This window comes from Pteropus medius, unplaced genomic scaffold (genome assembly GCF_902729225.1).
Source record: "Pteropus medius unplaced genomic scaffold, Ma_sr-lr_union100, whole genome shotgun sequence".
NCBI lineage: Eukaryota > Metazoa > Chordata > Mammalia > Chiroptera > Pteropodidae > Pteropus > Pteropus medius.
Window position 1 is genome coordinate 70,012 of NW_024348533.1, and position 69,726 is coordinate 139,737.

General features: G+C 45.8%; 5 protein-coding genes across 25 annotated transcripts in view; 3 read left to right on the top strand and 2 right to left on the bottom strand.

Moving 5' to 3' along the window:
• Nucleotides 1–1,381: 1,381 nt before the first annotated feature.
• UQCRQ (ubiquinol-cytochrome c reductase complex III subunit VII) lies at nt 1,382–2,928 on the bottom strand. Its single transcript, XM_039879919.1, has 3 exons — nt 2,771–2,928; nt 2,444–2,611; nt 1,382–1,857 (listed from the first exon to the last, which is right to left on the bottom strand). The coding sequence occupies exons 1-3, from the start codon at nt 2,880–2,882 to the stop codon at nt 1,763–1,765; spliced, it is 375 nt and encodes a 124-aa protein (XP_039735853.1). The 5' UTR covers nt 2,883–2,928; the 3' UTR covers nt 1,382–1,762.
• A 71-nt stretch (nt 2,929–2,999) lies between these two features.
• Nucleotides 3,000–7,626, top strand: GDF9 (growth differentiation factor 9). Its single transcript, XM_039879918.1, has 2 exons — nt 3,000–5,234; nt 6,299–7,626. Exons 1-2 carry the CDS (start codon nt 4,838–4,840, stop codon nt 7,264–7,266), a joined length of 1,365 nt encoding a protein of 454 aa, XP_039735852.1. The 5' UTR covers nt 3,000–4,837; the 3' UTR covers nt 7,267–7,626.
• Nucleotides 7,627–23,763: 16,137 nt separating this feature from the next.
• SHROOM1 (shroom family member 1) lies at nt 23,764–31,731 on the top strand. Of its 11 annotated transcripts, none has more exons than XM_039879923.1 (9): nt 23,764–24,115; nt 24,559–24,796; nt 28,032–29,041; nt 29,134–29,189; nt 29,401–29,625; nt 29,995–30,381; nt 30,470–30,608; nt 30,718–30,990; nt 31,073–31,731. In XM_039879923.1, the coding sequence occupies exons 1-9, from the start codon at nt 24,059–24,061 to the stop codon at nt 31,403–31,405; spliced, it is 2,718 nt and encodes a 905-aa protein (XP_039735857.1). In that variant the 5' UTR covers nt 23,764–24,058; the 3' UTR covers nt 31,406–31,731. The 11 variants fall into 11 exon arrangements, with proteins under 11 accessions (XP_039735857.1, XP_039735858.1, XP_039735864.1 ...); XM_039879930.1 differs by having other exon boundaries at nt 24,074–24,200; nt 24,559–27,513; nt 29,818–30,381; XM_039879925.1 differs by having other exon boundaries at nt 24,074–24,200; nt 24,559–26,985; nt 27,360–29,041; nt 29,818–30,381.
• A 4,537-nt stretch (nt 31,732–36,268) lies between these two features.
• SOWAHA (sosondowah ankyrin repeat domain family member A) lies at nt 36,269–39,725 on the bottom strand. The gene has a single exon (XM_039879933.1). It carries the CDS (start codon nt 39,501–39,503, stop codon nt 37,797–37,799), a length of 1,707 nt encoding a protein of 568 aa, XP_039735867.1. The 5' UTR covers nt 39,504–39,725; the 3' UTR covers nt 36,269–37,796.
• Nucleotides 39,726–66,169: 26,444 nt separating this feature from the next.
• The window catches only part of SEPTIN8 (septin 8), a 25,907-nt gene continuing 22,350 nt past the window's right edge, over nt 66,170–69,726 (top strand). For 3 of the 11 annotated variants that reach the window (XM_039879940.1, XM_039879941.1, XM_039879934.1), the window contains exon 1: nt 66,170–66,349. In XM_039879940.1, the coding sequence (XP_039735874.1) occupies nt 66,320–66,349 (30 nt within the window). In that variant the 5' untranslated portion in view covers nt 66,170–66,319. The remainder of the gene's footprint in view (nt 66,350–69,726) is intronic. The other 8 variants (XM_039879937.1, XM_039879939.1, XM_039879938.1 and 5 more) reach the window with 4 other exon arrangements.

Sequence of the window (69,726 nt, forward strand, 5' to 3'; positions counted from 1 at the left end):
ACAGAGGGAAGCTCTTTGGAGAGACAGGCTTAAAGCAGCATTTAAGAATGTTATCCAAAAGCAGAAACCGCACATATGGGGGTTTACAGCGAGAACTACTCAGTAGGGCGCTCCTGGCCTAAAAAGGATTCAGAGCAACATGCTCAGTGCTAAGAAAGGGTAGGTTTGCTTTCGAGCTGTTATCTCCAAAGGAGTCAAAATCTGAGAAAAATGAAGCCAAGAAGGTGGGAGAGGGTCACCATCTCCTCTACGAAGGTTGGAATTCAAATTAGAGGAAGCGAGAGATTAATGAATGGCGTGGTCCTCCCCTGGCACGTGAACCCATGCAAACTGGATGGGTGCGTTTACACCTTCTTCAGGTCCAGAGCTCTCATCAGATTCTCAAAGTCCATGACCCAAATATGGTACAAATCAGGCAGCAAGCCCTGAGAATTGTGACCGAGAGCCAAGCAAGAAAATTGGACGTTTAGTGAGGTGAGTTTTCATCATATAGCTGTCGTTTAAGCCTGCGGTACCTGCCACTCTTACATATCATTTCACTGTCACTGCAACCCTATGGCTTTGTATTAATACATCTATTTCATGGGTAACAAGTTCAAAGGTCACATGCAGGTTTCCTGACTGCATCACATAGGGAGGAAGCAACAGTTAAAAGGGTATAAGCCCAGTCTGTCACTCAGCCACTTCCCCTTATCCTGCCTCACAATCAATGCAATTAATCTGATTTTTTTGTTGTTTTGAAGTATTTTAATTTGGGTTCATGAAAGTCAAGAATAATCATTAGAATAAGGATATAGCCTGGGTCAGAAACAGCTACACTGTGAAAGTTGTTGCTCTCAATCAGCAAGAAGTATCTGTTCTGAGACAGAGTTTCTAGAAACAGAGCAGGGAAGCAGAAGCATAAAACAGCAAATACCTAGCCTCACCATCTCCTGGTCAAAGGAAAAAGGTAACTTTCCTATCAAAAAGATGATTCAGAGGCTCTAGAATGGGTAAACTTTTTCTATAAAGGGCCAGAGTATTTTCAGTTGTATGGGGCATATATGGTTAAAACCACTGTTAGTAACCCAGTACAAACACAGCCAGTGTGCTGCCCCCAGCCCTAGAGGCCAAGGAGTCACCTCACCCCCTCCCTTTATAGCCGACCTCCCCTCCAGCCACAGAAGGCCTACTTAGGAGAACAAGCAGGAGAGAGTAGCTTTACAAGCATAAACTTTAGTGCCAGACTCCACCATTCACTTAGCTGTAAATTTGGGGCGAATTACCCTCTCTGCACCTGTGTCCCCATCTGCAAAATGAGTGTAATGATATTTCAAAGGTAGTTGTGAGGTTTAAAAGAGCTTATTTGTGTAAAAGGCTAAAAAGAGTACCTGACACATAGTAAAGACAATAGTTAAGTTTTATTGTTATTACGGGAGCAGAGGAATGGAAACCAACACCCCCACAGTCCATGCCACTCACAACCCATCAGGTTGCAGTTGAGTAGATGCAGCTACTTCCTTGTAGATGACGGAACAAGGGGTGAGGCCCACTCCTTCACCGAACTCCCAAACCAGTCAAAACTGTTCAGGACTCATCTGGGGAAGGGAGTTCGTGAACTTGAATATTAGCATCAAACCAAGGACTCTGCTCACAAAGACGCAAAATCACGATAGAGCAGTCCATAAGAAGTTTATTGCGTCTTCATGACACTACAATGTAGAGACTCTTCTCCCAGAGGAGGGTCTTCCAAAGACAGGGAACTACTGTCCGGATGAGTTGCTCATTTGTCATTTTCATAGGCGGCTGGATTCTTCCTCTTGGATTTTTCAAACTCCTCAGTCCCCCATGTGTAGACAAGATAAAATGCTACGAACGCTTTAAAAATCAAAAGTAAGAGTAAGCAGTGAGCACATGTAAAACATTACCACTGATTCTGCCCTCCTGTCTCTAGTTTTCAAAAAACCACTTTTAAACTAGATGACCAAGAAAAGTTACATTACACACCCATTTTATAGGTGATGGAAAGAAAAGGGTCTACCCAGGAAATTTTGTCATCAAACCTTCCCTAGCTTTTCCCTCCCAGTTGCACATCAAGTATTTTATTGAGATAATTAACATAACAAAGTTCACCAATTAACCATTTTGAAAGTGTACACTTCTGTGGTTTTTAGCAAATTCACAATCTTGTGCAACTACCATCACTATCTGCTGCACATTCAACACAAAACAGTTCACTGCTAAGAAGTGGGTAAAGATGACCTCAGAAGGAGACGCTGGGGTCACACAAGTGACCTTGGCCATTTAACATTTAAATGCTGTGATTCAGTTTCCTCATCTGTAAGATGGGGAGGATGATATGACTAGCTCAAGGGCCTCAGGGAATTTTCAGTGAGAAAACGTGTGCGTATGGCGAGCGCTTGTTGACGGGCCCTGCAGTTAGCACTGTTGACGGGGCACTCACGCGGCGCGGCGCGAAGGATGGACGCCTGAATGCGGCGCAGCATGTTGGGGATGCCCTTGCTGAAGTAGTGCGGGAAGGCGCGCTGCTCGAAGGGCGACAAGCTGTAGGTGATCACATGCCGTACCCGCGACAGCTTCCCGAACTCGCGGCCCATGGTGGCGGCAGCGCCTGCAAGACCGAGGGCGCACAGGTGCTTGTTTCAGTCCGGGACGCGCCGCCCCCACCCCGACAGGCCCTCCCCGGCGCTCTTCATCCTCCCCAGCCCAAGCGGCGCCCCCACCCTCCCACGGGCCATCAGGACCGTGCCACGGGACCCTAATACTGCACCTGGGTCACCTTGCCCTCCGGAGTCTCGGAAGGCACCGGTCTCCGTCCGCCACTTCCGGTGGGGGCGGAAGCTGCTCCAGGAGGCCGTGAAGTCACTTCCGGGGGGTACCATTTTCCTGCTGTCTCCGGGGAAGGTGCGGTTGGCCCCCGTTCTGGATGGAAGTGCCCTGGCTGCGCGACCTTGTGGGTGGGCGGTGTCTGGGCGGGGGTACGTGGGTCCTACCCCAAGACGAGGGTTCTACAGGTTTTGGGGCCCGAGGCGCCACCTCTGGCCCTCATCGTTCTTATCTGTGGAGCCGCAAGAAGCAGCCGGGTACAGAGGGGGGCAAAGAAGTGATGAGAAAGGGGCCAGGTGACCTCGAGGGCCGCACTGCCCTCCAGTGTGAGTCCTCCAACTGCGGAGAGCGCTCCTGAGGCCGGAGTCGATGCTGCCGCACAGCAGCGAACGCGACGTTTTCTTCAGTCTGGTGCTGTAGCTAAAATCGGGTTCTTTTCAAACCATCAGCGACCCCAGTACCAAAATCAGAGACTCAGATCTGAGGCTTCTCCTGCCCATCGCTGCCTGAGAATCCACTGGCAGGGTGTACTTTCCCAGCATAAAATAAAGACGTTTTCTCAAATTCAACACGAGAGTCCCCAAATAAATGTCAGGTCTTTTGGCAATAAGGGGGGAAGCAGGAGGCTACCCCCGCGGCAGCCAGCTCGCCCCATCACGTCACCGATATGGTTTGGCCTGGAGTCGGTTGGGAGTGGGGGAGAGGCGAGGAACGTTACAGTATTTTCGGAAAGTACTTTCTGCTTAGGGTTGCTCCTGTCCTGAGCAGCTGACTGACTCTTCTACTTGATATAGTGTCTGTAAAGGTTTTGTTCATGGAATTGCTGGCCATATGTAATCTAGGACTACGATCTTGTTCAACAGTTCGTGTTTTATAACCCTGCTTCCCAGCCACAGGCCAGAGAGGCTTGGCAGGCTAGGGACTTAGTTTGCAAACATATCTCAGTTTTATCAGCCAAAGTACCGCACACACTGGTTCTGTATCTTGTACCATGGCTGTGGGTTGCCTTTCTGCCAGCACAGTCTCCTTACATGACACGATATCGCCTCATTTCGGCTGTTCATGGTGCAACTTTGTCTCCGTTTTCTAAAATATAATCTCTAGCCTGGTCTCAGCTCCAAGGTAACAACATAAATACTTAAAACAGTTAAGAACAAAACACCCTAGGAAATTCTACCACCATTTGGGTGATTAATAAAAAATAAAAAAAATAAAACTTTCATGTATTTTCTAGGACCTGTAAACATCTTTAAACCTTTCAACCAAAACATGTATTGGTGAATTGCAAACCAAACAAAGACATCAAGATATATTTTTAAATGAGTCAGGGTTAAAAGTGACGTCCTTTTTTAAGCATATTGCAGTATTCCAAGTCCATATTCTATCCTAAGCTACCTAGGAAAACTGGGCAACCTAACAGTTCTCTGCTCCTTGGAATTTCAATGCCAGTTGTGACTTTCTCTCACCTTCCAAATCAACATGGAGTAAATAATTCTTCTAAGCACCTGAAAGTGGGAGAATTGGTGAGGATGAAGGGAGAGCAAGAGTAAACCCAACACCATAAATTGCATAACAACAGATCTGCATATCATCATGAATAATCAGCTTTTCCAGGTGCTTCAGAAATTTCAGCAAGCGCCTAAGGAACATTTTAAGAATCTTAATCTCCTAAAAAATGAGTGGTTTTATTTTAAGATCATTCCTCAATTTCTCTTAGCCTTTCAGCTACAAAGCTAGTGCATTAGTATAATAATTTTGAAGGTTTTAAATGCCAGGAAAAGGGGAGAGAAAAGCCAAATAATCAAATAAATCTGTATGTAATGAGGGCAAATTGGATAAATAAGGTGTTAACAGCTGCTTGATATACAGCTGATAAAAACTATCTTCAGCGAGGATCCCTCGAGGTCTGCCCCACCCACACATCTAAAATTTATTTAAGAGATCAACCTAAGTTCTTCCTGGCTTTGAGGAAGACAGGTTTGGTTGTGCTCCTTGCTAGTTCTTCCAAGACATGGCGCTTCCTAGCAAGCTCTTTTTTTGGTTTTGCTGCTTTTCCTGGCTGTGTTTTCCTACTTGCCTTGGTTTTCAGGCTGCTAGGGGAGAATCCCAGATTGCAGCTCGTGCTGAGTTAGACTCTGACACTGAACCTTGGTCCTTGTTGCAGTCTCTTGATGGGAGAGACAGAGCTGGCCTCTTTCCCCCTCTCTTCAAGGTCCTATATAATGGGCAAGGTGGGTCCCCTAGGCTGCAGCCAGACTCCAGAGCTTTGCGCTACATGAAGAGGCTCTATAAAGCATATGCTACTAAGGAAGGGATCCCTAAATCCAACAGAAGTCACCTCTGCAACACTGTTCGGCTCTTCACCCCCTATGTCCAGCACAAACAGACTCCTGTGGACCAGATGACAGGTGTGTAGGAGCAGATTGGTTAATGGGTGGAGGAAAGTTGATAGACTTGGCTGCATTTCAATCACAGAAGGGAGCTGGGCCTTGCTCCTTGAGTTGCACGATACTCAGTATCCAAATTCAAGCAAATCTGGTACTTGGTCTCATTGTTTCTTTGAATGCCCTCATGGGCTAAGGTGGGCTAATATGATAGAATTTTAGAGCTGGGAGAGAGTTAATGGCTGTAAAGGCCGAGGAAAGTGCTACTGGAGAAGATTAGCATCTTGTCCAAGGTCACAAAATCAAGGCTGGAAACCAGGTATTTTGACTTCCAGTTGCTTATTCTCCTCGTTCTACCAGTGCTGGCCTGAAAATGTGCCTAAGATATCTCATAGCTATTGGTGTGCTTTGTTACACAGGCTGTTTTTCCCTTATTTGTAGCTTAAGGAAAACTTAAGTCCTGATTTGGAACAGTAGGTCCTTCCTCACAAGAACAAAGTGTTAGTCAACAGTTTGACTCAGCACCTTAGTGTGTGAAAGGGGAAATGCTTTAAAAAACTATATTCACTAGCTCATGATTCTAACCCAACGGGTCAATTGTGGCTGTTTAAAACCCTTCCTCCTTCCTTGATGTTCCATTTTATTATAGTGGTTTTTAGAGCCTCCATGTGTTGTCAATCTCAAGTGTTTCAAATTAACTTAAACAATTGAGCTTTCTTTATTGATTCCAACCATTAGGGCTTAGAATGTCTATCTTCTTAACAAGCTTAGTAAATGTTTTAATCAGTTTTCCCTCTAGAGACTCTCCAAGAGAAAACTCCTAATTAGCTTCCTCTGTTTGGAGCTAATTCATCACCAAAGCTGTTCCGACTTTCTAGTGATAAAATATCCACTTGTAGTTGCTGGGAATTAGCTATAGTACCAATTACCTGCATTTTTTGTATAACCATCCCCCTCCCGCTTTGAGACTTGAGGAAGTGGGAAAAGAGACGGGAGAAAGCACATCTCGAAGTCCTAATTCCTTGATTTGACTTCCTATTATGTTTGATTTGTATTCAAGCACTACTGGTGGATTGTTTTCTCCCCAGGAACCATTTCATCAGTGGACCTGCTGTTTAACCTGGATCGTGTTACCGCTGTGGAGCACTTACTCAAGTCAGTCTTGCTATACACTTTCAACCACTCAGTTTCTTTTCCCTCTGCTGTTAAATGTGTCTACAACCTGGTGTTGAAAAAGACAGAGTCTTCTAGCAAGACGCCCCCTAGAGCTCCACACTCTTTTACCTTTAACTCACAGTTTGAATTTAGAAAGAAATACAGATGGGTTGAAGTTGATGTGACCACTCTCCTTCAGCCTCTAGTGGCCTCCGACAAGAGAAATATTCACATGTCTGTAAATTTTACATGTGTGAAAGACCAGCTGCAGCATCCTTCAGCACAGGGCGGTCTGTCAAACTTGCCTCTTCTGGTACCCCCCTCTCTGCTTTTGTATCTGAACGACACAAGTGCTCAGGTGTATCACAGCCGGTATTCCCTACACTATAGAAGGAGACCCTCACAGGCTCCTGACCAGAAGAGAGGTCTGTCTGCCTATCCCCTGGGAGAAGAGGCTGCTGAGGGAGTAAGGTCCTCCCGTCACCGCAGAAGTCAGAAAACTGTCAACTGGGAACTGAAGAAGCCTCTGGTTCCAGCTTCTTTCAATCTGAGCGAATACTTCAAACAGTTTCTTTTTCCCCAAAATGAGTGTGAGCTCCATGATTTTAGACTTAGCTTTAGTCAGCTGAAGTGGGACAACTGGATAGTGGCCCCGCATAGATACAACCCTCGATACTGTAAAGGGGACTGTCCCAGGGCCGTTGGGCACCGATATGGCTCTCCAGTTCACACCATGGTGCAGAACATCATCTATGAGAAGAAGCTGGACTCCGCGGTGCCAAGACCGTCATGTGTGCCCGCCAAGTACAGCCCTTTGAGTGTATTGACCATTGAACCTGATGGCTCAATTGCTTATAAGGAATACGAAGATATGATAGCTACTAAGTGCACCTGTCGTTAATATATGGTTCTCTAAACTTGAACCTTGAGCCTCTTTGGCACAGTAAATGCCCCGTGCCTATCCGTGCTTTCAGGAGAAAGCCTCATAGTCAAGTCTCTAAATGTTATTCGGAGTGTCTTGTCTAAGGAGGAACCTGTGTGGATTAGCACATTCGGTGGCATCTATCAGTGTGAAGAGACAACACCTGCCTTTTTTATTTCTGTGTAAATTAATGTGATTATTTTGGAGAGCTTTAATTTTTTTTTCCTTGAGCAGACTTTTTTGATGTTAAAAAACTTAATTAGCGTTAATCTAATTGGAATTGCAGCTCTAAATAGACAATTCAATGTTGTAGTCTTATTTAATGGAAGAATACATTTCTATCAGTGGCATAGATTTTCTGTGTGTGTGTTTATTAAAGATTGCTTTTATATGATCATTTGGGGGCAGAGGAAGTGTGCCTAATAGCTAGTCTTGGCTCCATGTTTGATCTCTTTCAGAGTAAAAGAAGCTAACTTATTTACCTAAATCCTGATGAAGTGAGGTTCAATAGAATTAGTATGCAAAGAACCCATTTCTGTTGTATTAGTATGGCTCCTACACAATATACTAACTCCACTCATTAGATAGCTTGTATAAATTGGTTGATTTACACCAAGCAATATAACATTTCCTTTTATTTAAAAGAAATTGCCTTGAAGATTTTTTCCAAGAAAATGCAATATTCAAGATTTTTTAAAATGTATTTTCTCCTTTATATATGTAAAGTCTCTGACCCTATGGAACAAAGTGAAGGAGCATTTTTGTTTTGTTTTGTTTCGCTTATTTTTGCCGATTTCCCTCAGCTCCCATCACTCCACCCCCACGTATTTTTTTCAGGTGGGTTTAGGACTATTCCCACTAAACCAAGCTGGCAGTGACTAGTTATATTACCGAATGGGTCTCTTTTGTAGATGAGGGCTTATCTGTGGGTATCTAGTAAATGTACCTTGAGAGATCCCAGGGGGCGCGGAGTTAAGGCTGATGCAGTGGTTTCTGCTTCAGAGTTTCCAAAACCCTAGTCTACAAACCAAAAGTAACTCCTAGGTGCAAGCAGTATTTTCCATCCCTGTAAATGATCTTTTCTTACTCTTTATTCTCAAAAGAAGTCAGATGGGATTTTTGTAGGGATCATGTTGAACCTGTAGGTCAGTTTGGGGAGTATTGCCTTAACAATGCTAAGTCTTCCAATCCATGAGTGTGGGATGGTTTTCCCTTTATTTAGATTTTTCAACATTTTATAGTTTTCGAGTATAAGTTTTGCACTTTTTTAAAAATTTATTTCTAAATGCTGAGAAATAAATTTTTTAAAATGCTTTTTAAAAAGCATTTTTTAAAATTTATTTCTAAGCATTTTATTCCTTTCGCTGCTAGTATGAATGGAATTGTTAATTTCATTTTTGGATTGTTTCCTGGTGCATACACATTACAAATCTTCACATACTGACATAAAGGCTGTTTGCTCATGATTTTTTTCCTCTCAAAAATGTTTTCAGGAAAATAGGACTCAGAACTTTTAGGTGGCCCAGTTTCCAAATAACTTTACTGTCTTGTGTAACTTGAGTCATTATTCTTTTGTAAATGAGGCTGCGAATCTAAGAGATAGTGTTTCAAGGGTTTTATATCAACTTCTTTAATTCTTAGGAGTAAAAAATGCCTGGAATGGAAAAGGCATAAGTAATAGTGGCACTATACAATTAAACTTATTTGAAAGTAAGTCTCGCTTAAATATGGCTGTTTTCAAATGGAGCACATGAAATATATATATCAAAATATATATATCAAATATGTATCAAGGATTCCTCATAGTTCTTCGATTACCCTAAACTGACTTTTTTTACGGGAATTCGTTTTTGTTTTGTTTTTTTTTCATGGCCTAGTTCTGTGGCTGAATGTGGAATGTGGTCGGCAATTGAAAGGTTTCGAAAAGAAGAAAATAAAAGGGTAGTTCTGATGGAAGTGTCAGGGTCAGTGCCAAAATGGGGAGCAGAAAAATAGTTCATCCTCGTAGGTAAATTCTAAAATTGACTTTAAAACATTTTTGTAAATTGCTCAAAAAAAAAAAACAAAAAAACTACCAAACCACTTTTGCACAGTGTTTTGATGCTGTTGAAGAATTATAAGAATTATAAGTTTGGCTTTTTTTTTCCTATTTTTTTAGGATTTAACTGTAAATTTAGTTTAATAAGACTGTTAATATTCAGGGCCGATATATCTGCTAAATGTAAACTTCAAAGATTCTCTTCTACACAATTGAGGATATACTAGTCTTCCTACTTGCCTCCTCCATATGGAACCTGTTTTTCTTGGCTTACTCTTATAAAAGCTGCCACTTTAGAAACTAAATGAGAAAGGACAGCAGCGATTTAAATCTGGAAATTCAAGGATGAGGCCATATCTGCCTTAAACAGATGCATTCAGCTTTGGTATTTAGTCCAGATGAGATACGAGGTCCCTTTAATGCGATGAGTGCCTTACTAGGCCAGGGAACAATGGGGCATGTCAGAAGCTGGTTTTACATTTGGTTCTGAGTTTCCTGCACTTTATCGGTTTAAATCAATTCCCAGGTTATGCTGAATACTTTTGTGTTTTACTAATCGACTTCAAGGTCAGCAACCACTGGGACTTGGTTCAGAGCTCAGTTCAGATGGTCTGAAGGAAAAATGAAGTTGCTTTTTCGTGGGTTAAAGGAGGAAGCATTCATGATTATATAGGGCATAAAAGAAAAGTGTTCAGGTGGAAGAACTTGGTGTATAGCAAAACTTTAGTCAATTTTAATTTGTAATTTTGAAGGGATTGCAACTTATAAAATGACAAATGAAGTGAAATTAAAACATTTAAAATGTTCTTTTAGAGAATGTCAGTCCCCAAAACATTCCTTAAATATATAGGTTGGCTGAATGCATTGATACTAAAGTATGCTGTTTTAGCCGTTAACTATTGTCTAAATAAAAGGAAAAATAAACACAAGCAGGGAATCGACACTTCATCTTTTACCAGAATTGAGGAGTCACGTAGGTTCTCTCTTCTGGTAGTTAATTACTCCCTGATGTCCTTCCTAAACCGCAGCTTTACTGGTCAATTTTTGGAAAGCACTTTGCTTGATTTTTCAGTAAGCCCAGGACAATTTCATTATCCATTTGAAGAACAGAATTTTACAGATGGCCTGACAGTATTTCTTTGTCCTACCTTACTATGTAATGCAATTTGTATGGGAGAATCGAGTAATTAGATGTGTGTGAATTAGGCTCAGCTGTACATTTTGGGATCTTAAATACTTAGCGAATGGTTTAGAGTCATTTATAGACCTGTCTTTGGTGCTGGTGTCTTTCCACATTGCAATGTTATGACAGGCAGTGTTGAGTTCACAGCCTGTGCCTGGATGTCATTTTGGCTTTCTCAGAAATAATTAGCTCATTGCATAAATATTTATTGAACACCGACTATGGGCCAGGTGCTGCGTATGGTTAGAACAGCGTCTACTGTTCTCAGCTCCATGAAAGATATATTACCTATCAGTCACAGAGACTTCTTTTTATTATCCTAAGTTCCATCAGTGAACATTTGTCACCACGGAACATTTCTGTGGAGGAATACATTTTGGGGTGGTACTACATAAAGCAGGCTGAATGAATCCAAATTATCTTGCCTTTAGATTAGAATATTTTTAATTAAACTTTTATTCTAAGATAATAGATTTACATGCAATCGTAAGAAATCATAGATCTCGTGTATCATTTATCCAGTCCCCTCAATGAAAACGTCTTGCAAAAGTATAGCATACTATCACAGTTAGGATACTAACAGTGATATAATATATTCATGAAACTGCTTGGGACAAGAAAATGCTGATCCTAATGTCAATAAGTGTTGATATCCCTGATGGAATTAATAGTTCACATTTTTTTCATCAACCATTTTACCTCTACCCTTAAAACTCTGAGCCCTTTAAAATTTATTTTTTCATTATTTATTGGGCACATACTACACATCAGTTACTCTTCTAGAGGCCGGTGTCCTCATGGTAAATAAGAGAGACATGGTGCTTGCTCTCAGGGGGCTCGTATGACAGTGGGGAGAGACAGGCAGTGAAATCACATGCGGAACCTCTAGGCCAAACAAGCTGAGGTGAGAACAAACTTGTATTCTAAGAACAGAAGAAGCTGGGTGTGACTGGAAAGCGAGAAAGGAGCAGGAATGAATGAACTGGTGAACAGGTGGGAGGCGATGAGGTCGAAGGAGCAGACAGACCAGACGGTACAAGACCAGTGCACAGGAATTCAGTTTTTAAGCCAAGAGCAGTAGGAAGCCATTGACAATGTTTAGTCAGGGGTCTGAAATAATTGAGTCTTTTTTTTTTTTTTTTTTAAAGATCACTCTAAGTGTTCTATGTAAGTTGTTCAGCAGAGACTAGTCTGAAGCAGAAGGACCTTTTGGGTTTTCAGGGGCTATCGTCATAGTCCCAGGTGAGGGATGATGCTGGCCTGGACTACGGCAGTGGAGGTAGGGATGCAGAGAAGTGAACTTGGAATTTATTTCCTTGGCTCTTCTCTTTGTTATTTGGCCTATCTCTCTGAGGTTGTAGGATGGCAACCTTCTAGAAAGAAGAAACCTATGTTCTTATGGTGAAAGGAAAGGATAAACTGTGTCCCAGTCCCTGGCTTCATATTTCCATCCAAGTGAGGTGATTCTTAATTATATTGTTTTTTGTTCTGGTTTTTTTTTTTTCCTTCTCGCATTATTTCTTGTGAGTTTTGCTTTGTTTCTGTTTGTTTTGGTCTTTGTCTTTCATGTTGGAAACTCTTCTCAAATGTCTTTTGTTGTCCATCTGTAAGTGTAAGGCACTAGAAAACTGTTGGAAGCTGTGCAGGACAGGATGGGGTGTGGTGATTAGAAGGCTGTGGTTCGAGGCTTCTGTAAGATTCTCTAGGTGTCTCTACAGAAGCTTATCCAATCTTCTTGTGGGAGGAATATAGGGCAAAGATATACACTTAGCTGCCAGTGGTCTTAGAGCCAAGGAGTACAAGGGGCTATGAGCTTTCCCCTAATCCATTTTTATCCCAGTGCTGGACTGTTGCCCCCAACCGTCTCCATGTCTGGAGTTCACTTGCCTGGAGTCTCTTGATTCAACTCTTCCACAGAATCAACCCCTAGTTTCCTGCTGGGTTGCGGGAGGAGCGGTCATCTAGCTGCTTGGGATGGGGAGTGTACATTGGGGTCCAGTGGTTCCATCTACAGACTCAGCCAATACCCACCCATGGACTGTCATAGTTGGTACTGCTGCCTTCCATGGCATATGACATCTTCATTTCCTGAGCTTCCCTGGGGTTCTGTGGTGTGACCCAGCTAGCTTCCCATTGATATCCACACCCAGCAGGTTTAGGTTTCCTTTTTAATTAGTTCTGCTCACTCTTCCAGCCAATATCCAGCTTCCAAAACTTTGTTCCCACTCATCTGCTGTGCTCTGCTCACCTGTCCTTTGCCCCATGAGTATATTTGATATTCACGTGTTCTGAGGTTGGTGGGAGGGAGTAAAGTCATGTGTTCAGTTCTCTGAGTCAAAAAGGGATATTTCTAGAAGCACCATGTAAAGTCATTGTTTAAACGTCTGCTTAGAGAAAAATGGATAAGAAAAGTGTCTAGCAAATTGTAATCCCTTTGCGACTTGCAAAGAACTTTCTACATGCTCTCTATTTGATGGCTTCCTTTACCTTTTCCATCTCATCCTTGTCCAGTCAGTTTGGGGTAAGAAAAGTAGACGTATTTCTAAGGCAGGAGCACATCTAGTATTTGGACTGCATATCATATTTGACATAAAAAAGTACCTCATTGGATGGTATAACTAGCAGGGCCAAATGACTTGCCAATAAGTCATCTCAAATTTTGCCTAAATGTAGGAAAACTGAGTTCAAATGTACCTTTAGAAAAGAGAAAAACAGGCTTAACAGTTTATTAAAGTCAAAATAAAAGTTAATGTGCCAGCTTCCATTGCATCATTTGCCAGGAAAATTTCTGCTGTGAACTTGGCAAATCATTGCATGATCAGAGGAGAAAGTGACCAGGATCACAGGTTTTCATTGTGTTCATGCCCTTGACCATGACCAGTTTGTAAAATATTTGTAAAGGGCTAAAGCAGGGTTGTGGAGATTAAGGAATCTTGGAGACTTACTGATCGATGCCACACAGTGAGCACTTCCTGGAATTGGAGGGGTCATGACTTCATCTTACACAGGTCCTTCTCCAGCAAAATGACAAGTAAATGAGATAAAAAGTACCCCCAACAGAGCAGCACTGGGTTTATTCCTGCTCATTGAGATCATACTAGGGAGAGAAAGAGCAGGCACATGCCAGGGAAAAGAGTAGAGTAATTAAAAGCATGAGACCTGGAACCACCCTGGCTATAACTTTGGGCAGATGAATTAATCTCTCTGAATCGAGTCTCCTTATCTGTAAAATGGGGATAATAATAGTACCTATTAAATAAGGTTATATAATAGTAATAATATATAATAATATCTTTTAAATAATAGTACGTATTAAATGAGTTAATACATGTAAAGAGCTTAGAACAATGTCTAGCAAATAGATTCTCACTGAGGGCTTTTATTCCCATGACTAAGATGCTCTCAAGCTGTGCTGTCCAATACAGCAGTCACTAGGTACATGTGGCTATTGAGCATTTGAAATGCGGTTCATCAAAATTGAGATGAGCTGTGAAAGTAAAATACACACCAGATCTCAAAGACTTCATATGAATATAAGAATGTAAAATAGCTCATTTTGTGATGTTGATTACACGTTGTAGTGATAATATTCTGACATGGTGGATCTATTTGGATATATTAAATATGTACATAGATTTAATATATATTAAAATCTATTTTACCTGTTTTTACTTTTTTAATGTGGCTGGTAGATAATTTAAAACTACATATGTGGCTTATATCTCTACTGGGCAGCACAACCGTCTCTTCCTCGAATGATGTCACTCTTAACTCCTCCCTAATATTGCCTCCCAAGAAAGAGCTTACGATACTTCATATATTTATTACCTAATTACATAATATATTTATTACCTGATCTGATACATCTCCCACCTCCTATGCAATAGCTTCCTCTTTTGAATATTGATTCTCGAATGTTCTTTTTTTTCCCACTATTGAACTGCCTGAGCATGATGGCATCACTGATAGTAAAAGGTGAATCACAGCTCTCCCTGATGAAAACAGTCATAGTCCGAGAAGTGAGGCACAGATGGAGATATATGTAGAACACCCTGTAATTTCCTGTAGCTACTTCTGGAGTGCAGTTCTCAGGCGCCCTACCAGACAAAGGAACTAATAGAACATAGAACTCTGCCCACTGGGAAGACGCTGGACCCAGTTCTTCCAAAGTTCTTTTCCTTTCACAAAACTACACACATGAAGCTGAGAACTCCCACGTAGGTACACATGTGGTGTCAGGACTGGGATATGCCCTCACTTGATAGGTCCTGAGAATGATTTAAGTATTTTCATTATGATTTCATCAAGTCAGATTGAAATTAGTTAACAGGTTATATACTTTTGAATGGACCCCTTTTGTATTACTGCTAAATACTCTGATTTTTAAAATAATTAAATTCATCTACAATTGTAATTTTTAAAAAGTTGTGCGACCTGTGTGCATATGACTATCAGAACATGTGACCCATAGATAAACCTGAGATCATGTGGCTCGCCAGGTGTTTTTAGGTCTGTGGCAGATGGTGCTTTGAACTAATAGTTAAACTAGTGAGAATATGTGAGCTTTCTTTCTGCATTTAGAGACACACACTTAAAATACCAGGGTGGTTAGATCTCGTGGAGGCCATCTCTTGCTTTGTATATGAAGATTTTGAGCAGAAAAGGCCAACGTCAGTGACAACTGTTAACTGTGTGTGTATCTGTGTGTATAGCCACACATATACAGACAGAGATAAATCCATACATAAAAGTCACCATTTTAAAGTGTACAGTTTAGTGATTTTTAGTCTTTAGTGACTTTTAGCACAACTCACGATGTTGTGCACCACTGTCTAATTCTAGAACATTTTCATCATGTTCCATCAAAAGGAAACTTTATACCAATTACTCAGACCCTATCCTCGCCTCCTTCCAGCCCCTGGCAACCACTAACCTGCTTTCTGCCTTTATGGATTTGCCTATTCTGGATACTTCATATAAATAGAATAATACATTGTCTGGTTTCTCCCACTTAGTGTAACATTTTCAAGATTCATCCATGTTTTAGTAGCATGTATCAGTACTTCGCTTCTTTTTATAACTGAATAATATTCCATAGTATGAAAATGTGACATTTTGTTTATCCCTTCATCTGTTTATGGCCATTAGGGTTGTTTCTACTTTCCAGCTGTTATGAATAATGCTGTTACAAACATTCACATGCAGGTTTTTGCATGAACATATGTTTTCCATTCTCTTGGTTATATACCTAAGAGTGGAATTGCTAGGTCATATGGTAACTCTGTTTGTTTGATGAACTGACAATTTCCAAAGCAGCCGCACCATTTTATATTCCCACCTGTGGTGCGTGAAAATTCTGATTTCTCTACATCCTTGCTAATAACACTTAATGTCTTTTTCATTATAGCTATTCTAGTGGGTATGAAGTGGTACCTCACTGTGGTTTTGATTTACATTTGATGTCGAACATCTTTTCATGTGCTTGTTGGCCATTTGTATATCTTCTTGGGAGAAAGGTCTATTCAAATCCTTTACCCATTTAAAAAATTAGATTATTTGTCTTTTTATTGTTGAGCTGTAAGCCATTGAGTGCATTAAGGTGAATCTAATTTAGAAAAAGCATTCACTGCTCTAGGAAGACCAGAGGGTTTCAGTGTGACTTTATTGACTTCATTTTTAATTCCTTTCGAGTACTTAATCATTTTGAAAAGAACCCATGTTCATAGACTAGTTCATCTGTGAACTAGGACCTACTGCTATCACTAATAAAGATTATGAATCTAATCCTAAGAAACAATGCAGAAGGTTTGGAAATCCAAATGAACTCTCTTTGGAATCCTTGCTTCCGTCCATGGCAGCAGCTCTCCAGACCTCTCTTTGCTGTGCCCAAGTGAGTGACTAAAGCAATCTGCTCTGAAAAAAAAGTAGCCCCTTCTACCATGGTAAGTCATGACGTTTTGTTAAAACCACTCAAAGGCAGAAGTGAAACAGCAATTGTAGAGACCCCAAGGAAATGACCAGTCTAGGATCTAATGCTACTTTAAAGCTCGTTTCTCCCAGTGAAAGCTGATGATGAGTCTGAACATGGGCAGAGCCACCAGGCCCTCCAAGGGGGGCTGATGGCAGAGTAGAGACGGATTTCCAGCAAGAGCAGGAAGGAAGGATGCTGCTAACTTCCCTTCTGGCTCTTGGCTCCTAGGATATGTGTCCTCTGGCTCAAACCTTAAGCTATGGGCCAGTTGGTACACGGACGCTCAATAAGTGCTTGCTAATTAAGCAATTCCTTTTACACAATCACTTCCATAGGAGGGCCACTTGGCACCTACAATGCTGTTTGTATAGACTCTCCCTCACACCTCCCCGAAATATGTGCATGTGTGCACATGTGTGTGTGTGGGTCCTAGTTCACATAAGTGGGTCCGAGAGACTGAGGCCATTCTTGGAAAGTTGCTACCACCTGTGAACTCAGAATGGAGGAATGACATAGCTGCTCTCCTGAAATCAGGTCTCCTTCATGCACTCATTCAACAAGCACTGATGTTAGTTCTGAGCTTGGGACTGTTAGGGCTGGTCCTTTCCTTCAAGAGCTCACTGTCTGTCCAGTGGGGCAGACAGACAAGTCAGTGACTATATGTGCTACAGTGAAGTGTTACATGGAGCAGAGAATAATTAACTCCACCTAGGGGTATCAAGGAAAGCTTCACTGAGGAGGTGATACTTGGCTCAGGGATTGTGATGCGGCCTTTACCAGGGACTTTTGCTAGTGGGAGAGGGGAAAAAAAGAGGGAACTTATCATATGCCAAGCCCTCTATGGGGGGCAGCTATAGGGTAGGAAAGCAGACGTGCCTTGGTCTGACATCAGCTTAGTCTTTTGGCTCATGCTCGTGTGAAAAAAACAGGTAGAATCCAGGTCAACCCACTTTAGTGCAGGAATAGGAAAAAGCGACTGATCTCCAAATTTTCTTGCCTTTGATTTTATGTTGGTCAAGGGAAATCTTGTTTTTGTTTTTATAGCAAATGTTTATGACTTTGGACCAGGAACTTGCCTGCCTTGTGTTTCTCCTGCACGGCTTTATCCTGTTTCCTGAGTTGCTAGTTTTGAGACTGTGAAAGACTTATTAGAGGGTGCCAGCCACATCAAAGGGCAGGGAGGCATCCCCCAGCTTCTGGGCAGCCATGGGAGAGCTCTCTTGCCCTCTTGCCTAGTGGTTACTTCTTCCAAGGAAAGAGTAGCTCCGAATACACAAATCTGGCTAGATTTTCTCCTGTCTAGCACTGGCACCCCAATGTAAATAGGTGTCTTGGCTCTCTATAGGAAAATTCTTAATTTCAAGCAATACCAACTAGCTGTGCCTGACTCACTCAAAAAAGGAATGTGTTGCCAGGAGGCCTGGTGGTTCACAGAATGACCAGAAGGCTGGAGGACCAGGCTCTGAAAATAGGCAGGAACCAAAGGAGGATGGGCAGCCAGAGCAGGAGACAGGCTAGGACCCCACTGTCACTGCAGACCCCCACTTCATAGTTTCTCCCTGTCCCTGTGTCTCTATGTCACTCACCTGAGAGTCCCAGTCCCTGGCAGGAGCATTGAGTCCAAGTCTCAGGCTGGGCTGGCTTTCAAAGGAGGGGGAGGGTTCTGACTCCCCCAGACCTACACAGTATGGGAGGCCCCCCAAGAAGGACGCGTTCAGATGTACACTGCAGCCCTGTTTGTGGGAATAGTGAGCCGAGTTCAGGAGAGGAGCTACCAACAGCAGGAGCAATACCCCTGGTGTTTGGGACAATCCTTAGAGAGAAAATTGGGGCAAGGATTTAGTTGAGAGTATATTCCCCATGGGAGAAGCTGAAGTGAGGAATAATAATGATAACTGACACCATTTACAAATGGCCTACTGTGAGTCTGGCACTGAATATACATGATGAAATCTCACTTCATCTTTATGTGGTGAATATGTGGTGGTACAGCTGCTTTACTAATGAGTGGGTGGAGGTTTGGGAAGGCTGGGATACCTCCAGGGTCCTACAACTACTGGCATGTACACTTAGGCCTGCCAGGTGTTGGACTCACACTCTCTTTCTCCCTATGCTGGTTTCCCTCTACCTGGGATACACTGTTCCATGGTGAGAAATCACAGGGTGGCTGATGAACCTGTGTGGATCCATCTCTGCCCTTCCAGGCAATTGCTGCTCGTTGCTATTTGCCCCAGAATTCCTTTGGTGTCACCCAATTAATAGACACATCCCGCCTTCATCTTGCTATGTGATTTGCTAGAAGTCAAAAGTAACTTTCTACTATTTTCGGTTTAACTTCTCTTGATGCTTTCTTGAAAGTACAAAGAGCTACCAACTAGATCGTGTGTCTGTGTGTGTGGTCACATGTACCCCTGGCAGGGCCCTAAAAACACACAGACATAATGGATGCCAGATATACGCATTCAGAGGTTTTAGAATGAAGTTTCTTCCACGTGAGTCCCTGACTAGATATGTCAGTTAAAATCACCAAGATTTTCTAAGTGAACGCTAAGGACATGCATTATGTTTCTAGAATGAACTGCCAAAACTCATCCCACATGTACACGGCACACTGTGAGCAGTCTTGCCCCAAGTCCTATACACAGTTTCCATGTGCAGCCCTGGGCCCAGAGCTCTAGAATTGAATTATTCTCCCATTGAAAATGATGACCAGGTGACTCCTTGGCAGGCAGAGACCTGGGAGAGTTAGCTCAAACAGAAGGGCACTTTTAAGAACAGGGCTTTTTGGAGACTGTATCACTCCTTTGTCAGGACTTGAACACAGAGCGGGCAGTCTGACCATTCCTGCACTTGAGCCAGCTTTTGCCCTCTCTGGACAATGCCATTGGTTGTCTGCTTCAGAGCCTGTTAATTTCTATACTTGAGAACCAAAATGAAACATAGGGAACAGTTTTCAGTTGGGTCCCAGGAATCCAGAATATCAAAGTAAAAAAGCTCACAAGAACTTATCTGTCCTGGGTCCACTGGAATAGGCAAGAGAGAATCCAAATTCATCTAACTCGTTTATCCTTACTTGTCCACGGATGTGTGGGTAACATCTGAATGAGGGCAGACCAGAGGGATGGAATGGTCCCATGCCTGGGGTTTGGAGCCAGGCTAGAGGAGAAAAAGCTGAGTTACTATGAGCAAATGGAACAGAGAGAGGCTGGAGTGTCACCCTGTGTCTATAGGGAAAAGGTGATAATACGTGTCCTCAATAAGAATGTGACAACCCAGCATTCCTTTCCGGGAACTGCTGATCTGAAAGGGAACTTTGGTTCAATCCCTGGGACAATCAGTCCCTACCCAGAGGCCTTGCCTGTCAGAAGCCCCCACAGGAGATGGTGAGCAGCATTCTCCCTGCATTTTTCTTCTTTGTGGCCGCCTTCTTATAAAGTCCTATCTTTGGACGAGTGTGGTGAATTCAGTGTATAATTAAAAAGCAAACAAACTTGCCCCAAGGGAACATTTATAATTTAAATAGACATTTGTGTATAAGCAATGATTCATGCTTTGTTGTATTTCCAAAAATAGACAACGTGATTTTGTTGAAAGATTTCTGGCCTCTAACGTACTTTAACCAATATATGACCATCTCTGAATTATTAAGGCAGCTAAGTAGCTGCTGTCTAAAAGAAAGATATACCTGCTCCAACCATGATTAGAGATTCACTGCTACTGCAAACAAAGTCAAAAGGCATACATTTGGAAAAATATTTGCCACACATAGGGGAAAAAAAATGTTAATTGCCTTAATATATAAAGACATCTTACAAATCAATAAGAAAGACTAATAATCCAATAGAAAAATGGGCAAAGGATATGGACAGATCACAGAAGTTAATACAAATGGCTTTTAAATGCACGAATGATATGCAATTTCATTTATTTAAACAAATGTAAATTTAAAAATGAGATCCTATTTTCACCTTCCAGATTTCAGAGGTCAAAATTTGATAATGTACTATATTAGGACATAGGAAAATGAGCATGCTCATATATTGATGGAAATATAAATTGGTACAATCTCTTTGTAAGAAATTTGACATCAACCAAAATTGAAAATTTACATACCCTGTTACACTTATCTATTACTGTGTAACAAACTACCCTAAAAGTTAGTGGCTTGCATGTTTACAATTATTTTCCTCATAATTTTGAGGGCCAGACTTGAGGAAAGGCTAGGTTGGGCTGATCCATAGGGTATCAGCTGGGGTGGCTAACACTGAAGGATCCATTTATAATTCATCTTTTAGGAATTTATTCTACAAATAGACTTACGAATATAGGTAAAGATATGTTATCAAGGGTATTCATTACAGCATTAGTAATAGCAAAAGACTGGATTAACTCAAGTGTCCATCAAATTGGGTTAAATAACCCAATTTATTTATGCTCATGCAAAAGATAACTATGCATCTATTAAAAAGAATGATACAGGCCTATGTACTGATATTAAATGAGCTTAAATAACTTGAATAGCTTCAAATAACTTGAATAACTTCAAATAAAAAATCAAGGTGCAGAACATCTTGAAAAGGTACCTATGGAAAGAAATGTTTTTACAAGTCCTTTACAAAAACCCACTGGAAACCATACATGACACAGCCCAGGCATGCGTCGGTCTATTGAGGACACACAGAGGGAGGGAAGTCCTGACTGGGGTCTTGCTGCTGCTCACTTCTCATCTTGCCTATTAAATTTCTTGTTCTGCTTAGTCTGAAGTACAAATTCTCTCTCCTAGGAAGCTTGCATAACATCCACATCTTGCAATTCTTTTCACTGGTCATGTGAAAATGGCCTTTGGAACCAACTACCATGGGGTTAAAATTTGCCTCTACTGATTATGAGCTACTTAAACTTGACAAGGTATTTAATCTCTCTAAGCTCAGGGATAACAGGGCTAGAAAAGATAAGTTGAGCACTTAGGACTGTGCCTGGCAGCAAAGATGTGGTCTTTAGCATTCAAATCATTGTCACATCATGTCACTTTAATCCAACAGAGAGAGTGGGCACCAAAGCCAGGAATCACGGAGACTTGTGAGGTGGGTAGTTGTTTTGGTATGGTGTTGTCAGTTCAGATTACAAGGGCCAAACCACGTGGAATGGAGACCCACCACCTTCCCGCCCATCCACTCCTTGAGATAGGGCCTGGCCAAGAGCAGGAAGATCTGTGGCTCTAACCCTGGCTAAGCCCAGTCACCTAGAGGGCTCTTTAAAAGAACTCTCCCAGGCCTGTGAAAGTACTGAGATACCGAGGGACGCAGGTACCTGTCTTCTTATGTAGAAGAGAAACATGATAAATACATGCCTGCCTCCATCGTCTCCATGGCCTCTAAAGGAGACTCCAGCTTTGCAGAAGCTTCCTTCTTTTCCTCTCCAAGATTCTTTGGCCTTTTGTAATAAAGAGATACAAAATGCCAATGCCCTCCAGGCAAAGGCCACCAGGAAGACACCTGCAGTTGAAAAAACTGGGTTTATTGCTTGTTGCAATGAGAGGAACACACAGCATGGGGGAACCATGGGGCATCTGGGTAAGAGGACATTAAACAGGATTTACAGGATTTGGGCTTGTGTTAGTGGTTTTGGAGAGAATTAAAGAAGCAGGACTTTTCCTGGTGTTGGATGCTGTCAGGAAGCAAGAGTAATTCTATGATTGGGTATATTAATAAATCTTATGTAGAAAGAGGAATAACGAGTGAAGCTAAAAGCTGAGATTGGTAAAGAAACAGCAGTCATCGTGAACTGGGACAGAAAGATATTTGGTCATTTTTGAGACGTGGACAATGTTCATGGTTCGTCTGTGCTCGGATCTGAGCTCAGAGTGGTCTTGTTTTTGTCTTGCTCCACCCCCGTTACAGAGGACCTTGTCTGATGTTAACGTCCTGTGAAATTGCTTAAGTGCAACAGGACAGCACCAAAACCTTGGCTATGGGTGTAAGAGGTTCAGCTCATAGCAACACCAAGGTCTAGCTGATAGTATCAGGCCAATCCCCAGACCTCAGGGGCCTCTTTTCTCTTTCTCAGAAAAGAAGGAGAGACCAGGAGAGAAGTGGGTTGGCAGGATTTCTGTTTTCTGGGAATTAGGCAGAGAGTTTCTGCAGCATTTGTGGAATTAAGGAGGCAGGAAGGTGGAATGGGTTAATAAACTTTTCTGCAGACATTGTGTCCACTTCACGGTTTTCAAGAAATATGTTTTTTTAATCTAAAATTTTTAATATAAATTAAAAACAAGCAATTTTGAATGGACTTTTTGTTTCCTGGGCTGTGTTCCTTCTTTTGTGTTACTGCTCAGAGACCAACCATTTGGATCAGGGACTTATAAGAGCAGACTTTCAAAGCCAGAGCTTCTGAACCATTGTCTTAGAGCCCAGAGTTCCAGCTGAAGCTGATGACTGGCTCAGGATGGTGTCTGAAGAAGGGGCGGAGCCAGAAGGTCACCAGTCAGAATCCAGGCTCAGGTGCCTGCTGCCTGCACCTAGAAGACCCAAGAAGACAGACTTCTCCAGTCTCCCAGTACCTCCAGAAATCCGCAGCCTTGACCCCTGGTCTGAGTTCTGAGTCCTAGTTATTCCCACCAACAAACTTTATCAGCTAAGGTGCCACAATGGGGGACGTGGCCCCTGCCCCCAGCCACGCTGATTCTGTGGACGAGTGAGGGGAGCTCACTCCAAAGTACAGAGACCTGAGAGTTGAAGGGGCTCGGCAAAGGGTTCCCAGCCCCTTCTAGGGATGGAGCGTTTTTTGGCAGAGCCAGTACTCACAGGACAGAGGTGTGGAAAGTGGCGGTGGGAGAGGCTGAGGACATAGCAGGGGGGTGGAGCACAGTGGCAGACAAATGCAGAGCATTCTTTGAAGATGGAGATCCCCAAAGGGGAGGACCTTGAGAGCCAGACTCCAGCCTGTGAACCCTATCCAGGCCATAGGGGGACCCACTGAGGGCCGCGGGAGTGAACACAGGGCCTAGACGATGGAGGGTAGTGGGAGAAATGGAAAGAAAGGTGGGGCAAAAATGGGACAAAAGAGTTCACGGTGGGAGTCAAAGAGCTGGAAGGGTTTTGGAAATGGGGGTTCTGGAGAGTTGGTGAAAAGGTCTGTTGCCATCAGAACTGCACCGTACTCATGAGCCCCAGGCGGGTCTGTTTTCTTGGCCAAGTCTGAAAGGAAAGGGGGGGCGGTCTAGAGGCCTTGGGGCCCGGCCTCCCCACCGAGGGGGCTGACCCAGGCCCACGCACCAAGGGCGCTGAGGACGCGCCCCGCAGAGCCACGCTGAAGGCTGGCGGGCGAGCGCCGTGTTCGCCCTTCCCCCTCCTACGTTCCCTCTTTTCCCGCCAAGAGCAAGAGGCCTGTGCTCGGCGGGCAACGAGTGTCCACCCTGTGGGTCTGGGACTAGGTCGGGGAGCGGACACTAAGAAGGGGCAGGAGGCTCCCGGGGCAGCGCCGCGGCTCCGCGCTCCCGCCCCCGGTGGCCGGACGTGGCGCCTCCCCCGTCGCAGCCGGAGCCTGGAGGTGGGGTCCGGAGCCGGAGCCCGGGGCTCTGATGTCACCGCACGGCCGGCCGCAGGCGCCCAAGAGCGCGTCTCGGGCTGGAGCTCAGGTATGCGGCGAGGCCGAGAGCCAGGTCGGGGCCAGGCGGTGCGATCGCGCGGCCGTTTCCCGGGTGGAGACAGGGCGAGCCTCGGGTGAGGAGGGGGACCCGGGCGGGGGTGGCTGCGGGGCCGCGGAGCAGCGGGTGCGCGGTTGAGGCCCGAGGTGTGGGCTCGGTGCGGAGGCGGGTCTGCGTGGGTCCAGCCGAGGCCCTGCGCGCCAGCGCTCTTCGCAGCGGGCTGGGGACGACGCGGAGTCGCCCAGCGGCCAGAGCTGCGGGGGGAGCGCCCGGGCGGCCAAAGGCCAAAGGGGATCTTCGCCCCACAACACTCTCCTCCCGGTCCCGCCCTTTGGCCGCGAGGCCGCTGGAGAATCTGGGTCCCTCCCGCCCAAGATCTCGCTGTCCCCCGGCTTACGTTCTGAGCCCTCCCTCCCCGACGGCGAACCCCACAGGAAAAGTCGAGAAATGCGCGGGCCAGCGGCCATCGTCTGCCGCGGCGTACCCAGGACCCCACTCTCGCTCCGCACTGCGTGACTCTGCTGCCCCCTGCGGTTGTTAGACCTGAGCCTCTCCCTTCCCTCTTGCGCCTAGACTCTGAGCCTGAAGCCCAGGTACGTGGTCCGACAGCACGGAGATCTCCCCTAAATGCCGCCAGCATCCTGCAGAGCGAGAGTCTCCAGGGGAACGGAGGTGAGGGGCACTGGGGACTGGGAGAGCCGTGGGACTTCCGCAAATGACTGCCTGGCCAGACCTGGTCTGGGGTGCTGGGATTCAAGACACCTTCCAGGACCCAGAAACTCAGCGTGGCAGGGAGACTGCCGTGCAGCAGCGCCCACAGTGAGTCTAATACTGAGGGAAGACCACCCGGGGGGATGGCTTGGACAACCTCTCCACCAGAGGCTGTATGTGAGGTGGCCTTTGAGAGAGGTACAGCTTAATTCTCGATCATGTTTGGTCACATGAGGTCCACCTTTCTGGTCACCTTACCTGCATCTGCTCCCGTTGCCTTGGTGTGGGTTTACCCACCCGAAGCTGTCTTCATCTATTTCCCCACCAACCTCTAACTAAATACCCTGGTGGGGTTGCTGGTCCAGACCCACATCCCAGCTTCCCAGCTGCCAGACTTTGCTAGGCTGCAAAGCCCACAGGCCCCAGACTGAATGAGCACTGGACCCCTTGGCCTGTCCGCATTTCAGCTTCCTTCTTCCTGAGCCTGGCACCGCCGCCTCCCAGGCCCCCAGCTCTGCACGCTGAAATCATCTTTCCTTTTCCTCTTCTGTTCAGTGACAGGTATATTGTGAATGCCTTCCCCACCCCCTACCCCCACCCCCACAGGATCTCAATCTGGTGGTTTGCTGGCATGGATTCCATGCTGCTCCCCTGCTCTGATGAGGCTTGGAAGAAGGTCTACAAAGTTCTTTGAGCTGTATCCTCTGGACTGCTGTACAATGCAGGCACCAGCTCTGCAGCCCAGCCCACAGCAGATACTAACACTGACGCTAGGGCTTCTGGGGTGTGGCCACCCCCAGCCACAGGAGCTGGCTGGACTGTAAGAGGCTCCCTGCAGACAGACAAGTGTGGAAACTTGTTTTTTCTGCTGAGGCCCCAAAATGCACTAAATACTGAGTATTAGGAGCTGGACCCTCCTGGTATAGCAGGTTCTACAAAGTTGTGAGCATCCTGCATGGGTATCAGCCTGCTGGGGCCACTACTGCAAAAGCATCCTTGAGACAGGGTTGGGTCCATAAGAAAATAGATGTGTACACATATTTTTATTATCCATTCAAGCTGTTTTTATTTGATGAACTCAAGAGTCTTCTCTCAACATGGTAATTCACAAATAAGATCAAATTTTCAAGGCCTTTTTTGAGGAAACATCTTTGTATTCAAACAGTCACCCATGCCTGTACCTGCCAGCAAGCCAGTATTTACAGACTTATGGGTGGCGTAAGCCCAGGTGAACAGTACTCCCAAGCTGGGCCCAGAAGGATAAGGAGAGAGAGGGCTACTGTCTGAGCAGCTAGGGTGTGTCTCCTAAAGGAGGTGGCTGTCCTCCCAGGGGCAGGGCTACTACTCAGAGTAGCTTCTTATCTTCCTGAAGTCCAAAGAGTAGAAACACTTTGCAAAGATGTCCTTAAGCCAGAGTGTGAGGCCCACTGCGGGACTGGCCTTAGTGGGCATAAAGTAGCCTCTAGGTGGGTGATAGCAAGATGGTCTGGTCCCAGATCGGCTGGAAGCCCCTCCTGGGGAAAAGGCAGTAGCCTTTCCCTTTTGGGAAAACACTATAGAGTCCCACCACTAACTTCCCTACCTTCCCTGAACAGCAGTCTGTAGCATCTGAGGCTTCAGGAAAGGGGGTTGAGGGTGACCCTGAGCTCCAAATAGTGTCTAGGAAGCTCAGATGAGCTTGAATTTTAGTTCCTACCCTAGCTGCAGGCCACACTCCTCTGTACTCCCCACCAAGCAGCTCAGGGAAGGCAAGCCCCCCAAAGTCTCCATAGCCCATAGGAAGTGCCAGTTTCCCAAGACTCAAAGCTGCTATCACCCCTGGCCCAGGCACACCCACTCAACCTTTCCCCTCTCCCTCCCGGTGCTGGGGAAGTATAGATTTCTGGCTAGTCCTGCTCTGAGCTGTGCTTGCCTGCTTGTTTGGTTCCTAATAATGCATGAATAGCCTGGTCAGTGTCCATTGGGGCAACTGCCTCACAGTCTGTCCCCTTCCCCAGAAAAGACTAATGGGGAGGAGAGAAGAGGAGGCAGAAGTAAAGGAACCCTCTTCCTTCTCCCCTCTCTACTCTCAAGTCGGCTTCTTCCCTTGCCATTCAACAAATATTTCTTTAACATCGACTACGTGCTGGGCACTGAGGGTCCAGTGATGAGTAAGTATAGGGCCTGTCTTCAGGAAGCTAGGGGTGGGAATGGGAAGAGGGAGTCACAGGCAAGCCAGCAATTACAATGTAGGGTGATGAGTGCTGTGATAGGGGAAGCTCTGGACACGGTAGGGACCAAAGGGTCAGGAGACCTCTGAGTGGAGCCCTATGCAAGGAGCAAGAGTAGCAGGACAAAGAGGGCATGAGCCTGTCATTCCTAGACAAAAGGCAGTCTCCAAAGCAGGGACCACGTTATTCTGTAATCTGCCAGTAGGTTGAGGTAACGTGGGGGCGACTCTTCCCCACAGTGGGCTGTGCTGGAGGCTTCAGGCAGCTTGGGGGCGGGGCAGGGAGGACTGGCTTTCAGCAGGGATTGTTTCTAGGAAATTGATTTTGGCTGCAGTAAGCTTGGAGGCAGGCCCAGATTCCAGGCAGCGCTCAATCTCTTACTAGCTTTGTGCCGGTGGGCAAATCATTTCCCCTCAGAACCTCAGTGTTTTCATCTGTCAAATGCAGATAGCGGTTGAGAGGAGCAAGGTAAATATTTATATAAAGCACCTGGAACAGAACTGGCACAGAGGGAGGGAGGAAAGCTGTGAAGCTGCCTCTGCTACCTGACCTGGGTTTTCCCGCCTCTTTTCTTGGCTCCCCTGTGATCTCAGAACGTTCTTGACCATTGTTTAACAGGGAAAGACCACATGGAGAAGCTAACAAAGCGCCAGGAAGCAGCTAGGGTGGGACAGGTTTGGGGAGGGAAGGAGCATGGGTACATTCTCAGCGCTCCAGGGGGTACCAGGGAAGTGGCCAGGGCTGCCAGCCAGGAGAGCCGCAGCAGGGAACGGGCCAAGGGAATCTCTAATTCCTTTCACTGAGCTGAGGCCCTCAACCTCCAAAGTTGCTCCCTGGAGCTGGTCCTACTCCTCACGCCATCCTTGACTTGGGGGGTAATCCCAGCTCTTGAGACCATGTGACCTGGGAGATGTGTAAGCAGGCAGCAGGCCGTCCTAGCCTTTACCCTGAGCTCCTCACCCACCACGCCGTTGACGTTCTTCCAGGCTCCACGGTGCTAGCTGGCTCAGTGCTCATCCGCGCAGCCATGGAGGCCCTGGGTCCTGGGGGCGACCGTGCCTCCCCAGCCTCATCCACGCGCAGTCTGGACCTGCGGCGGCTGTCCACGCGCGCCGACTCGGCCTATAGCTCCTTCTCCGCAGCCTCAGGCGGTGCGGAGCCGCGCACGCCGTCGCCGGGACCCGACCTCCTTCCGTACCTGGACTGGGACTACGTGCGCGTAGTGTGGGGCGGCCCGGCTCCTGCCCTGCCCGGCGCCACCTCCCTTCGCGCCTCCCCGCAGCCCCCGCCGGTGGCCGCCGCACGCAGTGGGACGCGGCCCCCTCAAGTCCAGGGGGCCCCAGGACTGCTCAGCCGGCAGGCCACCCCGCTTCTGCACGCGTTGACCGCAGAGGCGGAGGCCGCAGCACGGGCCGCAGAACCGCCCAGCCCACCCGCCTCGCGGGCCGCCTACCGCCAGCGGCTGCAGGGCGCGCAGCGGCGAGTGCTTCGGGAGACGTCCTTCCAGCGCAAGGAGCTCCGCATGAGCCTGCCCGCCCGCCTGCGGCCCGCGGTCCCCGGGCGGCCCCCCGCGGCGCACCTGCGCTCCGCCTCGCTTGGCCACGCTGGTGGGGAAGGGGAGCCAGCGCGCTCCCGGGCTCCAACGCCAGGGACCACCTGCCGGGACCGCCTCGCCAACCAGCAGCATAAGTGGTGCTTCTCGGAACCAGGGAAGCTGGATCGCATGGGTCGGGGCGGTGGGTCGGCGGGGGGATGCTCGGGTGGGGCTTGCTCCAGCTCTGGCCTCGCCAAGCCCGAGCCCCAGAAATTGCAGCATCCGGCACAAGCAGAGTTCGAAGGTCACCAGATCAGATGGGTCCCCCGAGGCATACAGGACCCAGAACCCTGGTCTTTGAAGCTCAACAACACCTACAGGCCCGCTCGCAGGAGTCAGAGCGCTTCAGGGGAAGCCTTGGGTTCCTGCGGAGGTTCTGGAGGGGCTATGCCCTTCGTCCAGGTATGGAAGGGAAGGGCTGCAGGCTTGGGGTGGGGGCCATCTGGGAGACTGAAAACTTGAACCACATTTCATCCAACTGTTTGCCTTTCCAGGCTGTTCCCCAAGGAGCAGAACCCCCCACACCATTGTTTCAGACCAAACATTCCAGGTGAGAGACATGGATCATCACTCTTAGGAGGAAGCTTGTTCATAGCTCCTGCCCAAAAAAGTCTAGGGCCTCCCACTTATCCTCATCCTGAGCCTTCTGACTCTGTCTTTTGCAGACCACATCCCCTACTTCTCCCCACCTCCTAATACCTACTGTCTCTCTGGTGCAGCACCAAGAGCTTCCTTCCTGATCACTGTGGTGGTCACTGTAGGGTCTCTGCCTCCAGGTTCCTGACTTGGAAGGAAGCTGCAGTGGAGTATCCTACAGAGGGCCCCCAGAGCAGTCCCATTGATTGTGAGCAGAAGGTTCCAGAGACCTGCATTGTGTCTGCTCGGCTCCCCTCCCTTCCCGATGATGAAGTTTTCTTAGAGGAAACTCCGCTGGTTAGAATGAGATCACCTCCAGACTCCCCTTCTCCTCTGGGCCTCCCAACCAGGTGAATTCCATCTTGCTTCCAAGCAGAGTGTGACACCTCCTTCCCACATATAGCTGCAAAATGCTGGAGGGTCAGGGAACCCTCTCCTAGCTGGAGCCTGGGGGGTGATGGGCTGGGGGCAGGTGGCCCTTGCAGACCACCACCTGTTTTTGGCCAGAGCTTTTTCTGATTCGGTGTCTCTTCCACTTCTAGTGTCCATGCCTCTGAACCACAGTATGGAACTGACTTGGGCCAAATGCCTGACCAGCCTACAGTTTCCCCAGAGTGCCCCCTCCATGAGCATCCAGAGACTGCAGGGGCAGATAACTGCTGGCAGGGGGTAAACGGTTTTGTGGGTGTCTCCAGGCCCACCTGCTGTATCCCCCCTAGTACTGCAAATGGTACCATTGACTCCATTGGACTGCTGACGACTGACCCCCCTGCAGCTGCAGAAAGCGAACCCCTCAAACCTCTCTCAGTTGATGCCCTGGGACTTCCAGGCAATGATACCCCAGGGCCTCCTGATGACACTGCCCTGGTTTGGGGCACTGGCCAGCCTGGTTCCAGGTCAACTTGGCCCAGTCCACGCCTTGAGGAGCTGGTTCAGGAGCTGGCCAGACTGGACCCCTCTTTGAGTGACACTCTCGCCTCCTATCCCAGCCCAGAGCCACCACTGGACCTGCTGGATGGGCTGATTCCTTCAGCTGAGGTCTGGGCTGCAATGAGGCCAGCCTGTGGGGAGGCTGGAGAGGAGGGTGCTGGTACTTCTGAGCCACGGTGAGTGAGGGGCACCAGGGACTCAGGGGATTCTAAGTCCCTGCAGTCTGGAGCAGAACAACCCAGGGAGCTCTGGCTTTGTCCCCAGGTCCAATCTAATTAGCTCCACCCAGCTCCTGCCAACTTCTCAAGAGGATATAAGTCCTGAAAACCTTACCACCCACCCTGTACCTGACCAGCCATGTGGCCAGGGTCTCCATGAGCCAAATAGCATCCAAGCTAAAAAAGTGAGTGTGGTGGGGCTAATGAAGGCTGAGTAGGACAAGAGAGCACAGAGTCTGGACTGAGAAGTCAGGGGCCTAGCCCTAGCTTTAAATGCCCACGCCCTTCCTGCAGGTGGAGCTATCACATCTCCTCCAGAAGATGCTGTGGGAACTTCAGGCCGAGCAGGAGCAGCTGCAGCGGGCAGCCCAGGCCTGGGCCAGGCGCGGGGCTGCCCTGGAGGTCGCAGTAGGCCAGGCCTGTGCACCCCGCGAGCTAGAGCGGTTCAGCCGGTTCATGGCCGACCTGGAGCGCGTACTCGGCCTCCTGCTGCTGCTGAGCAGTCGCCTGGTCCGCGTGCGCCGCGCCCTGGCCCAGACAGCCGCAGACAGCGACCCTGATGAGCAGGTAAAGGGGTTCAGGCTGCAGGAGAGCCGGGCGGCGAGGCGCGCTCACCCCAGTCACCGACGCCCTCTCCCTGTGGCTCCAGGCCTCTCTGCTACAGCGACTTGGGCTTCTTCAGCGGCAGCAGGAGGACGCCAGGGAGCTGAAGGAGCATGTGGCGCGCCGAGAGCGGGCCCTGCGAGAGGTGCTGGTGCAGGCACTGCCCGCCCGGGAGCTGCATGCCTACTGTGCCCTACTGGCCGGCAAGGCCGCCGTCTTGGCCCAGCAGCGCAGCCTGGACGAGCGGGTCCGGCTCCTTCAGGACCAGCTGGACGTTGTCAGGAGCGATCTTGGCCATCGCCCACCATCTCCCAGACCATCCTGGTCCCCAGGGACCCGTCCTCTTGATAAACCGCCCTTCACCCCTCCCCTCAATTAGGTACAGGCGGTGCAGGTGGGGAGCATTGCTCCTGCCTCTCACCCAGGCAACTGGGGATGACGCTGGCTTATTCGGTGCTCTTCCCTTGTAGTGGGGGTGACCCAGGCCTGGCCTTTCCAAGATACTTCCAAATGTTGTCATGTGGCCTTACCCAAGTCTTATGGGTATTTGGTAATTAATTTATGGATTTTTAAAGCTGTAGTGTTCCTCCCTTTTGTGATGAGGTCAGGGTTGGTTGGAGAGAGAGGAGACAAGTCAGAGGAGCACTTCGATTTATGCAAGACAGCCTCTTTTTTTCCTCAATAAAAATTGATGTGAGAAGTGTGTATGTCACCTGGAACATAGTTTGGGGGAGGGATCTTGTTTACAGACTACAGACACCACCCCTGCCTGACCAGAAGAAGAGAGATTTGCTTGAGGAAGTGCTAGGAAGACTGGAAAACCAGGCTTGAAAATAAGAGAGATGGAAGGAAGGCTTGTCTCTCAACTTCACTGCTATCAGTATCCTTAACTGTTCTGGTGACTGCATCAGTCCCACAAAAGCCAAGACCTGATTGGCTGATCCAGGTCTCCTTTGCTAGTTTTACCAAAGCCCCCAATTTCAGTAGCTGAAGTGGGGTACTCCCTCCCTTCAAGACTCAGAGGATAGAGAAATTCTCCAAGTGGAAAATGGGTTCAGTACACTCAGACATTTGGGGACATTCATTCCAAGATCCAGAAAGAACTTCCTTCCTCTTCCAATTATGTTATCAAAACAGTTTATCCTACTCTCCTTTCGAGACCTCATTGGGTCAGTCAGGCTTGAGTAGGGCAGTCGGGGGTGGGAGCTGAAGATGAAGCATGGGACCTGGAGACTGACCAGGTGGCAACTGAGGTCCTGGAGAAGCAGCTCCCCTGTGTGCTAGAGACACTGATCTGGGAGAGGGCTGGGGTTGGGAACGGGGAGTTAGGGACTGGAATGGTATGAAACATAGGACATGCACTCCCCTCTATTTATGCAGAGGCCCTGTGTATCCAGAATTGATGTTAAGTTCTCAAACATATGTGTGAAAATCTGCTCTAGTATTTGTAGCTGCAAACGTCAGGGACAAGAACATTGTTCATGCAAACTTCAGTGTACTTTTGGAAGCCAGGCACCTTAAAAAGGTATTGTGTCTGTGTATTTAAAGCCAGCTGACCCCAAAGTGAGAAATCTCTGCTTCTGGGCTTGTTTTCTGATACATATTGCCACTAAGTGCAACTGGTTGGGAATTTTAAATGGTCGTATTCATAGCAAAAGCATTAGTTATAACAGTCGCGCTATTGAGTATAGAACAATACTCACATTGTGCCTTTTTATAAAAAACATATGGGGCTCCTGCTGAGGCAGTTGCGGGTTCTAACATTATGCTTTGAACACTGGGCGGGACCTCTGCTCCAAGGTCCTCAGCCTAGCAGGGCAGCTGCTTCCAGTCATGTGCTGTATAGAATCTACTTATTTCTGCCTTTTGCCCTGTACAGTCTCCACTGTATTCTCTCATTGTGATATTTTTAGAAACACATTTAAGGTGGGGGCGGGGGTGGGTGGGCATTAAGCTAGTGCAAATTGTGTATTTCCACAAAGCACTCCCAGGTCAAGATGAGCATGGGAGCTGCGTCTGCATTGTCCCGGTTGAACTGCACTTTGGTTCTGTGCTGGGTTTTTCCATGCAGATATATGGGGCTTCTGTGCTTGTCCCTCCCAGACCTGGGGAGCCACCAAAGTAGGGCCACATCTCCTGCGCCAGTCCTTCCATCTTGCCTCTGTCTCCTTCTTGCCCCGGTTTATCTCCCTTTCACTCCGTTATTCCTTTAGAGGGCAAGAATGAGCTCATCATAGGTGTTTGGGTGTTGGTACCACAGTATAAGACTTTTGGAGAGCTCAGAGGCTGCGTGAATTCCACCCTCCAGGACATTGCCAGCAGAGGGCACTGTTCTCCTTATGATGAAAACTGCTACCTACACGACCGCTTGCAGCCTCCCCAACTACCAGGCCCTCAGGGCTAGCCATAGGGACTTAGTGTCCCTGAAGGGACAGAAGGCTGGGCCTGGGCCTTTTTGCTTCTGTCGGAAAGCAACTCTGTCCAGGCAGCCCTGGGAAGGCTGACTCGCTTTCCTTTGTTGGTGGTTAATGAGAAGTGGGGGAGGCTGGAAGCCGGGGGTGTTGATCTTAGGTATCAGTATACCCAAAAGAGCCTTTCTTAGTTCCCCAGCGTGGAACAGAGGGGTTCATGGATCTCTGTTGGGGTTTACGTCCTCGCTTCCTTAAGGCGCCTGTGTCCCAGCTTGATCGTCCCTCCCCTCGCCCCGTTGCCGGCCGCGGTGTCGCTTGGCTCCGCGGGAGGACGGGCTGCAGCGGGGGTTGTTGCTGGGCAACAGGCAGCTCCGCGTCCGCCTCCCCCGCTCTCCTCATCCCGCCCCCGCTGCTCCTCCTAATATGGATGTAATTAGTGTACTTTTACCTTCAGACTGCAAATTAGAAACGGAATAGGGAAGCAATGTTCCACGTGCCCCAAACCCGCGCGCAATCTGTCTTGGACAGCCTGCTCCGCACACCGTGTACTTCCGCGAGCGGCTGGCGGAAACCTCCGGGAGCCGCACAGCCTCACATGGTTGTGCTGTTTATTCACATGTAAATCGGAAGCTTAAGAGGGAATTTAGGTCAGCAGTGGTTGTGGACAGCAGAGAAGTGAAGGTGGGGGAAAGGGGGCAATTGCTATAAAGCAGTCCTCTCAACGACCCTGCAAGTTTATTGTCACAGCCTGCCTACAATTTAGACGGTCACGTTGGGTGTTTACTTGTTGTCTTATTCGAATTAGCAACAACTTCATACCAAGAGGACTTTTTTTCCTCTGGAGGAGAAGTCTGCACATACCTGCCCTTCTCTCTTTTTTCCTCTTCCCTGCAGTCACATGTGGGGCCACCTCTGCTTCAAGGTTCAAGTCCAGAGGCGTGGCAGTTCTGGAATGGTGAGACCAGGACAGAGGTTCAAGGCAAAAAGCTACCTGGAGAGCGATAGAGTTTATTTATGTAAACATTTTAAAAGGTCAAATAATTTCTTCTGGGAAAAAGCCAAAAAGGCGGGGAGAATGCGTTTCCTGGGTGGGCCCAGCTTTATAACTGTGCATTGAGAGGTGAATGACAATTGTTTAGGTCTAGCAGATGGGAGTAGGGATTCTAGAGGAATGTAAACGGAGAAAGGCGTTGTTTTACCTATCTGAACTAAAGCAATATTACATACAGAATATAGAATAATTTTCCTTTTGTGGGATACATTTTTCCTAGCAGAGTCGACCGTTGTGTATACAATTACTAACATGGTAAAAGAATGGTGATCTTGTAAAGCAAAACCACAAATCAGAGCTATTTGGTTTTGGAATGCAGCCAGATACCCCTACGGGACCAGTGTGAACCCCTGGTAATATTTCAGGCTGATATCGCAGTTCACAAAGAGCTCTACCTACTCATTCCATATACTCTGCTCCCCACAGCCTGGAGAATAGGTACTGCCAGTTTATGTCCCATGGAAAAGAGAGGCGGAGCTTGGAGAATTAGGTGATTTGCCTAAGGTCACTAAATGAGTAAAGAAATGGGTTGATTGAGACCATCTTGCTTTTCTGCAACAGGACATTGTAGTGGGAAGAGCACAGGATGCCACCAGACTCTGATGCTTACTAGCTGTGAGGCAAGTTACTCACCACTTCTCTCGGCTTCAGTTTCCTCACTTTAAAATCAAGATACTAACAGTATATATCTTACAAGGTGTGGTTAATACCTGCAAAGAGTTTAGAACCATGTCTGGCACTTAATAAACACAGGTCATATATGCATTACTCACACCCTAGTCTCCATGAGATATGCTCAAGAACAACCTCCAACCTCCTTTAAAGGTTACGTAAAACTTTATTTCAAAGCTCGTTCTTAATATGACTCACACATTTCTATCTACATCAGCAATTAACTTCTCTCCCATTAAAAGGAGTGATTCTCTTCCCTGTGACAATTTTAACCACCTATACTGCCTTAACTTATAAACAATTATTTTTTTGTGTCAGTTGTTGGAAAAACCCTTCCACAGGCATACCTCCTGCTCAGTGATATATGGTTCTTGAAAACTGTTCACATGCACATCAAATCATAATTTCCTCCCTTACAGTTTCTGTAAGTTGGCCTGCAAGGAAAAAGCAGTGGTTCCTAACATCTGAATTTTAGGCCTATTGACCCTAAACTCTTGCCAAATGTTTTACCTCACTTGGAAGGCTTACACACACCCTTTTGAAACACAAAGATTCTTCTGGCAGTTCAAGTAACTCTCCTCTGAGTGTGCAATGAACATTAGTTATTGCCATTACTACCTTGTTGCTTTAGGTTTCGATCTTTCTCAAGGTAGGTCATAGGTAACAAATGTCACCTGTGTTTCTGACATTTGTTACCCTTAGTCAAGCCTCTCTTTTACCAGAGAAAATCTCTAATTTTTTATTCTGTCTTCTAGACCTTCAGCTACTTAGAATCCTATAATTATTGCCTCCCACAATTTTCCTGCAGAGGCAGAAGATTTAATTTGCATTTAAAAATAATTTATGAGCTTAGCTAGAGTTCCAGGCAAGGAAGGTGGAAAGGGTCAGATCGGGGCTTACATTTAGCTATGGTTTTTGTGTACCGTATCCATGTGTGGTTAACTCCTTTTACTTTGCAGAGCAATCCAAACTCTTTCAGTAATAGAATGCATGAAAGTGGCAGAAGAAGGATGAGGAGAAAATAAGAAATTAAGTAGAAAAAAAGAGATGAAAAGAAAAATATAGTAGTAAGAGCTGTAGGTTTAAGGGAAGGACACCATCACACAAATAGGAACAAAATGGGAGACTTTATTTCATTGATTAAATCAAAACATTCCATTAAGGACTGCCTTAAATAATCTGAGTCTTCACTGATATATATATGGGAGGGGAGCCCCACTGCTCTGTGCTGTTTGATATAACTCATGACATGCAAACAATTTGCAAAAGCAGAGCATTACCACCACATGATATAAAAAAAGGTTGTTTGAGCAAATAGATTCCACATCTTTAAAACAGAAAGAGCCATTATAATTACACTATGTTGAACGTGAGAAATCTTAGCAATACCTACAAACCTCAATTACAGATAGGAGCAAAGATCCAGAGATATTAGGTCACTCCTCTAAGGTCACCAAGTAAAGAGACTCTGCATTTGCTATATTGGAGTAAGTTGCTTTCAGATGGCTTTTAAAAATGGATATCATGTACTTTGTTTGTACAGAACTTTCATATAAAATAATTGGTTCTTAATTGTACTAATTACTATTTAATCAGTTATTTTTGTGGTGTAATGCTATGACCTTTTCTTTTTTTTTTTTTGGAACTATGACCCAACTTTGAATATTCACCTATTGCACTGAAAGGCTCAGCCAGATTTGAAAACCACAGATTCAGAAACATGGCACGATGGTGTAATTCACAAATAAATCATACTTAAACAAATTAAATATTCATGCCAAGTCAAAATAGCTACCCACCAGTGCCAAAGATACATGTTTACATTTTACTATAAAGACAACCACAAATTTAAAATATTTGTCCAAATGTCTCTTTCTCTCATTCTTAAATCACCTTTACTCCCAAGATGCACTCGTTTCCTAATATAGCATTCACAGTATGACTGAAATTAATTACATTCACAATGGTCATATTCTGTGTCCAAGACTCTAGAATCTTGATTGCCAAAAATGAGGTAGATAGACATTTAAGGGTTTTGTTGGTTGGGACTAATTTCCTTTAGATCTTGATCATCTATTTTTTTTTTTAAATATAATTCCAAAATATTTAGCAAAAGATTGAAAATGTCTGAGCATTTTGTCTAAAAATGGAAAAATATAATTTCAAAAGGTTATTATGAAAGTTGTTTTACCTCATTTCAATTTTAAAAACAGGATAAAAGCATCCAATTACAAAATCACTGGTATCTTAAAGCTGACAACCATCCAACATCGCAGAACATTTAAAGAGACCCTTGCAATTAGTTCTGGCTTGGGAGTGTATAGATGCAGAGGCATTGGGTTAACTCATTCAGGGACCAGACCAGCTGCCGCCCCTTAACCTTTGATTCTAAATTTCAAGTCTTCTCCAAAGTTCGACCTGGCTTCTGGAGTTCTTCATAGGAGGCTCTCAGTGAGATCTTGAATCCAAACTCTGGAGACAGGTCAAGTTTCAGACAGAAGCTGGAGGCGTAGGCCTACCTGGGTAAAACAGGCTGCGATGGACAAAGCTGGAAACCAGATGGAGCTGAAGATGTTGGGTCGCCGTCTTGGGCAGGCTTAGACTGTGAGGGGCTGGCCCGGTAGCCTCAGGGACTGTCAAGTTGCGGGGGGCAGGCTGGGCATTAGACCAGCCAAGGGCCCCGAGGTGGGACGACGAGAGATTTCTGAAAAGGCCGGCAGGCCACTGCGGGTCTTTGTCTTTTTACGAGGAGCTATGGGCGAAGCACTCAAGAACTTGCTGAAGGAACCTGACTTCCTCAAGCCTCGTGCCAGGTCCTGGAGCATCAGATCGTCGGCCAGGACGCCCAGAAACGCGCTGGTGGTGGAACTGAGGATAGTGGCGGCCACCTGCACTGGGCGACGGCCGGCAAGACTGCCACTACCACCACCACCAGTCGCATCAGGTTCGGTAGAACCATGCAAGCCGGGATCGCCGAGTAGACGGCGCAGCGCATACGAGGCGCCCGGCGGCAGGTAGTGGTAGGCGCGCCGACCGCTGTGGTCACGCATGTGCACCTGTGCGCCCAGGCCCACCAGCAGCACTGCTGCATCCTCATGGCCGTGCAGAGCGGCCAGGTGCAGCGGCGTGTAGCCGCCATGTGAGCGCGCATTCACGTCGACTGGTGCGCCCCCACGCCGCGCGACTTCTATTAGCTGCAGCGCCATCTCGCGGTCGCCGCTCTTGGCGGCCCAATGCAGGGCCGTGAAGCCGGACATGAAGTCGCGCTTGGCCGCCAGGCCTCGGTCGCGCAGCAGTAGCCCGTGCAGTTGGTGGGTCCAGCGGCCACCAGCCACCCGCACTAGCCACTCGTGCTCGGCCGGCTCCAGGGGCACGGCGGACGGCGGCGGCGCGGCGGGCACCTCCTCGGTGTCGGGGCTCAGCAGGCGCGGGCCCGCGCGCGACAGGCGCCTCAGGTGCGGGGAGCGGCCCGCGCCCAGGCCGAGGCCGAGGCCCAGGCCGAGGCCCAGGCCTGATTCCTCTACAGAGAGCCGCCGCAGCAGCAGCGGGGAGCTCCGCGGACTCGGCTCCTCTGACAGCTGCCGGCGCAGGCCCTGCTCCTCCGCCCGGATCCGGAGCGCCGCGGGGCCTGGGACGCAGCGCACCGGCAGCATGCAGGGCTTCTGAGGAGGCGCGTGCCTAGGGGTTGGTGGCGGCCCCGTCGTCGCCCCAGGTCGGGATTCCGGGTCTGGCGTCTCCGACGGTGCCCTAGACGGTGGGGCCACGTCTGCAAAGAGAACCTCGGAGGGCTGGGCAGGCTCACAGGCTAGAAGCCGGGGGTTGGAGGGCCCCCCTAACTGCTGGGCCGTGCCTAACAACGGCTCCGCCGTCGGTTGAGTGGGCTCAGAGGCCGGAGCCCCCGGGGTGTTCTGTGGCTCTGATGGCGGGGCCGGGTCCTCGGGTGCTTCTACCGACTGCTGCGCCGAGACCAAGGATGGAGTCCCCATGGGAGCAGTTTCCTCGTGTGAGGAGGAAGTCATCTTGGATGGCAAGGCCAGTGCCCCTGGGGTGCTGGGGACGCAGGAGGGCAGGGGCTCTGGTGCCTGCCGGGGCCGCGGCTTCTTCCTCAGCACTACGAACTTGACGCCGTCGAGCTCCTTCACCACGGCCACGTCGTTGACGAACTGCTTGAAGCGGTCCCTGCGGGCGGCGCGGCCGCGCGGGTCGCCTGCATCCAGTAGCGGTTTGAAGCGGCTCAGCAGCTCGGAGTTACGCACCTTTCCGCCGTTCTCCTGCAGGAAGCCTAGCACCGCCGCCTGGCTCACCCCAGCGGCCGCAGCGGCCGCGGCCGCGGCGAGCGCCATGGTCGGTCCTCACCCCGCAGGGGAGCCGGGCCGTCCCCTCCCACCGGCCCGCGGCTCCCGGCTGCTGAGGCAGGTGGACCTCGCGGCGCCCGCTGGGACGCGCCGGAGCGGGGTTCTGGGAGCCACGTTCGCCTCGGCCAGGCTCACCTGATACTTCCCGCCGAGGCCAGACGGGCGTGTCCCCAAAGCTGGACCTCGGTCACGCCCGCGCCGCAGGGCCAAGGGATGGGGCTGCGGCGTCTTCTGGTTATGATGCTGCGCCGGGCCCCTGGTCTGGGGTAGGTTTTCTTTCCTTTATATTCTGTCCAATGGGTGTTGGCGCTCATCCCCCGTTTGGTGTCTCTGCTTTACAGGTGACCAGCTGCCACCGGGGGCCGTGGGGAAATTTCACCATTACTTACCCCCACCCACCCCAGCCCGAGAATTAAAGGCGCAGTGCTACGCTTCAGCTTGGCTCTGGTTGCTTAGTGGGTGTGTTCCCTGGGGATGCCGGCGAGGCTGGGATATTTATTTCTTTCAGAAATATTTAACCACCACAAAATACTGGGCGATTACTTAAATGCAATCACTTCTTTAAAGACCATCGATACCTCTCCAATAGTCGATTGCCTTTTATGCTGGCTTCATGTATTTCTCAGCAAAGACAATTCGCTGTGTGTGGCAATGTATGTTACCCTAGGTTAAGAAGAGATGTTTTAAAAAGCAATTTTCTCATTATAAAATAATATATTTTCACATCAGATTTTGAGAATATAACCACAGGAAAACATGAAGAAAAAATATCACTTGAAACCACCATTAACATTTTGAAATATTTTTCTCCTACATGTGTATGCATGTTCACGCTTTAAAATAACACAAAAGTGGAATCATGCTATGTTTTATAAACTTCATTAAGTTCACAAATATTTGTTGAGCACATGGTTTGTGCCAGTATCTTTTCAGGCTGTATAATACATCAGTTAGCAAGACTGATTAAAAACCCCTGACCTAGTGGTGTCCACATAGTGTGGAGGGGAGGGCAGAAATAATATGGTGAATCTGAAAATTGTATAATACGCTAGATAAATGCTATGGAAACAATAAAGCAGAGTAAAACAGAGGAGGGGCAGGTTGCAATTTTGAACCTCATATTCAGGGTAAGATTCATTGTGAAGGTCACAATTAAGCAAGGACTTGAGGTGATCTGGGAGTTAAGTAGCTAGGTGGGAGAAAGAACTGCCAGGGCAAAGGTGGAATCAATTTCTTAATTTATAAACACAATACTACAAATATGTAACCAGAAGCAGCATGCCATATTACTATAATAGGAGAGAGCAAGACTCTGGAGTCAATATTCGACACTTGAATCCTAGCCCTCCCTACCTTGGGCTACTTGCTTGACCTCTCTGTGTCTCAGGGGGGATGAAAATAATAGTACTTTACCTCACAGGCTGTTGTGAGGATTAATTGAGAACATAAGCACAAAACACTTAGAACAATGCTTGGCCCATAGTAAACATTCAAATTATTATTAGTAGTATAGACACTACTATTATTATTACTAGTTGAAAAGAAAAAGAGAACAGTAGATGTGAAAGACCCTCCTTTCCCAATTCCATTACTCAGAGGCCATTTCTGTCGTCAGCCATTTCCAGAATGCATATGATATAATCTTTTTTCTCTATATTATATCGTGAGCATTTCCTCCAAAGACAATAACTATTCCTTAAAAATACATGATTTTAATGATAGCATCACATAAACGTAGCATCACACTTTGTTTTCTTATAGTCAATAATCTATAATATTTCTAGTTTTTAATTCTTATGAATGCTGCTGCTTACATATAAAATTGTGTGCATTTTTAAATTAATTCCTTTGAATAGAATCCTACAAGTAGAATGACTGGGTCAAAGGGAATTAATTATTTTTTAAACTCTTGAAACTTACTGCTAAATTGTTTTCCAGAAAAATTACCTTGTCTTTCATCAGTGGTGTTGAGTAGTATTTTTTAATTTGCCAGTTTGAAAGGCGAAAAATTGTATTTTACTTTAATTTCCATTTATTTTATTACTAATGAAGTTAAGCATTTTCTCTTTTATTTATTGTCTATTTGGATTTGTTCTTTTGTGAACTGCCTTTCCCCCTTTTCCCATGTATTAATATTGTTTTATTGCTATGTAGTTATTAATCTTTTATTATACATGTTGTAAATATTTTCCCAGTTCATTTGTCTTTTAATTTTGTTTTCTGATGACACTTTCATTTTTAGGAACTAATTTTTAATTGTCAATATTATATCCTTTTAGCTTAAAAATATACGTGTAAAATAAGAAGGTACATTTCTCATTTAAGGGACAACTTTTAGGATCCATTTACTCTGTAGTATTAAGCCATCTACATCTGAATGATGATAGTGCCCATGGAAGAAGCCCTTGTGTTTTTAACATACAATGATAACTGTAATCAGCTATCATTTCTGTCTAAATATTATTCTTTCTTTAAGCCCAGCTCAAGTCTCACCCCTATAAAGAGTTCTACACCTACCCTGGGTATATCATCCTCCCCACTTCTTCTGTAATTTATTTCAGCAAACATCTATTGACTATCTTTGGATGCAAGGCAGTGAGCCAGGTACCCTGGAAAGAAGACACCGGTCTTTGAAGATCTTATCTTTCGTTGAAGGAGAGAAAAACACAATTAATTGTGTTACCTGTCCAAATGAAATGAATGCTTCTTGCACTTAAAGCGGGTCAACTCTGAGAGGCACATGGGGAAGTCTTTAAGAGATAGGCTTGTGAAAACAGGATAGGCATGGAAGTTGGACTGTAAAGGCTGAATTCAAGGTAAACAGTGTCTAATGTGTTTTCGGTTTAGAGTATGTGTCAGAGATACAGAAGAAGATCATGTTGGAAAAGTAACCTAGGGTCATGGATAGAGGACCTGAAATGCTAGTTTGGATTTTATTCTGTTTGCAGTAGAATGCCATTGAAAGCTTTATTTTTATTTTTAAAAAGTAGATTTAATTATTTTCCGATAACACAATTAATAATGATGTTTTCCCAATTCGCAATAATTTCCAAACTAGAGAAAGAACAGATCACATGTTAAAGAACCACTCTTAATATTTTTGGTTTATTCTGTGAGTAACTTTCCTCTATACCTCCAGAGATATATACACAGGCATACATACCGTTTTATATAGATGGAATGAGCCCACACATTGTTTCATAATCTATATGCTTCTTTATTGCCTGCTGTAACGAGCGCTGGTGTGGTGAGTGGATGGAGGAGGGGTCCCTGGAGGAACCCACAGTAGAGTTCCTATGAGAGATGGTGAGGGCTGTGGAGCTAGGGCAGTGGGGGCAGAAAGACAAGGATAGATGCCAAAGACGGTTCAGAAACAGAACTTGTATTATAGTGCCTGTTTTCTTTTTATTCAAGGCTGGGGGGGGGGCTCGATCAGAAGAACTTGGGCCCCTTGCCTGTTTTCATTTTTAAACTCACATTTCCTTCGTTGTAGTTTTCATTTCAATAGCGACTTTTTATATTTTATTTTCTTAGCTTTTTCAGGACAAATTGCTGGGTCCCTTGGAAAAATCGTTTCTATGATCTCATGGGCAGTGGCGCCTCAGTCAATTTGGAGTTTTGTTACTGCCCCCTGCTCTCCAGTGAGAAGAAGGAGAAGATTCCCCTGTTCAAGATCATTATGGATTTATGTGGTTTGAGCTCATTCCAACTGTGATCACTTAAGAATAGACAAGGGAATTAAATACTGAAAAGGAATTGCTGGTGCAAGCAAAGTTCATTGACAGTGCTTACAGGCTTCAGACCCTAATCTATACAATGAAACATGCCCAAGGTCACAGTTAATTATTGGCTGAGCCCAAACTCAAACCGCAGGCTGATTCCAAAGCTTGTGCTCATTTACCATGTTCAATTACCAATTACTTTAAATTGATGTTCTAACGTTTAATAAATAAAAGGAAAAGCTTTTCAAATAAAAATCTAGCTTAAATCTGTACTTGTGCATCTGAACATACACTGATTTAATATTTTAAGTGATTAGTTTATAGTTTGAGCAAACACTAGGGTGAGGATGCCAATGACAAGTCAGTTCCCCAGGCTGATTTTAAATTTTGATGTCCTGCTGCCAGTGAGGCCATTGGATCAATTCTTCCAAAGACCAACAGTTTGCCCATAAACATTAGGAAAATCAAATATGAAATGTATATTTATAGTAAGGGTAAAAGTCTATAATGTGTCTGGAACATGAGAGAAAGCAATTGGAAGGCCATTTGTTCCTAGCTCAATATCTTAAATTTGCAAGGTAGAAGGCACTTTGTATTTTCTAAAGCTACATTATTAAATAAATATACAATTAAAACCTCTCCATGATCTGTGTTATATTATGTTGTTATGTTATATTGCATTGCCTGTTCCAACCTGCACTATCGTGTGAACTGCACAGAGAGCTATAGTGTATGCTTTATGTTGGTGATTGTCTTGTCTCTGTCATGGCAGCATGAAGAATAGACTTCTTCCATTAGTCTTAGTTCACCACGATCGGCCTCCTCTGCCCCCTGGTGTCTTCACCAAAGCATTGTCGTCAGTAAAAAAGTGGAGCCCCAGTAGGCAGGAACTTCAGGGACTTGGCGGGGGATGGGCTGCCCAGAGAGGCTGTAAAAGGACTTTGCCCAGATACCAACTTTTGTAGTCATGACTTCCGGAATGACTTACGTCTTGTTCCTGCTTACCAACCCAGGGGAAACAAGAAGGGCCTCTTCTTTCTCATGCCTATGACTTTTTAAGCTCAGTCTTTACTGAGGTCAAAGGGACTTTATTTCTAAGTCTTAGTGACAACTGTCAGATCCTTTGGCTCGCTTGTAAACTGAGTTTTTGTATCTGTAATTGACTTTGCAGGCCACTTTTCTGATCCCACAGACTTACTTGGTTACTAGCTAGGGAACCAGTGGGCCTGGTCCACGGAGACCAGGAAAACCGTGTCCTGGCCAGGTGTGAGTCAGGAGCAGACGTTGCCCTTTGCTACCTTTAGTCATCTCTTCTTGACCTGTTTTACCTTTATTTATTTATTTTTTTGATGGGAGGAATAAACATGGGAACTTTTTTATTTTTTGTAATTCCAAAGATGTGGAATCTTTGTTTGAATGATACAAAATCAAGAAACTCTTTTTTAAACATTTAAAAATCTGAATACATAAACATTATATTTAAAAAATCTACAGTGGAAAAAGCACACGAGATCAAAACAAAGAGTATTTTTTTGGGAAATACATATATAGGTATCTAATTCTGGCTTTGGAGAAATTCTTCTACAAATGATAAAGACACCAGTAGGGAAGCCATGCCTTCCAAAGTCTATATTTAGTGGAAACAAAATATAAACACAAAGGTACAGAATTCTCAAATTATTTGGAACCATTTTTGTGCTTAGAATAAATATTCAGTATTCTGACATTCACATTTTTTCACCATCCAATATTTTGGCCTGTTTTCTTTTCTTTCTTTTTTTCTTTTTTTTTTTAGTGAATGAACGAGTTTATTTAAAATGTATGTACAGTAAAATTCACTTTTTATGGTACACAGCTCTATAGGTTTTGAAAATAGTGTCATGTATTCACCCCCATAGTCATGATATAGCACAATTCCAGCAACCCAAAAAATTCCCTCATGTGCCCCTTTGTAGTCACCTCCACCCCTCACCCATAATCATTTACATATCTTGGTTTCAGGTTATTTTGAAGTCTCAAATTTTTTCATCTGTAAACATTTCAGTATGCATCTCTAAAAGATAACTAACTCACTTAAAATAGCCACAATGCCATTATCTTACATTGAACATTTAACAATAATTTCTTAATATCATTGCACATCTGGTGTTCAGATTTTCCCAATTGTCTCTCTCTTCAAATCAGTATTCAAATAATGTCCACATGTTATGACAGGTTGCTCTAGTTCTTAAATCTCTTAATCTAAATGTTTCCCCTCCCTCTTTTTGTTTTTTTCCTTTCAATTGTTTTCTGGAAGACCCTCTCCTATTTTTGAATGCAGACCTTGAAACTATTTTTGAATAAGCACCAAATAATTCGCAGCTTTTTCTTAAGAAACTCTTAACGACAACAATTTAACTTCAAGGAAAAATTAAAACAAATGTGTGGAATTAAACTTAGCTTTTGTTGATTTGTGTGATTATGTAGCCACAAATGCTGGTTTTTGAGACTGTAAAGAGTGCAATTATTAATGTTTTTAAATACTATTTACAGGTTAAGGACTCAGTTTCTGAGAAAACAATTAGACCGATGCGAATGTAGTTTTGGAAAAAAACTGTGGATAATATATACACTGACAATCCACCACATCAGCCTGTGGCCATTGAGCTATGGAAGGTAAACTAAAAAAGTGCTACTTTTAATTTGTAAGAATTATATTTGAGCTTACTTTTTGATGCATATGATTTGGATAATAGCGATGGGCAACCTGTGCTGAAAATATTCTTAAGTTCGCACAATGTTCAGATATATGTTAGTATGGACAGAAGAATTTAAAATCATCTACTAATAATTTTCACAGATATTTAGTGTATTATTTTTTTATTAAAGGAAAAAAGAGAAATCTGATCTCTTTATTTTATAAATTATTTGCCACATATTTGGTTGCAGAATTTAAACCCTACACATTTTAAAGCTATGGCTGGTAAATTTTCTGTTCTGTCTGCCCACAGCTACTTATTCCAGTGCTTTATTCCATACTCTGGGCTGTAGAAAAACATGTGTTGATCTTTTGTGAAGGGAGACATGCTTTCGCTATTGTCCAGACACAAATCTAAAGCTGCCTTTTTAGTTTGATATAATTGCCTATTCGTTGATGACTTTTAGGTGTTAGAGAATGAGCTAGAATATTATTTGTATAGACAGATGTATGTAATTAGTTTTTTAAATTAGTTTCAAGTATACAGTACATTGGTTAGACATTTATATAATTTATAAAACGATCCCCCTAATTGCTCCTTCTCCCCTCTGGTTTTCCATCTAGCCAATATAGTAATACTAACTGCATTCCCTATGCTGTGTTCCCCTTCCCCTTGACCATCTATCAACTACTAATTTGTATCTCTTTAACTCTTCACCTCATTCTCCCAGCCCCTACACCCCATCTCCTCTGTCTGTGTCACCAAATTGTCCTCTATTTGAGTCAGTTTTTTACTAGTTCTTTTTGTTCCTTAGATTCTGCATATAAGTGAAATCATATGATATTTATCTTTTTCTGTCTGACTTATTTCACTCAGCATAATAACCTCTAGGTCCATCCATGTCATTGCAAATGGTAGGATTTCATTTTTTTAATGGCCGAGTAATATTCAATTGTATATATGGACCATAACTTCTTTATCCAATCATCTGTTGATGGGCATTTAGGTTGCTTCCATATCTTGGCTATTGTAAATTGTACTGCCATGAATATCGGAGTGCATAGATCTTTAAGAATTATTATTTTGGTTTTCTTTGGATAAATACCCAGAAGTGCAATTGCTGGGTCAAAAGGTATAACCATTTTTCATTTTTTGAGAAACCTCTAGACTGTTTTCCGTAGTGGCTGTACCAATTTGCAATCCCACCAACAATGTATGAGGGTTCCCTTTTCTCTGCATCCTCACCAACACTTGCTGTTCTTTGATTTATTGACGATAGCCATTCTGACAAGTGTGAGGTGATATCTCATTGTGGTTTTAATTTGCATTTCTCTGATGATTAGTGACCTTGAGCATCTTTTTATATGTCTATTGGCCATTTGTATTTCCTCTTTGAAGAAATGTCCGTTCAGGTCTTCTGCCCATGTTTTAATTGGATGGTTTGGTTTTTTGTTGTTGAGTTGTATGAGTTCTTTATATATTTTAGATATTAACCTCTTATCAGATGTATCATTAGCGAATATCTTCTCCCAATCAGTCAGTTGTCTTTTGGTTTTGTTGATGGTTTCTTTTGCTGTGCAAAAACGTTTTAGTTTGATGTAGTCCCATTTGTTTATTTTTTCTTTTGTTTCCTTGCTCAGGGAGATCTATCCCAAAAGAAATTCCTGAGAGTTTACTGCCTATGTTTTCTTCTAAAAGTTTTACAGTTTTGGGTTTTACATTTAAGTCTTTAATCCATTTTGAGTCTATTCTTGAATACAGTGTAAGAAGGTGGTCCAGTTTCTTTTTTTGCATGTATCTGTCCAATTTTCCCAACACCATTTATTGAAGAGACTATCTTTGCCCCATTGTATATTCTTGCCTCCTTTGTCATATATTAAGTGAGCGTATAGACATGGATTTATTTCTAGGTTCTCTATTCTGTTCCATTGATCAATGTATCTGTTTTTACACCAGTACTATGCTGTTTTGATTACTATAGCTTCATAGTATAGTTTGATATCCAGTATCCAAGATTGCCAGGGCTATTTGGGGTCTTTTATGGTTCCATATAAATTTTAGGATTATTTGTTTTAGCTCTCTGAAAAATACCACATTGGTATTTTGATAGGGATTGAATTGAATCTATAGATTGCTTTGGGTAGTATGGCTGTTTTATTTTTAAAGATGAGCTTTTATTTAAAAGATTTCCCCCTGCTCCAAGAGGAATGTGTTGGAGCTCTACTTTCTTTTCTCATGGGTCGATGTCTAAATTAGGAGAGCTTAGTTTGAGAGGCCCGCAAAGTGCCATTTTAACCATTTCCTTAACTGTAAAATAGAGTCCCTGCTTGGGTCTGGGTAGGAAAATCAGCCACCAAGAGGCCAGGCTTCCATTCCGTTATGGATTACCCATTCAGATGGGTTTGGAGATGACAGGGCCAAATGTCTGGAAATGTGAGACCCACCAACAGCATCTGGTTAGAAAGATGGACAGGTAACAGTAGCTCAGCTCTTCCTTAAACTCTTGTTGTAGTAGCCTACCACGTGTATGTAACTTGCTGTTCTTTTAGCAATGGGCAAAGATAGAAAGAATCCCTAGACATTCTACTCCAGCTTCCCATTCATTGGTTCTAAGAGCTCGTTGACAGACAGCTCAAAGTCAAATAGCTTGAAGTAAATTATACTAAAAGACCTAACGGTTATGTGTTATTCGAGACCCTCCCTTCTGGAGGGAATGTGTTGGGGAAGGAGTCGAGCTGAGGTCTGCGTAATTGGGGGAATAGCAGGAGGTGGGCAGTGAGGTGGGAAGACAGCAAAAGAGCTAGTCCCAGGTCTTCAGAAGATCTGCTTGCCTGCCGCTTTGAGACTATCAGCTAAGTAAATATCTAACAGTTTTATTGACAGCCCTCTGAGTAATAATTTGTGACATTAAACGATGAGCAAGAAACAGGAAGATGAACTCTGACTCTGAGGCTATGGGGTCTGGGGAAGAAGTTCAAACAGTCCTGGTTTGACTTACCTGCCTAAGCATCAGTGAAGTACCAGCAGTGCAAAATGAAAACAAGGATGATATAGGTTCCTTTTCAACTCCCTGTCCCCAAAGTGGCTCAAGCTCCCAGGAGCTAGATGCTGTGTCCTTTTCAGTTGGGATATAGTTCTAAATGTTCAATAAATATTGCTAATGATGAAATGGCAGTAATTTGTCACATAATAGTAACTTTCATTGCTTTGATTTTTCTTTTTCAGAATGAGGTCACAGGCCACTGCTGTCAATAAGTATTTAGTAGTTATATAATATGTTCAACAACTATCGATAATGAGAAAACAATAGCAATTTGTCACATTGTAGTGACCCTCATCACTCTGTTTGTTCCTTTCTAAAACAGGGGCAGAGTTTTCTGTCTACATACCTGACTCACCTGAGTCAGTAAACAACTCAGATATATTACAATAGGCTAACGTGGCTCAAGAATCCAATAATTTCAAAAACCAGGAGTAAGGCCAGGGAGAGGGCTGCTATGGAAACTTCTGAATGGAAACTTCTGGATACCTTCTCACATGGTAATTGAATAGAAGTGAGCATAGCATGGTTAGCATCATAAATATCTATGCTAATCCTGCAGGACATCGATTCCAGATAGAATGGTTGGGCCAGAGCAAGGAACAAAAGCACAGAGGTACCCGGGTTCCTTGGCAAGAGGAAAGGCTCAGCTTCCCCACCAGTCTCTAAAACACAAATCACCGAGGGCTTCTGTTTTGGTAGAAAGAAGCTGGAGTCAGCAGCTCGGCTCTTTGTGTGTGGCACCGTGTTCCTTCCTCTCTTCTTCCTTCTCCAATCTTTCTTTTCTTTAACAATGCTGATAGAATTTCCTGGGCAAAATAATCTTTTCTCTTTTAAATGGAAAATTTTGTCAAAATGTCACAATGTTCTAATGTCCTCGGAGCTCAACATAACTGGGCCTTAGAAACTTTCCAGGGAAGAGACAATAAGACCACAGTCTGCACAGAGCCCTCTGTGTGTCTGTGGCAGTGAAGACAAAAACAAGCTTGCTGATGTTGGTTAGCGTTGGGCTTTTCTGCTGCTGCTTTTTCATGGTGATTTTCACTATTCAGTCTAAATTTTTAAAGAACATTGTTTATGTCTCCATTAAGAGAAATTGCTTATGTCTCAAAGTTAACAAATCCTATGTCTTATTTGTCGTTTTCTATCCAGAAGGTGTAGTGGGTTGAATAGTGACCCCCAATATACATCTGTGTCCTAGAACCTGTGAATGTGACCTTATCTGGAAAAAGGATCTTTGCAGATGTAATTAAATTAAGGGTCTCAACACGAACACAGCTTGGATTATCCAGGTGCTAAATCCATGACAAGTATCCTTATAAGAGGCAGAAGAAGATAAGACACAGAAAAGGAGAAGGTCATGTGAAGACGGAGGCAGAGATTGAAGCGATACAGCCAAGGAAGCCAATGAACGCCTGGAACCACCAGAAGCTGGACGGGCAAGGAAGGATTCTCCCAGAGCCTTGGGGGGTTGTGGGGTAAGTGGGGGCGTGCAGTCCTTTGATTTTGGACTTCTGGCCTCCAGAACTGTGAGAGAACACACTTCTGTTCTTTTAAGTGCCCAGTTTGTGGTAATTGGTTGAGGCAGCTACAGGAAACTAATACAGAAGTTTAGAAGGAAATGGAGGATTTATCCAAATCCTGGTGGACAGAGAGATTCCATTCTGAAAAGGCTTTCCTCAGGTCCCTGGGACTCAGATGACCCAGGGCTGTGAAGAGATCTGGCCCAGGCATGTTTCAGCTAAAACCTGACATGGCTCCATGGTGGAGATGCCTAATGGGTAGACCAAATTATGGGAGCAAAGATCCCCCAACGGTATAAAGGCATATAGACCCTAAGGCGGGCTCCTCATTCTAGGAGGTATGTTATGTGATGAGATGGCAGGCCCACGGAGCATTTTTACTTTGCTAGGGAGGGGTGTATCTTGTTAGTTCTTGAGCTGAGATGCAAGTCCCTGACTCCACCTCCACCCATGAAAGACTTTCACTTTCCCAGAACTCCACCCCCACCTTGCACACCCACGTCCCTCTGGAATCCTCCATCACATGGCATTCCAGGCAGTTATCACCAAGCTGAGAAAGTTGACAGACAAGATGAAATATCTTCATACTTCTAGTATAAAGAACAAGAAGTGATGGTTTTTATCTTCTATATTATGGAACAGTCCCCTGGCGGGGAAAGTAGAGATATCAACAGAGATCTATGGGAGGATGTGATCTGTTAGCTTGCTGGTGCACTCGTAGAAGGGAGCACTTCTCCTTGAGAGAATCTGGAAGCTTTCTGAGAAGATATTTGAGCTAAGTAATGACCAGGAACTGCAGACTGAGGAGGCAGAGGAAGGCCTTCTGGGCAAAAGTATCAACACGAGCCAAGGCTTATAATATGCTTGTAGAGCAACTAGAAGCTCAGGGCCATAAACAAGCAGGGGTGAGGATGAGGGGTGAGTGAATGCAGAAACAGGTTGGAGAGGGTGGCTGGTGCCAGGCTATTAAGGGCCTCACACATCCTTGATGATTCAAACTAAACTGGTTATCTTCTTCCTAAACCCCCCTCTTCCTCCCCCAGTGTTCTCCAGCTTATGAAAGGAATCATTACTCATCCAACTGGCAGAGACCTGGGCACCAGGCGTGGTCCTTCCTCACCCTCTTTAGTATCTCTTGAATCCATCCGGCTCTCTTCATTCCTGTGCCAGGCCATCACCATCTCCAGCCTAGACGTCTGCAGAGGTGCTCCCCTCTTCCCCATCCCCTTGTACCCTATCTCCCTGCTCCCACTGTGCCTTGCTTCTACTCCATTCTTACCTGCAGCCCAAGTGATCCATTTAGAACACAGATCTAATCATATCACTTGTCTGTTAGTGTTAAACTCTGTTTTAGATGACTCACAATACCCTCTATGATACAGTGTCTGATCCAAAAATACAGAGGCCCTTCTAATAGAAAGCAGTAGTGCTCTGTCATAGCGTTTCTCATCCTCAGGCTTTCTCCCTACAGAACCTCTTTTGGCCAGTTCTGGGTTTTGGTACTTCTTTCTTGAAGTTATCTCCATATCCACAAATATTATGTTTATACTGAAGCTTCTTGATTTATCAATCTTGAATATCCTAGTACAATAAATAAGGATTCAGTTGACTTCTATTACCTTTTGTCTCTCTTCTCTATTCCCAACTGTTCCTAGTTCTTCCTCTGTGGCTTCCAGAAAGCTATCTGGTGGCAAGGTGGGTGATGAGCTGCAGAGAGCCACGTCAAGAAGAGCGATAAGGAAGTATTGCCAGAGTCCACAGAAAATGAAAAAGCTCTGGACTAGGGCAGTAGCAGGAGATGGAAGAGAGAGCCCAGTTAAGGAGATGTTTCTGAGGACACAATCAGGAATTGGTGAGCCTTAAATATAGATGAGAGGAAATGAGTATTCAAAGACTATTCCAGTTTCTACCTTGTGAGAAGAGGAAAACAGTGTTGCTATTTGCTGAGATAAGAAAACTGAAGAAAGGGAAGGTACAAGTTGAGGACAAGTTAAATTTTTAAGTTAAGTGGTGAGTCACTTGGGAGGTAGCTGCAAATGAGGATCTGGAGCTCAAGAGAAATGTCTGAGCTGGAGCTATGGGAGTCATGAGTTTCTAGATGGTGGATGACATGAGGGTGTGGACGAGCCCATCTAGAGAGAAGATATAGAAGAGCAGGAAAGAGCAGGTGGAACCTTGGGGAAACTCAGTCCCAAAGGCCCAGGTAAAGGAACAACCCATGGAAGGGAAAGGAAATGATAAACCAAGAGGCAGGAAAAGAGGCAGGAAAGCCAGGGGAGGAAAGAGTTTCAAGAAATAAGGTCACAGGGAAGTGGCGAAACTGTGACGTGGCCATCCCCTTGACACATGGAGAAGAAATGAATGTACCGACAAGGAGCAAAGTGTAGGCATGATATTTGCTAAACTAACCCAGCGATGTTATTCATTTAACCAATACTTATTGAGGACCTACTAAGTGTCTAGGCACTGGGGATTCATTTCAGCAAAACTGCCCCAAATCCCTGTCCTTGTGTAACTCACAATACAGTGGAGAAGATAGATGACAAATAAGAAAAATGAAATACATAGTATGTTAGAAGGTGGCAAGTGCTAAAGAGAAAAAATAAAGCAAGGACGAGAGGAAGATAGGGGGAGTGGCAGTTTCTCATGGGTGGCCAGGGAAGGCCTCACTGAGGAGGGGACTTTTTTTTTTTCAAATGCTGAGAAAGACTTTATCATTTATTTATTTATTTATCTATTATGGTGATATTGGTTAACGAAATCCAATAAGTTTCAGCTGTGCACTTTAACAGTAAGTCGTATATATATTTACACTATGTGTTCACCTCCCATAGTTAGATTTCTTTCTGTCACCACATATTTGACCCCTTTATCCCATCTACCTCCTCCCTCCTCCCCATCCCCTACCCTCTGGTAACCACTAGTTTATTGTCTATGTCTAGGAGTCTCTGTTTGTCCTGTTCATTTGTTGCTTTTAGGTTTATATCCTACATATAAGTGATATCATGTGATTTTCAACTTTTCCTGTCTGGCTTATTTCGCTTAGCATGATTATCTCGAGGTCCATCCGTGTTGTCGCAAATGGCAGTATTTCATCTCTTCTTATGGCTGAGTAATATTCCATTGTATATATGTACCACAGCTTCTTTAGCCAATCATCTATCATAGAATACTCCGATTGCTTCCATGTCCTGGCCACTGTGAATAATGCTGTTTTGAACGTTCGTGTGCAAATATCTTTTCGGATATGGGTTTTCAAGTCTTTGGGGGAACTTTTGAGAAAAGACTCTAAGAGTGAGGAAGTAAGCCACATGGATATCTGGGGGAGGACAAACCAAGAAGGGAAAAGAATGGGCTAGGAGTGCTCGAGGGCCAGCAAGGAGCCTGGTGTGGCTGGAGCAGATGGAGCAAGAGAAGAAGTCAGAGGACTTGTATTACAACGTTTCAGGCTGTGGTGATGAGGAACGAGGCTTTCATTCTGTGGGACGTGGGAGCCATTGCAGGCTTATGTGCATGGTAGTGACAGGATCTGACTTGTGTTTCAACAGAACCACTCATCGAACAAGAGAATTGGCATTGAAAGGTCATGCTTTGAAGTTCCAAGGCAATGACAGGTAAAGCATAGAAGGAGGAAATTCAGAAGTTGGAGGTGTACTCAAACAAGATAAACGTCTCTGTGGACCAGAAGCAGAACATAAATTCAGAGATTCAAGCCACAGGCCTGATGGGTCTGCAGTGGGGCTATCCAGGAGTTTGGCCCTTGCAAAGTGCCCAGGGCTAAAAATACTCCCTAGAAGATTGGGGGCTAGAGCCATACCTGCCGTGGGAAATCAGATAGTGGGATGGTGCCCTTAGAGTGAGATGTATAGTTTATCATGTTTGTTTGTTTTTAGTTTTAAAATCTACACTCTGTGCATGGATTCCACTTTTGTTTATGCTAGATCAATTATTTGGAAAGACACGCATTCACTTGGGGAGTGGAGTGGGAGGCTGGGGCAGGGGTCTCCCGCTCTTTCATTTTTATATACTTCTAATGTTATTTCTCTCTTTCTCTGAATGAGTATATATAATAATACAGAGAAAGTAGCAGGAGGGTGGTGCGGTGTGGGCAGAGTAGGATCAGAATTGAAAAGAAGCCACTGGATCGAGCCATTAAGAGATCACTGGTGGCGTCAGCAAGAACAGATTCCTTGGAGTCTGTGGAGACAAAAGACTGACTGACAAAACACACAAGACATGCGAGTGAGTGAAAAAGTATACGACTAAAACAAACAAACCTGTAAGTAAAAAAAAAAAATAGTATACGACTGCTATTTCAAGAGTTTGGACAGGAAAGAGAAGGAGATAAAGAGGGGGCAAGAGAGGGAACAGGGTCAAGAAAGACTTTTTTAGGTGGAGGAGACTTGAGGGTGTTGGTCCGATAAGAGAGTAGGAGGTGGAGGGAGGGAGAGATTTAAGATGTGAGAAAAAGAAGGGATTGCCCCAGGGGAAGGGCGGGGCTCTACCTCCTTGGAGTCCAGAGAAGGTGGTCCAGGCAGCCCTGTTGGACACAAGTGTTGGGCTGGGTGAGCGGTGGATGGTGTGGTTGGGGGTAAGGGCTTTTAAAGCTGGCCCACGCCTAACAGCTTCAGCGACGGAGTGGCCTGTTTGTCCCCTATCTGGCCTGTCTTTACTCCTCTAACCCTCCGCTCTACTGTGAGGGCAGGAACCATGCCTGATTTATCCCCACGGCTCTAGTACAGAGTATTTGGAGCAGCTGCCATGGGGATGGGACAGGGTGGTAATTAGGAAAAAGAGCAGGGTTTCCAAGTGACTCTGGGAGGGAGGTCTGCTGAGCAGGCAACCATCAGGAGGTAACGCTGTCAGGCAACAGGGCTTGGGATAGTTTTTTTCTCTCTCATGCAATGCCAGGCAGTGCTGGAGCATGCCGAGAAAGCAGATGGGTTTTTTGTAATGTGAGTTGACCTGCTGTCATTCTCAGTGGAGGCCTGGAAGAGTTAGTGTAGCTCCCCAAGGCCCTGGCTTCATTCCTAGAGAGTGTTCTTGCCTTGGGTGGCCCTGTCCTTTGTGTTTGTAGCTGCTGTGACCAGAGCAAATTAGTGTGTAAGCCTCAGCCAAATGTCATCCCCAGGGACGTCTTCTGCTTGCCTCTCCCTCCTCTGGATCCCGGGCAAGGGGTGTTGGGGGTCCCACTAGGAAGCCGCCAGGACGGAGAGTACACTGGGAGGGCGAGAGCGTGCTGAGCATCGGCCATCCACCGACAGGCCTTCGGTACGGTCACCGAGCCAAGCAGAGCAGGAACAATGGCGTTAGCCAGGACACAGAGTTCTGGAGGCCTACAGAAAACCAAAGCCCACATCACGCCGGGCAGGGTAGGTGAGTCAGATGATATAAGGGGAACAGGTGGAATTTGGCAGTGAGAGACTAGGGCGGTGCGAGTTGGCTCAGGATTCGGGCTTAATAAATTGGGGCGTGTGCCCTTTTATTTGATTCCCAACGCATTTTGCTTTGCTGAGGGCAGATTCATAAAGGAGTGGCCAAATTCAGCTGTAAATGGTTATAATTAATAATATTTATGTTTGCTTTCCTGTTGAACTTTGAAGTCTGGCAGTTAGTAACCATGCCTTGTTATCCTTATGCCCACCACACACAGTAAGTACCCAGTAAATCTTGGTGGTGTGAATGGCTAAATGACCTTAGTGTTTAGCTGGTCCAAGGACTTCTATAATCATAATAGCCTGGGTCAGCAGGATCCTGAGACGTAAGCCAGTCCTTCTCCTGCACCCAAGAGGGACTTCACAGATGAGAACAAATTCTAAATGCCCCAGATCCATAAGTTGTCAGAAAAATGGACTCTTGTCTCGAATGAACTCAGTGTATCTGACCTAGAGTCAGAAGACCAGACTGCGTAAACTCTTGTGACTTCAGGCACCTACCTAACAGCAATTCTCCCTTTCTTTCTATCAAGATTCTAGTTTTGTTCAGATAGCAACATGCCCAACCCTAGGGGACAAATCATTATTGTCTGTCCTGTGGGAAATTATCTTGATACTTCAAAGTACTCTATCAGGCAAGCTGTGTCTGGAGGTCATGAAAAGAAGGACTCAGACTTTTTAAGATGGTCAAATTACCCAGCTTATGGATTTAATTTAAAACTTGCAGGGAGAAACAAGGGGAAAAAATCAGGGTAGGTGAACACACTTAGGGTAACGTGGAAGGGGCACACTGGCTGAATCCTGAGTTCTACAGTGTTGTCTCTCTCTCTTCCTCCCTCTCGTCTTCCCTCCCTCTCTCCCACCACCCTTCCCCACTGATGGTGTGATTATGAGAACCAGGGTTGAGACTGAACAAATGGGCTCAGCAAACAGAAGGTGCCTGGAGCCAACACACACTCTATGAAAGAAACACGAGTTGAGTACCTCTGGCTACAACCACATGGTGGCCCTGTGGGCAGGGGGGAACAGTGCAAGAGGGGCTAGAATGGAATCATAATGGGGTAATCAAGGGAGCTGACTTGGGGATGATAGTTATCAATCTGGAATTAGCATGATCCTTACCTTATAACTTGGTTTTCTACCGCTTTCTATCTACACTCTTGTCTTCTTGTATCCTTTTTATCTGTGTTCAACATCCATATGTTTCATTTATTCTATGTCTAGCGCATCTTGCAAGTTACCAGCTTACTATCTATACTTAACACATCTTAGAAATTTTGCCCATTTTCTGTTTTTCTTGCCTTCTAGGGTAGCTTTAAATATTCTCAATAATACAGCCAACATACATTACATTAGTATGAGCCAACCTTTGGCAATCCCGAAACTTCTGTGTGGTCATGTGACTCATTTACGGTCAGTGAGACCCCAGGGGGACTTTTTAGGGGGCATCTAGGAAAGATTTTCTTCCTTGACAAAAGACAGGAGTGATGCAGCGAAGAAGTCCCTTGTTCCCCTTCCTCCCTTCCTATGTCTTCAGCACTGGAACAGTGCCTGGCACATAATAGACAATCAACAAATGATTGAATAAGTGAGTGAATGGTACTTGTGCCAGTCTTGACATCTGTGACTCTGAAATCATGCTTCGACTTCTGCTTAAGCTTCATAGCTAAGTCCAGGCTTGGGAAGATGAAAGCAGGATGGAGAAAAAAATCTCGTGATGATTATTTAATAATAATAATACTATTAACAGCAGCTAACGTTTATTGTGTCAGAAATGGTTCTGAGTATTTTATATTTAATCCTCACAATAACCACAGAAGGTAGAAATGATTATTACCCTCATTTTGCATGTGAGGAAACTGAGGCACAGAATATAAGGTAACTTAAGTGAAGTTACTCAGGTGACAAGTGGTGGCCCTGGAAATGAATCTAGACAACTTGAGTTCAGAGTGCACACACTTAGACACGACCCTGTCTTTTAGTTTCATATTGTGGCTGTAACAACTTACCACACACTTTGTGGCTTTAAACAGAACGAGTTTGTTTTCTCACAGGTCTGAAGATCGGCAGCCACACAAGACTAACATTAGAGTGGCTGCAGGATAGGACACTTTTCTTGCCTTTTCCCGTTCTAGAAGCTGTCGAAATCCCTTGCCTTGTGCCTGCGTCACTCTGATCTTTGCTTCTGTTGTCACATCTGCTTCTCTGACACTTCTGACTCCCTCTTATAAGGACTCATGATTACATTAGGCCCATCTGGATGTTATAGGATAATTTCTCTATCTCAAGATCCTTAACTTAATCACACATGCAAAATCCCTTTTGCTGTCTAAGGGAACATGGTCATAAGTTCTGGGGATTAGTTCGAGGACATCTTTGGGGGTCAGATTCTTCTGACTACCACATCGTCCTGCCTATGCAGGTCCAATATCCTGTATCACACCAGGTCCTGGACCAACAGGGCCCACCTCCTGCAGCAGAAGTTCTGTCACACACCAAGGAACGGAGTGTCCCCTCAAACCTTTGCCTACTTTCCTAAAAGTTTCTAGCTTGTTCCCACCTCCCCCAACTGCATCCCCCCTGTTTCCACCAAGCAGAATTGAAATACTTGGTAAACCAGTAATATGAACCAAACAGGTGAATTATGGGGCCTTGGCTCTTGTTCGTCGGTGTATCTGGATTGGGTTCTATACGTGAATCAGGTCCTTAGTTCTCTCCCCTTTCCTCAGTCAGCTGGCCCCATCCTTGTGTGTGTTTTCTTTATTCCTAATTTACTTTTATTTCTACTCCTAATTCAAATTAGAGTCATCTGTCTCAGTTCTCTTGAATTCCTTCTTCCAATCTCCCCGATCAACCCCTTGGTTCCAGGTAAAACTCTCCTTCTCAGCTATTTTGACTCAAACTCAGTGATTTCCCTGGATCCCTTCCAGCAGCAGCCTTTTCCAGACCCATTTTGTCTGTCTGAATAAGTTCCCCCCAGAGATGTGGTTTTCAGACTTATTTTTAGCTGCAGAAGAACCCTTTGTTGAAATGAAAGCCCAATATATAAAGCAGATGGAATGGAGCTCTTTGGGGAGGGGCGGAGCCCCACCAGCAGGTACCCTGATCTGCCCTACTCTTCCCGTAGCCCCGCTGGGCCCAGTCTGAAAACTCTTGCTCTACAGCCCCTCCCACTTTAAGTCTGGCCCTGTGGATTTGCTTCTTCTCAGTTAACTGTCTTCGCTCTTGATGGCTTCCTTTAGTGCCTTGGCCAGCACAAATCATTCTCTTCACTTCCCTCATGCTCTTTGAAGGTCACGTTTCCCCTCAGAAGCAAAACATTTAACTTCTTTGTCTCTACCCAGGGTGTCGCCATGTGGGTCTTCCTCTCACCTGCTTGTGTCCCACCTGTACGTGGCTGCAGGGATGGAGGCTGCGCTGAAATGGGCTGGCCAGCCAGCTGCGCATCACCCGACCTCTCCGCTTTATATAGATTGTAGCTCTCTGGTAACCGGACGGTTGTCTATTTTTTTCCCAGAGAATTCTTTTTGGTCACAGCCACCTTGGAGGAGTAGAAATGCTTCCACCTCGGGAAGACGCAGGTTGCAATATGCCTGGTGGGAGGTGGGGGTGGGAGGTAAAGCTGTGGGCAAGATCTTCTGACAAATCACACGGAGCTCCCTGTGCGGTTCATATCAACCCTTGTCCTGGGCCCTCCAGGCCAGGTTTGGAGTGGAGTTTCTTCCCCAGTGGGTGGGTCTGGACCACAGGGGTTGCTTCAAGAGTCCCTGTAAACTCAAGGACCGGGACCTGTGGGTCCCTTCTAAGTCCTGTTCTTTTCTCATTCTAAATAAATAATTACTTCCATACCTAATCTTGTATCTAAATTTGTGGGTTTTTTTTTTTTTCTCAAAGACAGCCTGCCCAGTCCTATAAGCTCAGGCCCTACAAAACCTGGATGTATATCTGGGAACTTTGGCTTTGGGATTCTCCCAGGGGACTAGGAATCCATGTGAAAAAAGGCAGAGAGTCTCATCTCCAGGGCTTTCCAAGGCATTCCTGGTGCTTTGTGTACAGGGCATCAATGTCAAATGCTGTGGCAGAAGGCAGGGAGGACTAAGTTTTGACATGCTTCCTGTCCCATCTGTAGCATGCAGTTTCCACTGTGGAACTCTGAGCCTGCAGACAGCCAGAAACCCATGAGGCCAGGGAAGGGCTGCTTTCTACTGGTTGTTCGCCCTGTGCCACATAGTTCCTGCATCCAGCCTGGGTGCAAACTCTGGCCAGTCTTCCTGGGAGGAGTCAGAAAATGGTTCCTTCTCTTTGGAACAGCTTTTCCATCAGGCCAGGTCTCCTAATCTAGGCCTCAACTTGGCAGTACTGCCATTTGACTGTAATTCCTAAATCTCACTTTTAAGAGTCATGTTTTGCAAAATGGGAGAGATTGCCTGCCTGGTTGGAATATCGCGGGGCTTGTAAACTCTGTGCCTAGGATCCAGTAGACACTTTGGATTTGCTCTTGCCCTGTACTGTTTCACAGGCATTGGTACAAGTCAGATCTGAAAGCTGGAGATAGCAAACACTGCTTTAAAAGCATGTAGGGGCACTTCGGGATACAGATAGTGGGTTGAAGCTTCCCCGCAGAGCTTCTCCTTCTCAATGCCTAGCAAAGTAAAAGAAAGTAGGTAAGACCCCAAGGGAAACTTACTATCAGCAACCAATACAATAAACTTCAAATCTGACACCCAAAGAAAGACACAGATGATGGTTTTGGAGTGGAGAAGAGTGGCACAGCTCCCTACCCTGTCCTTGACACCCAGAAATCCAAAATCCCGAACATTCTCCCTGGTGCTCTTGAATCTGAAAGGAAACAGATGTGAGTCAGGCCCTTATACCCTTCCTCTTTTGAATGAGCAGTATCAAAAAGTGCGTGGGGAGAAAGAGGGGAAGCAGGGAACACGAGCCACTGAGCTGACTCAGCTGATGGAAATAAAAAAACACTCCGACTTGAGAAATTGATCTAAAGCCTGGGTTATCCCCCTTCCTTGGAAAAGGCGTAGTGTCCTCCTCTCCAGCCCCCACCAGGTGTCTTGGGCCTTGTGCAGGACATTACTCAGAACCTCAGGACGGGAGTACACATAGGCGGGTCTTGCAGCAGAGACTCTGCCTCTACTGAGCTCTTCCTTTCCCCTTCTCCCCCTCATACTACAAAGGGTGTGCAGAATCCAAATACCCAGCTTCTCACTTTGCTCAGAGGGAAAAACAGACTGGTCTCAAACAGTGGGGAGATGGGAAGTAGGCCCCCCTCTGCCACCATCATGTTACAGCAGTATAAAGAAGGTCTGGACAGAGCCACCGAACCAAGATGACAAGAAATGGATGCCAACACATGGCAGCAAATTATTAATGATAAAGAGAAGGAAAACACTGGGCAAATGACAAGGAAATTCCTTACAACTGCTTTATATATAAAATGACTTAATGAGAACATGAATTTAATAAATTGGAAGCTCAAAGATGGGATGATAAAACAAGGGAATTGATGGAAAGAAAACAAATAAGAAAAAATATTATTATAGAATATTATAGAATGAATAAATAAATTAGAACTAACAAGAAAGAGAACTGACTCCACTGAAACTAAAATTAGGGTATCTAAACAAGGTAAAGAGATTCAAAAAGTCAGAATTAATAGAAATGGAATACAGACAAAGATGATCCAATTTAAGGATTAACTGATATCTCTGACAAAGAGGAACCAAAAACAGAGATATAAGACAATGTCTAATGCAGAAAAAACAAGACTAAAACTGCAGATTGAAAGATACATTATGGTTCAGAAAAGCTTGATCCAGAATGTTTAATACTAAGATATATCTTAGTTGTCATTGAACTAAAAAAAAAAAAAAAGAGTGACTTCTTCAGGAATACAAGCAGAAAGAGAAAGTCCCCTAGTGAGGGAGAAAATTCATGCTGGCCTCAGACTCCTTTCCAGAAGAAAAAGGAGCAAAACCCACCACGTTCTATGAGAAACAAGGTGAGACCCAAGAATATTATATCTAGCCAAGATATGGTTCTAGTGTAACAGCAACAGAGACATTCGTAAGTATCCAAAAAAAACCCTTCTTGAAAAACAGCTTAACAGTGAAATTCAGTCTATTGAGATTAATTGAAATAAAGAACTCGCAAATAGAGAAACCTTGATAAAAGGACCAGTGAGGCCCATTAAATTCATTTAAATCTAGATGTAAACCAAGTGTCAATCCAAAAGTTTAGGCTATAATAAAGAATAAAAGGTATTTATTTGAGCAAAAAGAATTGCAACCCGGGAGACACAGATTCAGGTAGCAACATAAACCACTCTGGAGAGGAATAAAGAAATGCAAAGTCTATAAAGGCAAACCCCACAAAATAATTCTCTCATGCAAACAAGGGTTGCTAGCTAGGTTAATGGGGATTGGTTAGTTCCAATATGCAAAAACTACAAGGAGAAGGTCAAATCCATATGTGTCCATGCAGCAGTTGCTGTTCCAAGATGTTTATGACTCAGCTTTGAGCTGAGTTTAGCAACGATTTAACTGAGGCACATCTGTGCATATGCCCAACTACCCTAATAGCCACCTGACTCAATTTTAAGTGACCCTCTTAGCGATTCTTATTCCATTTTTTTATTACCACACATAACTATGCAATCGTTACAGAATAGCATGTGATTATCATACACCTTGATAACATAACAGTAATAATATAAGTAACAAAAGTCAAGGCACAGTCAAGGAAGATGGAAAGATCGAAGAAGTCATGAGAGCTAATACACACACATAATTGCAATGTATAATTAAAAACAATTACTCTAACCTCTTAATGTTTTTCAGAATTTTTGATTAACCTCAGAAGTATCTGTTAGGAAGTAATATCTCTTGTGGTCAAGAAACATTTGGAGTTCAACTCTTCCTTCAGTTTCACTTCAAGTTCTTTTAAATTCGAGTAAATTTAAAGCTTTTTATTAAAATGGCATCTGTATTATGGGCTAATTCTTATATAAAATATCTCTGTGATCTTTCCTCTGATTTGTAAATATGCATAGAAAGCTTTCTGGAATGATAGAATGCGATGATGATTTCTATAGTTGATTCTGTAAGGTGGTATAGAGCTAATTATTTTTTTGCTTGTCGTTTTAAAATATTTTAATGTTTCAATAAATAAACAAAAAACAATTTTCAAATATTAGAAAAAATGTTTTCAGGCATCTCATTGAAATAGGATAAATAGTTCAGAAACAGACTTGGCAGAGATCGCTGCCATCTCCCAATGTCTATTCTCCTAAGACTTTGTGGAATTTTTATCTGTCCACGTGATGACCAGAATAAAGACCCCATTTCCAAGCTCTGACCTATAGGACGTACTCAGACATGCCATATGACAGCTTCTGGAATCATTTGAGGGTGTTTGCTTATTTTCTCTCTATCACCCTCATTCCCTCCTGCTGCCTGGAATGCAGATGTCACCATAAGGGACCATGAGGTCAAGGCCTTTCAAAGCAAAGCAACATAGAAGGTGTGTGCAGAATGTCACATCACCTAGAATGCCTATCTGGCTAACATGAGAAAGGAGGAGACATTTTTATCTTGTTGAAGCAACTGAACGTAATCCTGACTGAACCACAGACTGACACACACATGTAGAAATTTAGTTTGTGGTACTATTTTGCATTGTACATCATTGAGAAAGATGAAAACAATCGGCTTGGCTCACCATAAATAAATCACCATGGACTTAAATGTGACAAAAATTTTAAAACATTTTATAAGAAAATACAAAGAGAATATCTTTATGAATTTGAGATAGGGAAATATTTTAAAAAGAGATTTTTATGGTGAAAACCATGAAGGAAATAATATGCAAACTTTAAAAAATTGTAAAACATTTTTAACCTTTTACATGACAAAAAAAATTACAAGCAAAAGTAAGAGATGAGCAACAGTGAGGTCTGTCATGTTCAAGTTCAGTGTGGTGCTAGGTGTGTATGTGGGGTCGGGGCAGAGGGGTGGTCAACTAAGTTTGAGGAGAGCTGCATAGTCCCTTTACCTCTCAGAGTGACAACGCATGTTAGCTTGTCAAAAGCTCTGAGGACTTCTACAGAAACCACACATATAGTTATTTCACTGTGGGACCACTCTCTGTGTATACATAACATCTGTGAACTTCTGGGTGTGTAAAGGACACTTGGAAATGCTGCCATAAGAAATAACACTGCCTCATGTGAGAAATGATTGTTGCATTCACTTTTGTGTCCCCACAGGTAATTCTCACTCCTTCAGCAGTTCTGACCAGCAGTAGCATTGGAGGATGAGGAAGAAGAAGAGGAAGAGGAGGAGAAGAGAGGAAGAAGAAAAATAAGAAGGGAAATAGAAATTTGGGGTTTGGGGATGAGGTATAAATTCTCTCAGTAGAGTGAACATATATCCCAAGAAAAGAAAGTCAGATGCAATCTGGGCTTTTCCTTCTCACCGCCGCATGCTACAAGTAGATGTTCTGAAGTATGCCCAACTAGGGGGTGGGGAGTAGGGTGGGGGGGAGACCATTTTAAAGACAGTTCACATCCCAGGGTGTTGTAATGCAGAAAATGGCAGTTGGGACAGACTTCTTGCCAGTTATAGGAAAAGAGCAGATGTGGCCCAGGATGATCAATTCAACACGGATTGGCCACACACTGTCTCTCTCTCTGGGCTCTGACATTAGGCATCTGTAGTCTAGAGAAGGAGATTTTATTAAACATTTTATTTCAGGTATAGTTTAAAGCCCTTTACTTATTTTATCTCATTTAATCCTGTGATATAGGTATTATAATTATTCTCATTTGGGGGATGAGAAAAGAGAGGCAGAGTTAAGTAAATTGCCTAAAGGTTAAAATCTAGCAAGGGATGGAGGCAGGATTCCAATCTAGGTGGTTTGCCATCAGTCCAGCTCCCTGACCCACTGCTCTACCCATTTCTCCTGAAACATCATGATAGAGGGAGGAACAGAGGGAAACGCAGAGTCAGAAAGGTCTAGCCGAATGTCAGTTCACCTTAGTGACAGCGGCGGGTTAGCCTGGGAGAGGAGAGATGGGAAAGCCATTGCCGGGTGAGGTCAACTGCCTGAAAGCCAGAGAAAGGGGCAGGGACGGGGCTTCACTGAAAGCCAGTCGTGCCAAGTCAGGATATGGTCTTTGGGCACCTTCAGCCAGCAAAGGTTTCTGGGTATGGGGGACAGGCCCGGGTATTTCTCATGAAGATATTGGGGGGCCAGGCAATAGGAGAGGGGAAGGTGTGGAGAGTGGGTCAACCGCGGATCAGGCCAGTGGAGGAACAGGAGGCAAATTGCCATATTCCCAAAGACAGAGCAGAGAGGAAGGCAGAGGGAAGGGAAAGAAAAGGAGGCTTTCGGAGGAGTTGGAGCTGGATTTTATATGGATTTTATATGAAAAGGACCCCGGCCCCCTGATAACTTCGGCTTAGGCAGAGGCGTTAGTTTTCTGAGTTTCGTCCACGTTTTGGGTAGTGATATTAGCTGAGAGAATGTGCATGCATCCTCTTTGCACAATCGCCCCAAGCTCTTGGGGCAGGTAGGGTGATGGTCATTTGCAATCTGATGCCTTGACTGTCGGGCTCCGCTTTTCTATTGCACAAATCCCGGGCTTGAACTGCACATCCTGCGCATTTGTTGCGAAAGGAGCCGAAGGCTGGTCCCTTGCCCAGGAAGGCCGCCCGGCCGGACGCGCGGGTCCCGCCCAGGATCCCGCCCTGGTTCGGACCAGAGCATCAGGTGGGGCCCAGGACACCAGCTTACGTACGAGGCTGAGGCGGCCTCTCCTGGACCCAACCCGCCGCAGGCAACCCGCCGACACTCTGGCCGGTGTTCCCAGTGCATTCGCAGGCTCCGACGTGGGGGAGGCGGCTTGGCGGGGAGACCCCTGGGGCACACGCAGCACCCCATTCCCCTCCCCACGGAACGGGCTTCCTAGCGCGCGGGCTCCGACACTCTCACCCGGGCTCGGCCCCAGCCTCCCGGGAACACGCGGCAGGCGGGCGGGCACCGGCCCCCCGGGCACTGCCCACCCCGGCCCCCCAACTCGCAGACTACAAGTCCCAGCAGCCCGCGCAGGCGGCACTTCCCGCCTCGCCGCGGAGACCCCCGGCGGTCCGAGCGGCGGGGCTCAGGCTGCGCTCTTGGCCGGGCCGGGCGGGGAGGCCGGTCCCGCGGGCGGGGGCGGGGGCGGCTCCGCGGCTTCTCCCGCCGCCGCCGCCAAGGGGAGTTTCCAGGAAGTGGCCATATTGGATCCATTCAGCCGCAGCCGCCCGGGCGGAGCGCGTCCCGCAGCCGGCTTGTCCCCGTCGCGGCCCCGGGTGCTCGCCCCCGCCCGCCCGCCCGGTGCGGAGCTCGCCATGGCGGCCACGGACCTGGAACGCTTCTCGGTGAGGGCCCTGCTGGGCCGCAGCGCGCGCGCGAGGCGCGGGGAGGGGGCCGCCCTGCAGCCGGCCGGGGGCGCGAGGGGCTGTCAGCGCCGCGGCCGGGCCTCGACGCCCGGCGGCTCGGGGACGCCGGGGCGGGCTCTTCGCAGCGCTAGCCGCGGGGCCCGGGGCGCCGGGCAGGGGCGCCTTGCTGGGCGGCTGGAAGGGTCTCCGCGCTTGGGCGCAGGAGAGGCAGGCCCCTTTCGCGGCACGGAGCAAATAAATACCCGCCTGGCTCGGTCCAGGTGCGAGGACAGACCGAGGCCCCGGGGGCGGGAGAGAAGGGTCCGAATACTTCGGACCCCCATCTCCCCGGGTATCTCTTTCTGCACTGCCGGGGAGATTCCTGGCCGCGCAGGTGCTGTTGGATGGGCACTGCCGGTGAGGATGAAGCCTTAGGGATCCGGTGGAGTCCCCCAAATGAGTTTAGGGAGTGGCAGACTGGGTCCTGAAGACCCTGGGCCTGCTTTTCCTTCCCCCTCCAACCCCCATCCCCAACCTAAGCGTTGGGATCCTGGGTGCGATTCCAGGCAGGTCCGGCCGCAGTGGTCGGGTCTGAGGCAACCATTCCCCAGGAACTGGGGCGATTCCAGATTCAGCCCAGTGGATGTTTGTCTGGGCTCCAGTTCGGGTATGCCTTCTGCAGGACTAACGGCTTTGGTAGTCCCGGCAGGGGGTCTCTGGTCCTGAGCTGGCCAATGGCCAACTTCCTAAGGGTTTTTCTAATTTACCCTGGGGAGGGGGGCCTTTTGTGGGTTGTGTCTGCAAGTCCCCTAATGTCTAAGGCTGGATCTGGGTGTGTCTGGGAGGCTGGGCTGTGACAGTGAAGGAAGCTGTGTCCTCCTGCCAGCATGTGAGGCCCTGGTCGGCAGGGAAGGGGGAGGGAGAGCCCAGGGCTGTTGGGGGGAGGGGGAAATGCTGAATATGTGACAGATAAAGAATTGGTTCTGGGGCTAAATAAGGGAGCCAGGCCTTATGTAATTAATGCTATAAATACAGTCATCCGAATTTATATATGTAAATTTTCCCTTTAATCTGAAAATACTTTTGTTGGTCTACTTTGGAAAAATGCCCAACTAAAGCAGGAGCTCTTGGTTTCGTAATTTCTAGACTGGGGTGTTTTATTTACATTGGGGAGGGGGCTATGTGTCAGTTAAGTAAGTTTAGAGCAGGAGGAACAGATTCAGAGGTTGGACGAATCAGAGATTCACCTCACGCCTGCATTGTACATCAGAATTTATGTACCCAAGGAGGGAAGCGCCGGAATCCTAACAGACCTGCCGATTAGCTGGAGGCCAAGAGACCTGTGAGTGTTTTTGTCTGTGTGCATTTTTCCTGCCCAACTGACCAGAAAGTTATGTCTGGGTCTTGTCTGTGGCCAGGGGTTACTCTAACAGTTGGTCTTGCAGGTGGGAGCGGTATGTAGAGTAACCAGATTCAGACTGCCTGCATGAATCCTAGACTACTTGCTGGCCATGTAACCTTGGGTGAGATATTTAACCCCTCAGTGTTGTCATCTGTAGAGTGGGCTAAAAATATTACCTCTCTCATAGGGTTGTTGTGAGGATTCAATGAGAGGTTCCAGGTGAGGTACTCAGAACAGTGTCTGGCACATGGTGTGGACACAGTAAATGAGACATGATACCTAGTGCCAATGTGGATGTGAAGAGTGGCCTGTGTAAGAAGGCAGCAGAGAATGCGTTCGCTCCATCATATGGCATCCTCTCGTCACTACATGTACAGAGATTGTTCTTAGAGACTGAGCTGAGGGACCTAGCTGCACTGCCAGAGGTGGGCTGGAAAGTCCCTTCTCCTCAGGTCCCCGTGTTTGCTCGTAGACCATTTCTGTGAGGATTTGGGGTGTTATCCCTATGGTGAGCTGAGGGACAAAGAAGGGACTGACTCAGGTAAGGGCGTACAGCCTGAGCTCAGGGGCCTGGGTTACTATGCCAGGTTAAGCTGGATAGATGGATGCCTTCCACGCCCTCTGTGCTCTGGGCCTTCAGACTCCTGGGAGGACTTGGACAGGACTTAATTTGGGTGGAGACCTTGGGTGGGGTTTGGACTGAATTTAGGAGTTTGGACTCCATTCTCCTCTCCTTGTCATTCTGGGAAAATAATTTCTTCCTTTATCTTGCTATAAAATGAGCACACCCATAATGATATTCTTCAAAGAGTTCATGGAAGGTTAATTGCAGTCTGCGGCATGTTTGGAGCTATGCTTAGGTGTTTTGCCATCCCAGGGTTGACTTGGTTTTAAGCAGTGGCCGTGAGGCTGTGGCAGGTCTACACCGCCTTTCAGGCTGGTTTGTTGGTCAGACCAGCCCTGGAGGACAGACCAACTGGGAACTGTCCCAACCAGTTTAGATGAACATACAGAGTTGTACTTCAAGCTCAGTGTGTGCTGGGTTCCTATTCCCCACACAGGGTGATGTAAACACTGCAGACTCAACAGCCTTTATATCTTCACTGGGTCCTGCTCAACCCTGGCTCAGCCATAGGGTTAGGGTTGACCTCTCCTGGACGAGTATGTCTGGGACAGCCCCCTGGCGAGTTTCTTTTGCCTCTTAACCTCCTTGGGCAGCCAGACTCTTGTCTACTCTTGCTTTGCCCCTCATCCTTACTGGGTCCCAGACACGGAGGCTTACCCTGGAGCAAAGATAGCCTCGGCTATCTCCTGTGTTTCTCTTGTCAGGATCTCATGGGGGCAGGGTTGAACTCTGAGGTGAGGGAGGCTTAAGAGTCAGGGGAAGTATGTGGAGATCTGAGGGGGAGAGGAGAGAAGCGTGCAGCATGGCAGCCGCATGCCTGGCTTTCCTCCCAGCCAGTCGCTCTCCCCTCCCATCTCCACTTTATCCTCAGCACCATCTGTCACTTCCGTTGTCACCCTGTAATCTTGACACTTCCCCAAGAAGCAGGCTCTACAGGGAGTGCCTATCCCCGCCCTGAAGCCAGAGGTGGTGGGAAGGGTTGGTGGGAGGCAGCCCTATCACCTACACAGGGCTCTATCTCAGAGTGGTATCTCCCTGTCCTATACAAATGGCCTGTAACCTCCTTGCTGAGCTGTTCCAAAGGAGAAATGAGAGCTGAGCAAGAGACATCTGTGCAGCCCTCAGCGCCTGGGGGTGTCGAGGGGTCAAAAGTGAGCCCCACTTTCCCCTGGGAGGTGGGTCTACCCTGCCTTCCCTCCCAGGCAAGGAACCAGTTATTGGTGCTCACCTTAGAAAGGGCTGTCTGGGATTTTGGTCAGAGCGAGGGGGCTGGTGGGAGGCATTGGTGATCCAAGGGGGCACATGGTAAGAGACTAACCAGGGTAGGAACAGAGAGAGTGGCAAGAAGGA

Coding starts and splice junctions, on each gene's coding strand:
- UQCRQ (XM_039879919.1), bottom strand. CDS start 2,882: ATGGTACCCCCCGGAAGTGACTTCACGGCCTCCTGGAGCAGCTTCCGC. Junction 2,612..2,770: donor CGGAGGGCAAGGTGACCCAG/GTGCAGTATTAG, acceptor TCGGTCTTGCAG/GCGCTGCCGCCACCATGGGC. Junction 1,858..2,443: donor CATCCTTCGCGCCGCGCCGC/GTGAGTGCCCCG, acceptor TGATTTTTAAAG/CGTTCGTAGCATTTTATCTT.
- GDF9 (XM_039879918.1), top strand. CDS start 4,838: ATGGCGCTTCCTAGCAAGCTCTTTTTTTGGTTTTGCTGCTTTTCCTGG. Junction 5,235..6,298: donor TCCTGTGGACCAGATGACAG/GTGTGTAGGAGC, acceptor TTTTCTCCCCAG/GAACCATTTCATCAGTGGAC.
- SHROOM1 (XM_039879923.1), top strand. CDS start 24,059: ATGTCACCGCACGGCCGGCCGCAGGCGCCCAAGAGCGCGTCTCGGGCT. Junction 24,797..28,031: donor GAGTCTCCAGGGGAACGGAG/GTGAGGGGCACT, acceptor ACGTTCTTCCAG/GCTCCACGGTGCTAGCTGGC. Junction 30,609..30,717: donor ATAGCATCCAAGCTAAAAAA/GTGAGTGTGGTG, acceptor CCCTTCCTGCAG/GTGGAGCTATCACATCTCCT.
- SOWAHA (XM_039879933.1), bottom strand. CDS start 39,503: ATGGCGCTCGCCGCGGCCGCGGCCGCTGCGGCCGCTGGGGTGAGCCAG.